We start from the raw sequence: 72,089 nt of genomic DNA, 5'->3' as shown, positions 1-72,089 counted from the left end.
TCTTTTTTTTTTTTTTTTTTACTGATAACCATAAGCAGATTGATTATCCTTTTCATCCAGAACACTACATGATTATCATTTGTAGCCTGCTGATATGGGTTCTCATCGCAAGATGGCCAGCCTTCCTACAGCTTGCGGTGAGACATGGCTTGTTTAGAAATGAGCAGAGACAAATAGAGAGATGGTTTGGTTTAGTTTGAATGAGGACTGGATGGGCTGTTTTTTATTTTGATATATGGTGTGTGGCAGAATAGTGAATGAAGCCAGTGGCAGAGTTTCAACCTTGGTCCTGGAGCACCATCTGCCCTGGACATTATAGTGCTCTATCACACCCAGCTGTATTCCAAAAAGGCTGTTTATAGCTGATTAGTTAAAGCAGTTTTGCTGGGAGCTGCAAAAACACTAAAATGTGCAGGGGAGCAACTGGATTAGTGGGTAACAGACATTTCACACCTCCAGGGTTGGGAGGTTGGGAATCTCACGTCTAATCTGTGAGCATGGAGTTTCCATATTCTTTTTGTGTTTGCCTCTGGGTTTCTTTCAGCATCCAAAGACGTTTGTCCAAATTGTCAATAGTTTTTGATAATGTGTGTTTTTATACGTATATGTGTGTGTGTGTGCACTGTAAACCCTAATGCTCAAAGTAATTAAACATTGAGTACTGTTAACTTAAATAATTACAATTAGTTCAAATTAATAGACCTTTATAAGTATTTAGAACTTTTTGGTATTCATGAGTTTGTAGAAATAACACTTTTCAAGTTAGCTGAACAAATTTTATTTTATGTATCTTTTAAGTACTTAAGTAACAGTAACTGTCACCTTAAAGTTCCACCAACGTAAAATCTTTCAGACTAGCGATTTTGTGTCTGACGTCATCAGGGCAATGCGGCACTGGTGGCTCAGTGGTAGATGTTTCGCCTGCCATGTGAAAGGCCCGGGTTCGATTCCCAACAACTGGATGAAGAGCCCGTCCCTAGACCAGATAAAATGGAAGGGTAACGTCAGGAAGGGCATCTGGCGTAAAACCTGTGCCAAGCTTGTGTGCGGGACGGATTGTCTGCTGTAGCGACCCATTGCCAGGAGCAGCCGAAAGACCAACAACAATTTATTTGATTTGCAACAACTAAAAAAAAAAAAAACGAGTACAACAAACTCAAAAACTCATAGTTCCATTTACTTAAAACTGGAAACATCATTACTTAAAAAAATTGATGTAACTGATTACCTCAAATTTTTTGAGTTTTGCCAACTTATTCGGGTTTACAGTGTGTGTGTGTGTGTGTGTGTGTCTGTGTGTTTGTGCCCTGCTCTGTACCTTGAGTTCCATAGGATAGGCTGCAAGTCTTGTCATGACCCTACAGAGGATAAGTGTTGTGTAGGATGTATGGATGGATATAAGGATGTAAATGAGTATAAATACATGTTTTTGGATCCTAAACATACTCAACTAAAGGGCTGGAACCCAATAGAGCTCACCTAAGCCTTTAGCTTAGGATCTTGGGGTTAACGTCCTTACCGACTGCCTGTTTTTGTTCATGATGGCTTAAATTAGAGCAATAAACAAATTCAGATCATTTTATGCTCAATGGAAACATAAAACAGCCCTTGTTTTTCCCCTAAACAAGGAGATTCAAATTAGGCATTCCCATCTAAATCTTCCCATTTCATGCCGCTATCTCTTGATATTGTGGTGCTGAACAGAAACAAAGCCCAGGTTATGTAGAAGAAAATTATGTAGGCAAGTTACCATGCAGGAAAAATTAAAGTAAAAAGAAAACATAGTCAAAGCAGTCCTCTGTTTGAACCTCAAGCTTTTATTGCATACTCAGTGAGGCGGAGTGACGAGTCTGTACATCCCCTGTGACGTTCACGAGGCTTTAGGTCCCAAGCTTGCTGTCAACAGGGTCAACAGACAACTCGGGCAAAGCTGAGCGGAGAGATGTTCTGCTTCGTGCACATTGTTCACTAACGACATCCAGTGGGCACAAAGCTCTGCCGAGAGCACTGAGGTTAAGATGGATTTTGACATTTGTTTTAGAGGTCACCTCATCACTACATGGATCAATGTGTGCGATCCTTTCAATTTCACCTCAGCCAGACTCTAAAAAGCAAGCATGACTGGATGCTTATTACTTTGGGCTGCTTGGAAACAGCTTGTTGAATATCGTGGCTGAGCGACAAAATAGGCTTTCTTTTATTACATATCTAAATGCTATTGGATTTCATTTAACTATCCTTTGTTAGTTAAGTTGGAACTGTAACCAGAGGACTTGCTGCATGGCTATTCATAAAACAGGTTATTGTACTTGCGACAACGTGACAATGAGCATGCATTGCAGATAAATCCAAGCACCCGCAGGAATTGTGTTTATGTCCATTCTTTTAAAACTGTATATAACATGGAGTCCAGTTCTTTACTCCAACTAATTTCTCAAGTAAATCAAAGGTGAAACCTTTTTATATATGTACAGTTCTTTAATAATGTCATTACTTTCTCTGACACCGGGTTTATTGAGGGTGTAAATCTGAGCTGTGTGGGTGTGTTGTTTCATTGCGTTGAGAGGATACAAAGCTGCAATGGGCACTGTTGCAAAATGCTTGCAAATATACATAAAAAAAAATAGTAAAAGAGACAAAGGGGTAAAATATCTGATTACATATTACACATACTCTCATACACCATCTATGAAAAGAGCCGAGAGCAAAAAAAAAAAAAAAGTGTTAAAATACAAATAAGATGAATTCAACCCAGCCATCACAAACTAATAGGTTGTGGCCATGAAAGCATGGATTATAGGGATAAACCAGAAGAAAAATCAGATAATAAAGAAAAAACAATCATGTTTTCCAAAGCCTTAAACTGAACTATATTCACTGAATATTCTATTACAGAAAACTCTGTTTCATAAAAAGTACAGAGAACTGTTATTCATTTCTGGGGGAAAGCTAAACTCATAAAATCACTAGTTTAACTCCAAAACAAGGAAATTTGTTCTAGGCACAGCTCCGCTTCTTTAACCACTGCAGCGCTGAGATTAATAATCATATGCGTTCACGTCTTTTGTTCGCCATAACAAAAGCCTGCTCGTCTGATACAACGATCACGCGTCCCGCTGTGCCCCATTTGCATCTGTGCAATCAATGGACTAGGTAGTGATCACAATGCATCATTAGATAGAGGGTAGAGAGGGCAATCACCTTGAATATGAGTTCCTCCCACAGATTTAACAGGTAAAGGAGGGGGTACAAAAAAAAAGGTCTGGCTTTTGGAAATGTTACACCTTGTTTTTCTGCATAACGATGTTGACACAGTCATGCAAACAATGCTTTACTCCCTGAGTTGTTTCTCACAGGTCGACATGGAAAACCCGATCTGCCAATCACAGACGAATAAAACGAACGAAACTGTGATGCCGGGAACGGACACCCTCGCCCCCGATTTCAGCCAAGAGGGATTTCTGTGGGATTAAGAAGAAGAGCTGCACAGTAATAGCCACAAGTGCACCAATCAGTTCTTCATGGTTACACTTACCAATTTGCCTGCTCATCTATGGATGATTGGTCCTTTGACAGTTTCACATTCAGGCTTGGCTAACCGTACGTTAAACAACCTAAATCCAAATACACCATTGTTCCAGTTGAGTAAAGTAAAGAAGGAGAAAAAAACGAAGAAGAAGGAGATTAAAAGACACTATACGTTTAAACAGACTTCACAGATCTGTATTGTATTGAAGAGGGTCCTAGATGACAGACTGCATTTAACACACTTAGATAGGTTGTGAGATGTTCACGTTCAGCGTGCCTGGAAGATATAAGGCTATTAAAACACAATGAGCACACTCATTTAGATGCCGGGGAAAAACTCATTTAGGTGACTCACGTTACTCGTCTAAGCGCGAATTCAAGGACTGTTTGCTCTAATCGATTGGCTTCACTTTTCTGATTGAAGTCAGTGAAGTTATCAGTGAGAAGCCATGCTGGTTAGTGCATGCAAGGTGATGACACAGCTAAATCAATTGCCTGGGTAAGTGCTTCACGAGAAAAGAAATCTCCACTTCTGCAATTCAAAGGAAATGATCCGCAAAAAAAGATTTCTGCTGCATGCCCTGTAGAGGACAGGAAGAACAACTCTGCAACAAGATTCGCAACAAACCAGTGGTTTTGTTAATAAAATAACAAGTATCTACTACCTGCACTTGCTTTGAGTTTTTTTTTTTTTTTTTTGAATGGCCCAGCAGATAAAAATTGTGTACTTTGGTGGGGATTGTTCTACAGTATGTCCACAGAACAACTTTTCAGAGCAGTCTTTTCTCTGGATATGAACAAGCCTTTGTTATTGTTAATTTTGCGACCAAAATGACTTGGGACATGGGGGCAATAAATGGATACGGGCAGCACTGAGACATCATTTACTGCTGCCCCCCAATGCAGAGAAACCCCAGATCAACCGTTGCCCCGCCTGTTGTACTGTGCTAGGTACTAGGCCTGAGCCACACAGTGCAATTCCGGAAACATATGAAAACTGCGACGCTTTGCTTAAGACATGCTTGTTCGAACTACTGGATGTCAGTCTGTGTTAGTAATGAGAGCCAAAGGAAGGCTTGCTTAAACCTTGAGAAAATGGCACAGGCTGTCAGGAATAAGTGCTGTTTCTGGGACAGGAAAGGATGTTATTAAGCTCCTTGCGATTAACAGATTTTCTGTGCTCTCCTTATTAAGTGCCACAGGCTGGAGAATATCGAACAAATGCATATAAAATGGCCCCTTATCTGCAAACAGGGATTTATGACAAAATGTTGTTCCCCTACTGACACTGTTTAAAGAAAGATTGAGCTCCACAGTCAAACAACATAGAATGTTAAATACTCCTGGCTATACGGTGATATCACAGGGCAGAGTAAGTCTCCTTTCTGTCTGATATGCAAATACCAGACATCTAGACATGACTTGAAGGCATTAAAAGCATCAATCTACAAGCCATTAACAGCATTTGACATAGCGCTCTAGTTGCCCAGTTTGGTCACAGTCTGCAGTTTGAATGATTACTTTCATGTAATATCAATAGAAGCTTCATTTTATTTTATTTATTTATTTATTTATTTATTTATTTATTTATTTATTTATTTATTTTTGTGGCTGAAGGTTTGCAATGGGCATACGCATACTGGCCAGGCTTTTAATTTGACGAAATATTCCTCCAGCATCCAAGGGCAGACACGAGCATTTCTGTTTCAGTTTCCTTCCATTTAAAGGCATCAGAGTGGAACATTGCGTATTAAAAGCACACACAGAAGCTGTTAGCCGGAGCAGGCAGTTAAATATGAAAATATAATGCAAGGCGGTGAGGCTGAGTCCCTTGTAGATAAAAGCCTCCCATGGCAGCTGAGAGCACGGCGATGGAAATGGCCCAGGGTTAATGAATATTGACACAGAATAATCTTTCCAGCCAGGTCTCAGGTGCAGTCTCCGGGCCACATTTAACTCACTGAATCTGACATGAACAGATCAAAGGCGGTTTTGGAGGCCAGTATATCAACAACCTACAGTATACTGTTGAGCATTTCGAGGAAGCAATCCGCAATCCGGAACATTTTAACTGAAAGACCCCCCATCGAGAAGAAAATTGAATTTAAAAACTTGAACAAAAAATGATCTATTTAAATTTTTATTGAAAATGTTATAATTTTTTTTTTTTTTTTTTTTTTATAAATTAAAAAATAAAGCGGATGTTTTGAATGGTAAAATAACTAAAATAGCAATTAGCACACTAAGGATGCCAGGAAGAACATTTCACATCACACTCTAAGGAACAGAACAAATTAAGCAAATGCTCAGTGTTTAAAAAATGCTTTGTAAAACATGGTCCCTGTAGGCCAATTATTTATAAAAGTCAATTTCTTGTATGTACAGTACAAGACATGAAATCAATTCAGCCAAGCAGATGTACAAACAAGTTAATAACTTTTGGAGCAAAGCAACAGAAACCTCATTAAATTAAGGCAACTTTTATAAAAGCGAACGCCGCATGTGCATGTTTGTTGTCCTTTATGGTCCGCGAGGCCATGCAAATTGATGTCACCCTGGAGCAAACCGCACACGCGCTGAAAGAGCGGATAAGAGTAGCAAAATAATTGTGGTTTCACTGGACTTGAAAATTGAGCAGCATGAGTTAAAGGCCCATTCTAATGCTATCCTCGCTTGGGGCCCATTTAAAATGCAAGGTCAGGTGGCTCGGAGAATGAGTACATGTGGGAGTTAGTTAACGCCAACCTGCCTGTTCCAAGACAACCCCGAGCAGTCATCTGGCCACTTACTCACCACTGCCTAATATTTAGACAAATGAAAGGTGAAAGACAATAGATAAAACCACTACAGTAGCATGTTCCAAGGTTCAGAATTTGTGCCTGCTGTCAAGTCAAATTAGGACAACATTCTGGACAAACCAGTAAATGTATGCAAACTGCAATAGTTTACGAATGCTGCATTTAGCACGATCACATCAGTCACTTCACTACAGATCAACGACTCTGGTCCTGACTGTAAATTTATCCCCATGTTCCTTTTGCTCTAGAGGAATAGGACACAGCTGCTTTATTAAGAGACTCAATCTGCTGGTGATTAATTATTTTTGTCCAAGATGGACAGTAAATTTCTGGTGTAAATTAAGGCTGAAGACAGACTTGGCAACCGGAAAGCAATTCCCTCACACAGGACTGAAAATGCGGGCCAAAATCTAGGGCTGAGTTTAGAAATAGACTGATAAGCTAAATGTAACTAAAGTAACATGGCATAAATTATACAGCACTGCCATTTTGCATTTGCATAGAAAAAAAGAAAAAACTTTTAACTGAAATTGTGCAATTCGCGTTTCTATACTGTAAAGTTTCAAAACTACAGTATAGAATGTCATGCATAGTTCGATGTTTCTGTATGTGTAATATAAAGCCTGAGCACTTTGATCGATACAGTTCCATTACAAACACAGAGTGAGGTTCAGGACTTTGTTTATTCGTATTGTTTTCTATTAATATGCTGTGTGCTCTGAGGCAAAGGGCAAATTTGATAAATATGAATGTCATATCTGCATACATTAGAAATGAAAATATGGATGCCTGGATGCATGGACTGAAGTAAACAGACACATAGTAAACAAGAGAGAGAGAGAGAGAGAGAGAGAGAGAGAGAGAGAGAAGAAATGCTTGGATGAGCTAAAAGATTGTTGTAGCTGACCAGCACCTATTTCTTTCACTCTGAGTGTCAACAGCTGATATTATCTCCAGTATGTCGAGAACATTTACAGTAGACACTACAACAATGTGTGGATTCATGCAACCATATAGGAACTGAATGAAAAAAAAGAAGAAGAAGTAGGAAAAAAAGACAATAAGTCAATATTTAAATGCAGTAGGTGGCACGGTGGTGTAGTGATTAACACTGTGGCTGGGCACTTCCAGGGTCAAGGGTTCGGGTCCTGTTTTGGGTCTGTGCGTGTAGAGTTTTCATGTTCTCCCCGTCCTTGATGAGTTTTATCAAGGTACTTTGATTTCTACAGTCCAAGGACATGCAGATTAGGCTAACTGCCTTTTCCATATTGCCTGCAGTGTGAGTGAGTGAGTATGTGTTTAATTTTAATTTCAATTTTAATTGTATTTATATAGCTCTTTTGACAATAGACATTGTTTTAAATCAGCTTCACAAAATAAAAATAAAAAAAGTTTATGGAAGTGTGTAAGTATTTAAAAACAGAAAATGAGTGAGTGAGTGAGTGAGTGAGTGAGTGAGTGAGTGAGTGAGTGCAATGCAATATTGACATGAAGCCAGGACAATTTAATCATTTGATTAATGCATTGCACATTAATTTAAGCACATTAATTGTATTTAATTTTTAAGGTTTTAATTGGTGCAACTACATCATTCAAATCTGCTCTGGAAAGCTAATGGCATAATTTCTCTAAGTGGCTCATTTTCATGTTTTGCAACTGCACAGAATGTGTAAATATGGGAAAGGGAATGAAACTGGCTGATTAATAACCAGAAATACTGTTTTATTTATATTCTACTTATCCCAAATCTTTTGTGCTTAGTATGAATGCATACTATGGCAGGGATCCATCCAGTAATAATGATAATACACAAACATCCATTTCGCCTGTCAGATTTGTACAAAATTGCATAGTGAAAACCCAAACTATTACTGGAAGAGGCTTTGTATGTTTGAGGCAGTGATTATGGTATGAAATGTTGTAAAAACTGACAAGCAAGGAGGATGAAGCTGATTAATCGGGAACCAGCGGACTGATGGTTGTGTCACAAGGCTGTGTGATGTATCTGTTAGTTCACCTTGACTAGATAGAGTGTTAACCTTTCATTCTTGCTTCATCAGCTGATACAGCACCCCAGCACACCCAGCACATTTATGTCTAATAATGTTAGTGGCCTTTGCTCGGATGTCTTTACTTGTACAGGAAATAAACAGCCCCTTCATTTCATTCCGAATTACTGCATTAAAAACGAAGCTGAATTTTGGGACTGCAGCAAATCCATCAACACAAATGTTTAATATGAAAGTGGAAAAAGATTCGTTTATATACTGTAGGGAAAATAAATTCATATTTTAATTTGGATGTTGGATTTTATCATGCCCTTAGACACCCAAACACTTAAAATGGCCGCTCTCTTGAGTTCTTTAAAAAAGAATTGTATTAAGGTATAAAAATCATGGGCTCAATTAAGCACTCCAGTTTAAACAAGACTAAAAAGATGTTGGTTATGTAACAAGCGTTATGGTTTGTGCTGACAAAAGAAACGTTCTGCTCAGCCATTGGTGTGTCCAGCACAATAATACAGCTCCATGCCACAGATCTTAAAGGGATGGCACATTGTCTTGAACCATCGTATGATTTCAAGGGACTACTGCTCTGGGCACTGTCTAATTGGACACGTGGAAATGACCCAGGTCTAGGAAGTAAGGACAGAACTTCGATAAAAGGATTCTTCAGGGCTTCTTTATAAGCGGGGGCAGTTCAAAGCTACTTCAACAGTCTGGTACCCATCCTAAAACGGCTGAACACTGGACGGTAGCCACTGCTGCTACAGGAATGCGAGGAATCCAAGCAATTTAACAGGAGTTCAAATGAGTAAATAAAATTCTTACATTGGAGGTTTGACCTGCCTGAGAAGTAAACGTCCACACAAGAGTAGCTTGCTGTAAAGATATATGTTGTCTATATATATATATATATATATATATATGAATAAACTTTTCATTTCTCTTTTATTTTTAGAAAGGATAAGCCATAGGTATCTTACATCCTTTGGTGAAAGTGTATATGTGTGTGTGTGTGTGTGTGTGTGTGTGTGAGAGAGAGCAGACATAAGGTTCAGTAATGGGCTCCATTCACTATCATTATAGATATGGTTCAGTCCCTCTGTTGCTCTAAAATGGCTGCGCCTCCAGGGTTAATGCAGGACTGTGCTTAAGCCACATGATGTAGTAAATACGCAAAGAAAAGACGAAATCCTGCCATGCCATTTTGATTTGCCTTAATAATCATGCCTCTTTTCTATTCCTCAAATCTGAAAAGTCAAATAATAAAAATGCACTGATGGAAAAATACAGAAAGGGATCTCTTCGGTGGACTGCAATTTTAAAACTTATTTGCATATCTTATAACAATAAAGTAATTGCAGCAATAACAGGGAAATAAACACACACACACACACACACAAAAAAAAAAACTCTATAACAACAATCCACACAGCAGTTGCTACAGTTTGTTTTTCAATTATTTAATTCAAAATGTTTTTTATACTGTACCTTTACTGTTTGTGATCTGAAAGTCTCATTTGGTTTATGAAGATGTTAATGTTCCTTTGATGTTGTTCTTGGTGTTTTAGTCCACACTTAGCTAGTATCAGTGAAAGTGTAAGGCATATTCAGGGTCTGTAAAGTTCTTTCTCTTAAACAAAAAAGCCCCCTCTCTCTTTCTCTCTCTCTCTCTCTCTCTCTCTCTCTCACACACACACACACACACACACACACAAATTAATAAATAAATGCCATACCATATTTAAATTTGAAGGAAGGTTTTTCACTTAAATAAACATAGTATTTTTAGTATACATAAATACTGGTAATTAATCTTTAAAAAATGTACAGTTCAGTTTAACTAATTACACAGAACTTATTTATTTTATATATTACTATACATTATATATATATATATATATATATATATATATATATATATATATATATATATATATATATATTGGCATCTTGTGGATTTAGCTTTTTACGTTTTTATTATTTTATGTCAACTACTTTACCAAAAAATATTTTATATTATGTCTATTGTACCCCCAAGTGAGGGTCAGCAGGGGTTCAAATGTTCAGCTTTCTTTGCATGACGATTTCAGTCCACACTTTTACTGTACATGCTACACTGCTCTTGTGAATCATCCTTTATGCATTTATGTCCTGCTTCCCCTAGTGATGATTAGATGGGCATTGGGTTAAAGCGCCTTGCCCAAAGGCTCAACAGTGGCGAAGCTCAAACTCCCAAACCTCCTATTAGTAACCCAGATCCTTAACCGCCTAAGCCTTTTTATATTGTTCCTAATTCTACTTAATTAGTTTTCCCTAAACAGAGCATTTTTACCAGTATTTATTTGATTTAACATATTTTTCTTTTGACCTTCTGATTTTTTTACTTTATCCACAGAAGTTAAAAAAAGAGGGACCCAGCAGGACTATTCGATCGTCCGAAACGTTGTGCTAACATTAATTTTACAACATTACTGATTCTGAAATATTATTGCTTGTTGATTGCTTTTGAAAGTTATTATTACTTTAATAAAATGACACTGGGCCATGTTGACTACATGGCATTAGATTAATGCATAATTAAAATGTGTATTCTACTGATGCTACTTCCAAACCAGGATCATGTTTATTGCCAAATAGGTTTTCACATACATTTTGTCCAAATTATAAAGTTATGTTTTTATAATAAGTATAAAAATGTTTAACAAGTGCTCTTACATATAACTGTACATATGATAAATTTAAAAAAGGGCAGTTTGCAAAAACAGGCAGGTTGAGATATGGCAGAATGCATATAATATGTAAGTGTGTAATGAGTATCTTTGGAAGCATTTTTTTTTTTTTTTTAAGTCACTGGCAGTCTTGGCCCTTGTTCATTTGGGCAGCTGCAGTTGGAAGGAAGCTACTTTACTGCAAAGTGGGTTTGGTGATGAACTGCAGCCTCTTTCCAGAGAGGAGTTTTTCAAAAAGCTTGTGTCCAGGGTGGGAGGGGTTGGGAACAATCTTTCCCACTCGCTTTAGTGTCCTGAAATTGTGCAGTTCTGGGGTTAAGACAGACTGCAGTCAATATTTCTTTGTAGACTGAATGGTATAATGCAGTATGTTCCTGGCCATGGCAGTAACATTGCATAAATGCTATAAACAAATGATGATATTGGCTTGTTTTGATGTTGTAACATTGTAATAATTTTGAATGAATGAAGATCACATTATAATTGTAATGTTTCCTATTTCTACTTCCAGCTCCGATGTCGAGTAGCTCCCTCTGTGTGTTCTATCTTTTGGGTTATTTCTTTTATTCTATAATATTTTGCCCTCTATTCCTCCACTTTTAATGGGGAATGTGAACTGGCTTTGCCAACAAGATGGATGGGTAAGCATCCTTGGTCAGTGATCAGAAGATCTACTGGGAATGCAATGTAATGTGCTTTACAGAAACATGGCTAACCGGCAACATAGCGGATGGGGGCAGAGATGGTAAGTCATGCAGTAAGTGCAAAGAAGGAGGGCATGCTCTGTTTTTTGACATCATATAGTCTAACCAAGGTTATGCAACTGTGAAGGATATTATACTGCAAGGATACTTTAACCATACTACATTCCCAGTATTCTTGCACGTCATTATTCTTTGCATGTAAGGACGGGTGCAGATAAAGCATGTTACTTGATTCACTTAACTATTGAGAGACTGCAAACACAAGACTTTGATGCCTTTGTAGCGATATCCGGTGACATAAGATCTCCTGTATACCAGTGTGGGGGAAGCTTACATAGTCACCCCCTTACCCCACACAATTCTTTTCATCTGAGAAGCCCAGGCAAACATTGCACTTGCTACACAGTGTGTTTGTGCATCCGTTATGGCAGTGTCTGCAGCGTCCTCTCTTTGCCTTTACTGGGAAATGTGCAATCATCATGTCTTTGCATACATCCAGTTTAGCCATGGTCTGAGTTTCCAGAGTTTGTCCTTCTTTTCCATCTCTGACACAGTTAAGTTGTTTATGAAGTGTAATGAAGTCAACAGAGATTGGAATCTGTTGTGGGACATCACATCAGAAACATATAGATACCAGACATTTGCATTAGGCCCATCTTCAGGTATATGCCAAGCATCTTCTCAATTTCCTTATTGTTGGTGTTTACAGATGTTCCATTTTTTTGTAAGCTGTACTTATTTGTGTTTCTTGTCAGAGCCTCAATCATATCTTCTGTCACAAACTTTTGGGGTGAGAAGGGAGGTAGCGTCATTGGTGATTTCTGAACCAGAAAAGTCAGAAAGCTGTCACAGGCCACGGTGTGTTTTTTTTGGTTGGGGCTTGATGTCTACATCAGCTTTGGTTGAGCGGTTGATTAGTGGTTTTGTTTGACCATTTCACCTGCATCTTCATTCTCTGAGTCACTTGCCTCAGTGTAATCCGAGTCCATTTCAAAATCGCTTTCTCCATTTTGGACTGCAGCAATCACATCCTGCACACTGAATAGATGACCTTTCTGTACTGGTGGCATTCTGAAAGTGAAAAAGTTTGGGGAAAATGTAAATAAATATGTGAATAACACATATAGGTCTTCTATTGTAGCAGATAAACAAAGAATAGGGTGGTAGACCACGTCTAAGTTTATTATCCACTAAAGTATTACAATTTCAATGCAAATGCTAATCAAAATTACACTACATTCAAACAGTACTGTGGCCTGTTATGTTCTCTACTTATCATGCTAAAAGAGACACAAGCATCCCCCCTAGAGCACTAACAGGTTCACATTTACACCCTGAACAATGCAACAGGCTACCACTCTGACCCAACAGTGTAGAATTACAACATAGACATAATAAGCTCTGAATCAAATTTAATTAATGTTTTCTAAAATAACTATATATGTATGTGTTCTAGACATTGTAATAACACACAAAAAATATTTAAGGAATTTTACTTACTTAAATCTTGACAAATCTTAACAAACCTGTGTCAGGTCTGTAGGTAGAGTAAGTTCATGGCAAGATGACCAGACCTATAAACACTTTATCTATCCAACAAGCATTGTGAGGACAAACAATAAGATCCATTAAATATGTAAATGTGGTTTTGAGAAAAAAAAGAAAGAAAAAAAAACATTTGCTGACCTTTTTTTTTTTGAATTGTTAAAAGTGATGTTGTAATTCTGCAACAGTGGGCTTGACAGGGTTACTGTATGCCCCCAGTACAAGCCCTGTATTTTGAGCCAGCCAAGAACCAAGAACACATTCATTCAGGGAATCGTCTACTGAGGCTGAGGAGATCCTGAGGGACTGTTTCAAGAGCACTGAGTGGAGTGTGCTGCTGCAGTCTCATGGTGGAGATAGGCCTTTAAGGATGGAGCTTAGAGAAACTGCAAGGTAATAACATGAGTTAAACCAGTTCTACACCACTTTTGCCAAAACTGTTACTACTGCCTGTCCACTTTTCACTTCCCCTCCTTTTCAATCACAGTCTCTATCCTCCGCATTATTCATTTCAGGCCAGTGCCATTGACGTCTCACTACCAGTTAGTGCTGGCCAGTATTGTCTTCTATGCTGTAATGTGCTGGAGAGAGAATCTTAAAAGCAAAGGCCCCACACGATTCCCCGGAGCTGGTGCTGCTTTACTGACAGACTTGGGAAATCCTTTGCCTGGGGACATCACTGGGATTCTTGGTAATGATGGTCTCTCGGTTATACACCGTTATACATACTCCTTCACTTCCCTGCTCACAGTTCACAGTCATATTTATTCACTTTAGTCTCCATTGACTTTCATTATCTCAGTCTTGCTCTCACTTTTGGCACTGCTGTCTATTCTGTATCTGTATTCTATTTTAAGGATTTCAAGCAGGGTATGATGATACAACTCTTAGCCACAGCAAAACATTTGAATGATTCAAATGTATTAAACCAGGCCATACTTTCATGAATGGATATCCTGGCCAAGGTGGCTCGATGCCCACTACAGTCAATCCCATGAACATTCAGCGGGTGGAACGCCTGATGCTCACTTACACATTACAGGAACTGGGAAGTCAGTGATAATTCTGACCTCCAAGCCATTTTTAAATGTATGGCCCAAGTTTCAGATGTGAAGCAGTCTGATCATGGCTCCGGAGTACTGAGAAGACATTTTACCCTCATTGTATCCAAGCACTAGTAAAATTCCGGGATAAGGGCATTAGTGTAGCAGGGGATTACAGTACAAAGAGAAATAAAGGTTTTTACTCTCATAACTGTGTTCTGTTATTCCGCACAAAAGTCCGAGTTTGACATAGACCGAAACCTTTATCATATTTTTAGTATTATTAGAAGTATTTCTAGTTAGCAACAGTTCAGTGTTTTAGTGAAAATAAACAGCATACGGTACACCAGTAAGATGATATAAATACGTTGTAATATTAGTCACTGATTCATGCACTCATCCTCTATCCTGCTGATGCTGTAGAGTTGTTGGGGACCTGGAACCTATCTTAGGGAACAAAGTGGGATACACGATGAATGTAGTGCATACTCATTGCAGGGCACAAGCACGCACACACTCAGTCTTACACTATGGGCAATCTGGAAATGCCAAATAACCTAATCTGCATGTTTGTGGGAGGCAACCATTGTACCCTGAGGAAACCCACAGGACACCATTATGGCACTCTGTTATATTAATATTCTAATGTTATATTATTAATACAAATGAAAGAATGAAATACATGACAATATTAATGCAGTCAGATGGACAACCTAAGAGATTGTAGATTAAGGTACATTGATGGGATCTTAACAGATTTAACAGTATAGTTAATGAATTATTTTCCTGTCCTGTCACAGACAAATTATGGTAAGGTCTCATTTTAGATGGCAAAATAAAAAAAATCCAGGTAGCTGTGTGGCTTAGTGGTTAGGGTGTGAGTGTGTTTACCCTGTGATGGATTGGCCAGGTTGTACCCACCCCGTGCCTGGGATAGGCTCGGGATAAAGCAGTATACAGCAGATAAGGAGTGATTGAGAAAAGATTTCCTGTAGCGTTCTTTGTCACAGTAAAGCTGAAGTATTCTGCAATATAAATTAAGAAGAAACCATTTAAATTTTATTTCCCCTCAAAACTTTTAGAATATACTTTTTATCTTATTTTATTTTTCCTAAACAACAACAAAATTTGACATTATGAAATGAATGATCACTTTGACTAACAGACTTGTCCACAAAAGTCTGTATCATTTCTGCGATTTGAACACAAATCACCAACTTTTTATTGAACCATCTTCAAATAATTTTTCAGCCCTGACAGTCACATATATTAGACAATCAATCATATCTCATTTATTTGTATAGTATTGGCAGCTGATTGACACATAAACTTTTTTGTTTTTTCATATTCCTAGCTTCTTTCCTTCATGTCCTTGTAAAGGGGAAGCACTGCTTTTCATTCTTTTTTAATATTAAAGATAATAAATATAAATTACCTACATATCCTGTTACCATTTATTCGCTTTATTTTTCACCATTCAAAGCATTTTTTTTTTTTTTTTTTACATTTTTTACCCATTTATCTGATGTAGAAAATAGAGCTTTGTATTAAATACATCTAAGAAAGAACATGGAGTACTGTCATTTTACATGTCCTGTGATTATGTAGTCAACAAGATAGCACACTCAGACTGGTGCTAATGATTAATTAGCCAGCACATTTTCAGAGAAAATTAATGATTATTAAGAAGGTAGCACCTACTGCACAATGTGAGGAAAGTAAAGAAATCACTAATCAGCTGTTAATGTTGCTGAAAGAGACACGCAAATTTGAAATGAAATAATGGGAATGCAGAATGAAAAAGGACTTATATAGTACTTAAATAGAAAGCTACACAACGGATTTACATTAAGATGGAGACCACTCAGTAGTATCTGTAATTTACAGTATATTTACAGTTGATGTAGGAAAAAAAATCACCCCCTTTAAAATATTCACAATTTGTTACTTTGCACCCTAAAATTAAGACAGATACCATTTTTTTTTTTTTATCCAGCGATGTTTACTCAGTACAACTTTTAGCATTCAAGTAAAAAATATATTAGTAATATGTCAGAAAAAAAAAGAAAAGAAAAAAACAGAATCACTGATTTGGAAAAAGATCACCCTATACTAAAATGACGTGTAAAATTAATCCGGTGAAGCTAATCACCTTCTCACTGGCACACAAGGCCATTTGACTTTTAACTCTAATCAGTTGTGGTCAGTTTGATTGGCTCAGCATAAAAAGCTAGAGCATTTTAGTCACTGATAGTGCAACTAAAGCAAACACTTAACTACAGATGTGCCAAAAGATCTCTGTGGTAAAGTTGTTTACAGGCACAAGTCAGGAGATAGATACAAAAAAACATTTCAAAAGCTTTATCACTGCCTAAAGGCACAGTGAAGTGAAAGGTATTTGGTACAACACAGACCCTCACTGGATCAGGACTGGACGAAAGAGCCAGAAGGAAACTGGTCAGGGAGGCTACCAAGAGGCCTACAGCAACTCTGAAGCAGTTGCAGTAATTCATGACAATATTGTGACAATAATATCACAAATTCTCTACAAATGTGCCTTGTATGGGAGGGTTACAAGAAAAAAGCCACCCCTCAAGAAAGACCACATGTAGTCATGAGACTAAAATAGAATTATTTTGCCACAATGCCAAACAATATGTCTGGTGAAAATCCAATACTCATCATTCTAATAATGGCATTCCGACAAGTAAAGCATGGTAATATTCTGTTATGGGGGTGTTGTTCTGAAGCAGGGACTGGAGCACTTGGAAAATAGATGTGGCAAAATGCTGTCAAATTCCTGAGGAAAATCTGATTCCCTCTGACTGTAGTCCCCAAACAGGCACCATCAAATTATCTTAACTTAAGTTCTACAAAGAAGAGTGGCAAATATTGAAAAGTCTAGCTGTGCAAAGCTTTGTGTACCATTGACGAGGAAATTACCTTCACTTGATTTGATCTACAAGTCATTTTAGGTGGGGTGATTCTTTTTTAAATCAGTGATTCTGTTTTTAATTAAAACGTTTATTATATTATTTCTTTTTGCTGTTGTTGTTGTTGACATATTGGTGTTATTTCTTACACTTGGATGTTAAAACTTAGACTAAGTAAACACAGCTGGATAAAATCAAAACTGTGTCTTTCTTTATTTCAGGCTGCAAAGCAACAACATGTGAATATTTTAAAGGGGGTCATTATTTTCTATACCCACCGTATATACAAGGTCTGACAATCAAGAATCCAAATTTCTATAGACATTACAGAAAACATCTTCTGATGCACAACCTTGGACACATCATCAGTGTTGTTTCCTGGACTCCCGGGGTGTTTCGGGTCTTGCAACAGACACCCTCCTTGCGACCCGACCGAGGCTGATCAGACCCCGGCCTGTGTCCAAGTGGCATGCTACCGGCCCCACCGTTCTCCCCTCTTCAACCAGAGCCATTTGGATGCTGCCTCCACGTTGCTACTTATGGCTCTTCTTCGGTTGACGCCTGTTATGCCCAGTGTACCATAGGCCTTGCTCAGGGTGTGGCTGGCAAATCCCCGACTGCCTATTTCCACTGGCATACACCTGGTCCTCCACCCATTCATCCAACACTGCTCCACTAGCTCCTGATATTTTTCTCTCTTCTTCTTCCGAGCCTCCTCCATCCTCTCCTCCCAGGGCACTGTTAGCTCCAGCAAGATTAACTGTCTTGTGTCCTCAGAGACCAAAATGATGTCAGGTCTCAATGTAGACTGGGTGATGTGTTGTGAAATCTTCAGTTGCCTCTCTAGGTCAACTGACATCACCCAGTCTTGGGCTGTGAAGAGCAACCCAGCAGAGCAGCTCTTTGATGTTTCCTCTGGCCTTTGTCCTTCCTTGATGAAGTGAATGGCCTTGGCTGTGGCTTGGCGGTATCGGCTGTCCTTGATCTTCTTGCTGATTACCTCAGCAATTGATTTAAGGACCTGATCGTGTCTCCACCGATACCGGCCCTCGCCTAATGCCTTGGAGCAGTTACTCAAGATGTGTTCTAATGTCCCTGGCTTGGAACACAGCGGGCATGCCGGTGTCTCTACTCTTCCCCGTGTGTACAGGTTAGATGGGCTGGGAAGAATGTCATAGACCCCCTGGATCAAAAACCTGATTCTCTGGGGGTTCCATGTCCAGATATCCTTCCAGGTGACATTCCGCTCCATCGCCTGCTCTCACTTCATCCAGGCACCTTGCTGCCGCATGGCCACTGCTCTGCTGGTTCTCTTCTCCTCAACTGAAGCACGCACCTCCTCCTGCACCAACCTCTGCCTCTCCCTCCCCCTGGCCAAGTCGTACCTGGTTGCTGTTAAACTCCCAAGTCTGGCTCTGCCTTGCGCTACTGTCCCAAGGATGACCTTGTGTTTCAGCCAAGTTTCAGCTTGTTGGACTGCCTCTGCTGCCCTCCACTTCCTCCCTGTCCTAACGACAATCCCTGCCCCGGACACTTTCGCATCTCTGGATCTAGAATACTGCAGGTGTTCCTGTGCCCGTGCCACAATGAACTTCCTTCCTGACTAAGCCAATAGGGGGAGTGAGATCTAGCCACAACACAGCCAGGTCCCCCCTGCCTTCTCTTGCCTCCCTGATGAGCTGAGTTACCACGCTTGTGTGTTCCAGGCAACCTGGGACCCCCGGTATACCTCCCTTCTGCACAGACGTGTCGATGTATCTATTGCTCAGCAGGAAGTAGGAGAGTCTCTTGGCCACAATACTAAAAAATTAAGGTAAAGTTTTCTCACATTAAAATTCAAAATGCAAACCAGTAGAAAGGATCTGTAGCTTGATTATTAGCTTAAAAAACTAAAAACGACAAGACGATGTTGTGTATAGAAAGGAAAGGGCAAATATAACATTGTTATTTTAATATATTTGTACGTGTTGTTCTAAAGTTTTTCATAAAAAGCTAACTCCAAAAGACTCAAAGCTTAAAGTGAGACAGATAAAGCAGTGGGTTTAAAGATTACTCCTTAGCAGCAGGTGATGTCTCTTTATCACAGCTCAAGTCAAGTACATTTTTATTTCTAATGAAATAGGAGAGCACTGTTCTGCTCCTGCTAAGGTTTCACACATTAGGGAGAGCCTCCTAAGGTCAGGTACGTGCCTCCCACGGCACCTCCTGAAAAAACAGCTTAATTTCTGCAAGGACCAACAACACACATGGTGAAGAATGACCCAGGTTTTTTTGTTGTTGTTGTTGTTGTGTGTGTGTGCGTGTGTGTGTATGTGTGTGATGTTGTTTTCTTGAAACACTGCATTATAATGTAATTACATAATAGAACAGCTTTCTTTTCTAAACACAGAGTGTCTATTATTCCTAACCATTAATAAACAGAAATCCTGTAAGAATAGGAATATATTGGGGAGTTCCTTCACAAATATTTAAGCAGTTAAGATTTGGGACAACATTAACAAGTTGAAGCAATTTGAAGCATAGGTACAATTCATGAGTTAGTGGCTTTTATTATACCAGCTCACATGTCCATATCATAAACTAGAATCTTAGATGCTGTGAATTTCTTACCATATTTTAAATTTTAATTAGGCTTAAAAGTGCAAGCCAAGAAAACGCTGATAATTATGGGATGTTAAATAATGCGGAAGCAGCCAAGTATATATGAAGAATTTTAAGTATTTCCAGTATTAACTTATAGATTCTACCCTGCAAGCACAAGATTATCCTGGGAGGGATGAGAAGAATTATACATTTGATGTTTCAAGCATTGTTGGAATAATATTTGGAGATAAATCTACTTAAAAGAAATGGAAAATTCATCAAATCATCAAAATAATATACTTCTAAAAACTGATAGGGTTTGTAATAGACCTGTTCTACATGGTGATATGTAGGGTTTCTCAGTCAAAACATCTGATTCATCCATCCATCTAGGAACCTTTAAGGTCTAACTAGGATCTGTGGAGGCCATTGTTGAACATAGTATTTATCCACATTTTGTATGACAGTGATAGGACGTCTGGTTAACATTCATACACATATTCACACACTGTGGTCAATTTGGGAATGCCCCTTAGCCTAGTCTGCCTGTCTTTGGGCTGTGGGTGGAAATTGGAGAACCTGGAGGAAACCCATCCAGCACAGGAAGAACATGCAAATACACACAGACCAGAGGTGGGAATCAAATCCAGGACATGGACCATGATCATAATATGCAGGATATATAAAAAAAAAAAAAAAGAAAAGAAAAAGTGTACCAATAAACACGAGAAAAATAGCTGGACAGTGTAAGTTTAGTTTGAAAATGCCACGAAGCTTGGATATAATCACACCTCACTCTCCTCGGTTTTGACAAGCATTTAATAAGATCCATGTTCTCACCTGTCTGGCTAGCCCAGCATATAAACAGACATTTGAGCTGAAAATTTTCAATATCTTGAATATGTCATCAGCATTTGCAAAATGAATAATAAATTACAGTGATGCACCAATCATTCATCGGTACCAAATGATATTGCCTTAGTAACTGGCATTGGCCTATCAAGAAATAGGATGACATTTACCGATGCCAGTGGCCAACCTTTATCTGTTGAGTCCCATCAATCTTTTGCTGGCTGCATTTACCAGCAATCTACAGTACCAAGATGTACGTACATTCAATTGTTGGGCTATACTGTAAAATCTTCTGAAACCAAGACCATGTATGTATATGTGGTTTGTCAAAAAAAATGTTGACTGTGCTTAGAGAATAGAAGCGATATACAATTTGTTAAATATATTCCAATGACATTTCAAGTGGAGGTACTACAAGAAAAAAAAATAGGTTAGGCTAGGTACTGTAAGTACTGAGAAAATATTCTCATTGAGTAGTTATCTGTATAGGAAGATTTTTTATTAATTTTTTGCATACAGTTGAATTAAAGGCTTAAAATGTTTAAACAGTTCAGGTATACTGATTATTACATTTATTTTACATTTTTATCAAAATTATTGTTATTAGCTAAGGTGGCATGGTGGCTTAGTGGTTAGCATTGTCGAATTGCACCTCCAGGGTCCGGGTTTGGAGTCTTGCTCTGGATCTATTTTGTGGATTTCCTCCAGGTGCTCCAGTTTGCTCCCACAGTCCAAAGATATGCAGATTAGGCTGATTGACATTTCTAAATTGCCCATAGTGTGTGATTGATAAGTATGTGTGTGTTTGCCCTGCAATGGATTGACACCCCATCGAAGGTTTACCCTGCCTCATACCCTATCTCCTGGGGGATAGGCCTGGAGGCCCCTGCGACTCTCTATACAGTTAATTATAATAAATTATTATTTATTATTATTATTTTATAATTAAAGTTAAATTCCTAATCAATTGTTAATAAACATGTTTTCATAGTATATATTTTCCTACATGAAACTGTGGTAAGGCGAGGAACACCATTTTTCTTACAAAAAAATTAAAATGTTCCATAGGTGGATTGAGAGCTTATTATTAGGGGAAAGCCATTGCCTATGAATTACATCATTTTCATATTCATTAAAAGATTCATTGAGCCATCTTGCCCTGTGGATTGAGGCATTGTTTTTTTCTCAAAGAGACCAGTCCCATCAGGATCGAAATGTTTCGTCATAAGATACTGTTCCCTTTTTTTTTTTTTTTTTACTTCTTTGAAATATTAAAGTTCCCATGGAAAGAGGTGAGAGATTATGACAGGGGCAATGGCAGCATTTTCTCTGAGCTGACAATGATACTAGAAACATGACAGTAGGTTGTCTAATTAGGCCAGTGAAGCATTCAATGAATTCACAGTCATTTTCTTTGGCAGTATCATTTTCCAATTAGAGTTAATCTTCTCTGTGGTTTTATATAGTTCAAAGTCTATATAAAACAATAATGTCCCCATTAAAGGAGGAGATTATGACAGTAATACATTAGCTTTTAATAACGTTCAATTTTTGAAATTTAAAGCAATGTTGCAAAGTGTGTAATAATGAAAACAACTTTAAACAAAATAGTCAATATTTGGTGCTCTGCAAAAGTGAACTGTCATAATGTCTTATATAATATGGGCTATATAAATAAAATCGAATTGAAATTAAGTACACAAACAAGTTCATCTGTAATTTGTTAATTGAAAACCAAAAATGTTTAAACATACACAGATCAGCAATATCATTAAAACCACTGACTAACATTATGTAGGCCCCCTTTGAGCCATCAAAACAGCTCTCATCCATCAAGGCATGAACTCCCAGAATATTGCAATGTCCCTGCCAGCTTGCCTTCTTCACATAATGCATCATGGTGCCATCTCTTCCTTTGGTAAGCGATACCCACACAAATGATTCGTCAGACCATATTACCTTTTTTCACTGTTCCATGGAGGTGCTTTTTGTGGTGGACAGGATCATCATGGGCACTCAGACTAGTCTACAGCTGCAAAACCTCTATACATGCTGTAGTAAACTGCAGTGCATTGTGCATTTTAACACCTTTCTAAAACAGTTATCTTTAACTTTTTCAATTTGTGCTATAGTAGATCTTCCTGGGGATTGGACCAGATGTGCTAGCCTTTGCTCTTCACATACAGTACATCAGTGAACCCTAGACAACCCTTGACCCTGTCACTGTTTAACTTGCTGTCCTTCTTTGGACCAATTTTGGTAGGTGCTAAATCCTGCAAACAGAGAACATCCCACAAGACCTGCTGTTTTGTAATTGTTTTGACCCAGTTGTCTAACCAGCACTATTTGGCCCATGTTAAATTCACTGACATAATTATGCTTGCCTGTTTTTTCTGCTTCCAACAAATCAACTTTGAGAACTGACTGATTTCATTTATAAAAGGAAAAAGCTTAAATAAATAATAAACCTAATAAACTGGTTGTGTAATCCGTGGCAGCAACAACCGAAATCAAACGTTTGCAGAACTGTTTTAATTCAGACACACTGCAACAACACATACGTTTTCACAACACTGTATTATTATTATTATTATTATTATTATTATTATTATTATTAATAATAATATTAATAATAATAATAATATATTTATACAATATATATACTATAATCATTAATATTTAATTTAATTATAATATGTATAATAATTGTTATATTCATATTTCTTTTTTTATATTATAATTATATTACTTCTCAGCTTGTACATATTTAAAGTGAGCCATATAACCTCAGAAGGTAACTGAAAATGGTGAATAAAAAAAGTAAAACCTACTTACTTCATAAAAATAAATGTTACAATTTACTTCATATTTTGATGACAGTGTAAATGAAAAAGCTTTCTAATATACAAATAACATTTCCTTAATATATTGATGAAGTAATTTACCTGATACTGGGAAATTGACATTACAGCAGTAAAATTTACTTAAAATCGCTTTTGCTAATTATTTCTCAAGTAAATACTTACAGTAAGTTACTTTATTCCAGTGGGAGACAGTCCATGCATCTTAAATCTACCTAAGATAAACTCTGTAAAGGAATCTGCTGAAGGGAAGCTTTTTAACCTGTCGTCATTTGCACTATGAAGTCAAAACATATTGAAGGGCAAATTCTAACAAAGCAAGACAGCACTTGGTATTCATGCGCACTAGGCGAGGACGGTAAAGGCATGCCTAATCACAGACCGTGATGATGCATTCTAGATCAGAATGATATCAGGATGAGTGTGGAGTTAAGTGGATGGGTGGTTAAAAAAAAAAAAAAAGCAACAGTACCAATTTGGAAGAATTCTTCATTCAATCAGGCACTGTTCTCCTGGTCTTAGACCAGTCATGATGTGTAATATGGGTTCGCATACATATCAAAAGAGACTCAATTTGGACACATGATTTACATATGTCTTAAATGTAAAAATATTATGCAAAATTTAAGTGGGTCTTCAGTAAAGGTGTAAAAACACAATATATAAGAAAATTACGTTTTTTGCTTTCTTTTACCATTTTTGTATTAACCTAAGGTTTAAGATTTTTTTGTCTCTTATTGTGATGTCATATAAGGAGTTACCCTCCTCTGGCTTGCTGCTCAGCTTCGCCTGGCCCTGCTCAATTGTCTAACAGTGTGTTTCCATGGAAAGTGAAACATAAGTTGTGAAGGTATGACAAATGCATTATCTGATATTTATTCATTTTGTATATGAGGCTACTTCAGCTGGAGCATAAAAAGACAATTTTAAGGGACCTCTGAGACATGTGTTAACAAATATGGAACCTTTAAATGAGAACTACTATATCTTAAGCTTGTCACATTTCTCCTGATTAAACAACATTACACAGGGGAGTGCTGTTATGCTTGAATATCAGCATGGCTGTGATATGGTCATAGGCACAAGGGTAGATCACAACCTTGAGTGTTGTTTATCATTTATTATTAACAGTTTTTCACTGGTTTGTTTATTTAACCAATTATTGTTTGCCCCATGACTGCCAGAACTAATCGCAACTAACAGAGCTGATGACCAACAGTTAATTGACAGGGATTGCCAATTAGTGTAATTAACAGAGGTGAAAGTAGTCATAAATTCTTACTAGTACTATGTAGCCAAAAGGTGAGGAGAATAACCCATAGAGGTGATGGACAGTGCTGAGAAACTTACAAGATTTGCTTTATATTTACACTTATTATGCATTACAATCTCAGCAAACATCTGAGGTTTTGAGGTGGAACCTCAAATTGTGTTAAATGGAAAGCTAATGTGCTATGTAGAGTATAAGGTACAGGGTAAGTTATGTTAGGGTGCACTTGTTCCTGATCAGGGGTTAGAAATAGGTTCAGGATTTAGCCTTGTGTTAGAAGCTAGTTAGCTTTCTCGTCTGTTAGCCATGAACAGAACAACACTCAGGGTTCAATGGCTATTTGCACAAGTGAGTCAAAAGGTTATACATTCCAGTCCTGTTACTGTCTATTATCACCACATGTGGAATGGCTCTCGTCCAATCAGAACTAATTGTTGTATAAAATGTATAAATACACTGCTGGCATCCGAGGCATTCCCTTACATGTGAGATTAACGAGAACAGACAGGTAAGAGATCCTGGATAAAATTTAAATGAAAGCATGATGGTGTTGTAGTTAACGAAATCTGCAGAACGCATGCAATCAAAGGCAGCTGTCAGTGCTTCTTAAATGAGCCCAAACGTGAACGGTTTTAATACAGAGTCATTAGTGTTAACAGTAAATTTTAAGTGATTTATGGTGGATTTTATTATTCGGTATTATTCTGTAGCGGCATCAACAGATTTGTTTTACTAATGCTGCGGGTGCTTTTTTTTTTAAATCACTCAAAGTGTTTACATTATTAATCAAGAATGCTGTCACCCACTCAAAAACGCATTCAATGATTAAAATTTAAAGAACCTAAAAATGAAGTTTAGAGTATGCGAATTTGTTTTGGCCACTTACTGTAAATGGCAGTTAAGTTTGCAGCCATAGGCATTTTTTTTTTTACACAAGTGTTTTGTTTTGCATGTGGTCACTGTCTGTCAATCCATCAAAGGCAAACATTATATTTCCCAGTCACACCATTAAGCCAATATTCATTAAGCCAATACTTATAGATTTAAAGTCCATATGCTGTGAATCTACTCTGGAACTGTCTACTAAACTGTCTACTACTGTCTGAGTATGGCATTCAGGGTCATCAAAAACTCTGTTTGCTATCGATGATGTTACAGTATGTTTTGCAGTACTCATAGATTCTTAAAGGACATGAATTGTCAAATTTTACCAACATGCTATGAGAGGTAGGAAGCGAGTGCATAAACGTGGTTTTAACTTCATTAGAGTAAATCCAACATCACTAACAAACAACAACATAGATATTCATTTAAAAAAAATATAAAGTGTAAACAGTCAATAAAGAAAACCAGGGAGTAGCCTGCAGTTGAAAACTAAGGCAGCATTACATTACAAGTGTACTTCAATTCAATTGTTTAAAATGACATTTTATTTATATAGCACTTTTAATAATAGTCATTGTCTCAAAGTATCTCCATAAAATAACAAGAAAAGTTATGGGAGTATGTATGAGTGAGAAAAAAAGTGTTTAGATAATAATGAGCAAGCCAAGGGTGTCAGCGACAGTGGCAAGGAAAAACTCCCTGAGATGGCAATAGGAAGAAACCTTGAGAGGAACCAGACTCAACAGGGAACCCATCCTCATCTGGGTGATAACAGATAGCAGGAATTATATAACGACATCATGTGTGTTAGGCTGCTGGAAGTTCAGCAGGTTCAGAGGACAGGTTGCTCCCTACTCTGCATTGTGTCCAAAAAATTTTGGGTATGGGAGCTTCCCTTGACAAAATTCCACTATTTGGGACTGACATCACTTCTTCAGTGCATTACGCTACCATCGAAACATAAGCACCCCAGTACCTGTTGCTGCTACAGTACTGTGGAAATGTATACAACGAAAAGCTTATGACTTATGAACATGTTACGTTCTTGGGGCACTTTTATCTGTCGAATTCACTCATAAGTCCATCCAAGTGAGTCTTATCCATCTTTGACACAAATATACAATGTAAAGCATGAAAAATCTCTGTGATGCAGCAGGGTCAGAGCTTGTTTAAAGGGAGTCCGGAAAGACGTCAGGGTGGCCACAGTGCTACATGGTGTTTACTGCGTGAACAGACGCCATTTTGTCCCAGAGCTGTTTTCCACTGTATTGGACTGTGAACTCTGTCTCATTGAGAATTTTCTGAAATTAGGATTATTCACCATTAGGACAGCTTTACAAGACAGACATTTTCTATCATCATGCTTCCGGACTGATTTAATGAAACCGGTAAGGCCGACTCATTTCCTCCACACCCACACAAGCACACACACACATACAATATGTGTATGGTATTATTGGGTATTTTATACATTTATATTCACACACTGAAAATATTGTATATAATTGTAATAATAATTTGGTTTACTGCAGTGTCTATTTTTTAGACACTGCACCGAGGCAGCTCATTAAATTCTCTATAAATACTTGTTTAGTGTGGGAAACTGCGTCTAGCATTGTTTGTTAGGATTTACTATCATCTATGTGGGCACTTTGTTTTGTATTTTGGTTCGTTTTATATTGTATTTCTTGATTTTGATTGCACCATAGCCTAGAAGCATGTCCCAAGGCACCAGTTGTGTTAGTCTTTTGTGTTTAAGTGTGTGTGGAGCTGATTTAGTCTTGTGCAGTCTTGTGTGTATAACCAGGTTTTGTACTGTACCAGGTTTTGTACTGTTTGTGTCTCTAGGGTTGCTGTAGTCCCTTGTATGTTTAGCTTCCTCGATGCTTAGGCCACTGTATGTTTAGTTTCCTATATGTTTAGGACATGGCTACACCTACCAGATAGCTAAACATACTATGTGTATGTTTGGCCAAAGACATGTTTAGCTGATTGTCATGTTTAGCCGATTGCCATCTCTTTAGCCCTAGTCCCGTCTCTTGTCCCCCGCCTCCCCGTGTCTCTAGTCTTGTCTTGTCCCTCGTTTCAGCTCCATGCATAGCTTGTATGCAATGTCCTGTGTATTATGTCATTAAGCCTGTGTTTTAGCGTTTATGTTTTTCGTAACAGGTATTATAGCCTGTGTTTTGTTGTCAAGCCAGTGTTTCGCCATAGGGCTTCTGTCCAATGTGTCTCGCCATAGTGCCTGGGACTGGTCCAACGCCACTTAAGATCAGTAGAATGTGTTCGTTTTGGATCTGTATGTGTCATGTTTTGTTTTATTGTCTTATTAAAAGACTCTTGTGTTTAACACTCCCCTCTGTGCCTATGCCTGCCTTCTAAGCCCACGGCAAACAGCAGCCATACCACCCAATCATGACAGATTTGTTCGCATCCACGAATATTCATATTAAATGTTCGTAAGTTGAGGATTTACTGTAAATGTGTGTAACTTGTAATTACATTTTTTGATTAATTCACAAAATATTTACATTTTTTTATACAGATTACTAGCCTATATAATACTAAGGATTTCTTGATAAGATAAAAAATTTGAATGATTGTAAAGATAATTTAAAGATTTCATCCTCGATAATGAAGATGGAGTAAATATATAAATCTCTTTTCAAGCTCCATTTTCTTTTTATGATCCAGGGATGCTCAATGACTGATGGGAAATGTTTAATTTCCGTTCTGGCGAAGTGAAGTCTCATTGTTTGCTTGTTCCCTACACCATTCACAGTTCCCTTTGAACTAAGCAGTTTAGCTTTCTGTGGGTTTGAATCACAATTAACATGGCTGAATACCCTGTGCATTATCCTTTGGGTGATTGAAATGCACCAAAAGACTTAAAGATACAAACAGCAGGGTATACTGTACATAGACAAACACAAGACAAACAGCCGAATTGTGCAACAAGCCAAAAAACAGGACGGAGCAGAGACAAGACTATTAAAAGAAAAGAAAAAAAAAAAAAAACAGAAAATAAGAGCACATGAAGTTCGTTGCCATGGCAACCACTAAGCAAAGGCAAAAACCATGACGGTGTCAGTGCAAAAAAACTTGGTTTTTGGATTCTATTATACTTGGAATAAAGTTTAATTCTTTACAGCATACTGTAGAATCTGTAGGTACAAAAATATATTGAACATCAAGCAGATTTTAAAAGCTTTAAAATAATTAGCTTTGGCCTTAAAACATATTGCTTTACAAAACAACCCTTTATAATGTTTGTGTGTCTGTGTCCTTCCAATCAATTTTGAGCATTCAAGGCTGCCGAGCCTTTTTTTTTTTCACTTTCAAGAAACCATCATGAGGCTATGTTCAGGTTCTGCTAAAATGTAAAAGAAAAAAAAGAAAGGAACACACTGGAGCTAAATCTGTATGTGATACAATAAAACATTCTTCAGATTAAAAAAAAAAACATGCTGTGTGATGCACCAGGGAGAAAAAATCATCTCAACTGATTTTAAAGAACCCCACAGACATCCTCCAACAATGTAATCAGTCATCATGGCGAAACACCTGCAATTTCTTAGGTTGTTCAAAGCAAGTGTAATTAGCGACAGGATTCATATGGCACACGGACGGCAGCCTGAAACCTGCAGATTTAAAGCAAAGCTGCCCAGCAGCTCATTGACTCTTGTCTTCTTCTCAGCCAGACCTGTCCATCAGACCAGCTCCAAGACAGAGAGAGAACATTTTAAATTACACAACACTCACAGCAGAGCCTCCAATCACTATGTGTTGAGACGATCCATGTTGGAGGAGAAAATGCATTCATTTTCATATGTGAAGAGAAAATTACACAAATTCCTGGTGTTTTTAAATAAAGCCTCATGATGATCAATTAATCAGGCCTTTTAAAATGACCTGTTGATTATTTCAAAGCACGTACTATCCCCATGATCAATGCAGAATAATGCAACACACATTTTTCCCTTTTTCAGAGCAATGGAAACAGAAATATTGAATAATAATAAATATAGATGAAAGTCAGTGATTAATAATGAGGATTTATTCAGCATGTAGACTTTATTAGGAGTGCTCGTCACAGGTACTGTATGAGAACTGACAGAGTAGTTTTTTTTTCTATCTAGCGATTATATTATTATAAAGAGAAATAAATGTATAAATGTAGATCTAAAGTGCTAGTGGAGTCTCAGTGGTTACAGCTCAAGGTTACCGAGCAGAAGGTTGGGGCTTTAAGCCATAGCACAGATGAGTTGCCATGCACGCCCTTAAGCAAGGCTCTTAACCCTTACTGCCGTGTGATGGCTGACCTCAGCTTCCTACTGAGCAGGAATACGAGAAGCATTGAACTTTTCTGTTCTTTAATGTATGTCTAACAAATAACTATATTTTTATTTCATTCTTTTAAATACATACATTATAAATGCTATACTACCTTTGATTTCTATAGATTTACATATTCATATTCCAGTTTTAGGTTAACAAATTTTTTTATGCCTATCTGTGTTTTGGCTTAGTCTAGCTAACAAAGTCCACAAGTTAGAAAATATAAAAAAAAAAAAAAAAACACAAGTAAATTAAGCACAGAGTTGTGTGTTACAAAGTCAATTAACTTCTTAAGCCAGACTTAGTCCAATTTTGGTTCTGCAATTAAGTCTAATCTTAAGTCCCACTCTGTTACCATGACAACATATGCTTTTGGACAGAATTGCTTGATGTGTGGGTAGTTTTAAAGCTTTGCTTAGCTTGATGGATTTCCTAAGCATTGAGCTTTCCTTTTCTTGTCAAGGAGAAACAATACTCCAAACCAAAAAATGTCTGCCTGTATAATTGTGTATTCATATACAGTAAGTCCCCTAAATTCACATGAGTTACATTAATCATACAGTAAGTCTTATTTGTTTGTAAATCCAACAAATATTGTCTGGGTACAAGTATACTAAAGCAATTGGCTATACAGTAGTACACAGTTTAACAAACTAACAAGCTCCATGATCTTGTTCTTTAGAAGAATGAACAAGATCTGATAGCAAGGTCTGATAGCTTTTCACTCTGCTCCATTCTTTAAATTATTTTCATAATTTCACTATTACTTTTGTCTCCATTATTGGTTGTTGCTTTTTAACAGTACCAACTTCATCACCGCAGCTTTTACACTTGCCTACCGGACAGTCTGGGATGCACAGTGCATGTATGCATGTGACGATGTATATCAGACATGAGCGTTAACTTCCACAGTTGATCATGTTCGTTACTTGAATGTTTGTATGTAGCGAACTTACTGTATATATTATACTGTATATCTTTCAGTGTGTGTGTGTGTGTGTGTTGGCGGATACATATACATACACTGATCAGCCATAACACAGTTGTAAATAAGAAACCTCTTAATCTTAATGGGTCATGTGCATCAGAGCATGTTTGTAGTGGATCTCTTCAGGGTTGGGCTCCCTTGGATCAGACCTCTTTGTCTGGCACATCCCATGGGTGCTCGATTAAATCGGGTTCTGGGGAGTTTAGAGTTCCTTGGGAACTTTGCCTGCATGGCCCCAGGTATAGTGGGCTGTGGTGCACTGGGTGTTCTGGTGTCTTTCTATTATGACCAGCATTTAATTTTATGTGTAATTTATAGCCATTTCAGCAGGGTCAAATTATTGGGTTGCATCAAACAAAGAAACAAATAATGACCAGGCTATCCTATCATATTTGGAGTTTTTCTATACTGATGAAGGGCCATATTCCATGACCCAAATTGTGAAAGAGTGGTTCTGGGAGCATGAGGAATCATTTTCACACATAAACATATACAGAGTCATCTAATTAACCATGAAGAGATTAGGCAAAAGTCACAAGAGAATACAAGAATACAAGTCATATTTACCAATTATTTTTTTGCAATGCAAACACACTTCTAAAATGTATTTAAACACTAAACAAAATATTATCATAATAAATGAATATCAGTCTTTCCTTGAGAACAAGTGTATATTGAGAATGTATGTTATTGACAATTTGAATGGTCTTTATTGATTTACTTGCGTCAATTTATACGCAGCATGTTTATGTATGTTCTGGATTGACCGACCATCAATCAAGTGACGCAGTCTGAAATAAGCCATGCTTTTATTAGCTCGTTGGTGGAATAACCCTCAGACAACTGGGTCAGGTAGACAGATGTGAAGAGATATTAACATCACTGTCAGGCAAGTCAGGAACCGCAATAGTGACAGATCATCAACCACAGTTTGATAAAATCTTCCACATGACAAATGTAAATGCATGTCACAGCATTATAATTAAAACAATTAAAAGACACACACACACACACACACACACCAAATGAACCCACTCTTATGTGCCAAAACATGAAATATAATGTGTCTATATAATAAAATATATTATGTTTAATTTTAGGTATTTATATAAAATATAGGTAAATAAGCTCAGCTGTTCTGTAACAGGTCTTGCAAGAACAGTATTGTCAAGTGAATTTGCCAAACCCATTAAGCACCATGATGAAACTGGCTCTTATGAGAACCTTCCCAGGACAGCAAGGCCAAAACTAACCTCTGCTGCAGAGGAGAAGTTCATTTACAGTCACCAGCCTCAGAAATCACCAATTAACAAGCAGAACCTCAGATAAGAGGCGTTGTGAAGAATTTACAGAGTGTAAATAGCAGATAAATCTCAATATCAAGTGTTCAATGAATTATTGAACACACAATGGATTATTGCATATCGTGGACACCTTTAGTATTCAGGAAATAATGTAAAAAAAAAAATCTGCAACTTAGAAAAAAAAAATAGACTAAATGATATCAGTGGTTTAAAGGCTTGCAATTAGAATAGATTTTTATTGTAATTTACTTCAAATTAGAATGTCAAAACCATTTAAAAACTGAAAACAAGAAGGAAAATAAGGCTCATAATGAGTATAAACAAGGAAAAAACGTTAACACATCAACACAGTCCAATCTCAGTTATAATTTAATATATCCATCCTTGTCACTCCCAAAAAGAACCTCAGCATCTTACGCTCTGCTACCTCCAACTCTGCCTCCTGTCTTTTCCTTAGCGCCACTGTCTCTAAGCCGTAGAGCATTGCTGGTCTCACCACTGTCCTGTACACCTTTCCTTTCATTCTCGCTGATACTCTTTTATCGCACAACACACCTGACACTTTTCTCCACTCGTTCCAACCTGCCTGTACCCGCCTCTTCACCTCCTTTCCACACTCTCCGTTGCTCTGGACCGTTGACCCTAAGTACTTAAAATCCTGCACCTTCTTTACCTCTGCTCCCTGTAACCTCACCGATCCTCCTGGGCCCCTTTCATTTACACACATGTATTCCGACTTGCTGTGGCTAACCTTCTTTCCTCTGCTTTTCAGAGAATACCTCCACCTCTCCAAATTTTCCGCCGTCTGTTCCCTGCTCTCGCTACAAAGCACAATGTCATCTGCAAACATCATAGTCCATGGAGACTCCTGTCTTACCTCATCTGTCATTCTGTCCATCACCAGAGCAAACAAAAAGGGGCTCAGAGCTAATCCTTGATGCAGACCCACCTCCACCTTAAACTCTTCTGTCACACCTACAGCACATGTCACCACTGTCTTAGCGCTCTCATACATGTCCTGCACCACTCCAACATACTTCTCTGCCACTCCAGACTCTCGGCACCCTGTCGTTCTTTATATATATATATATAAAAGACTATATATATACTGTATAATATATATATATATATATATATTATACAGTCAAGTTCTTTTACACAAAACTTGCTCATCCATGTCTTTATGGAACTTGCTTTGTGCACTGGTCATGTGGAACCATGCTCCCTACTTCATGGGTACAGTGTGGGGACAGTCCCTTCATGTTTCAACATGACTGCACACTTGGGCAGCAAAAAGCAAGGTCCATGAAGACATGGATGAGCGAGTTTGGTGAGAATTAAGGGAAAATCTAGTTTTAAAACACCAGCCAATAGAAAATGGACAAAAAGCTGGTAATGTGTTTTTCTTGTTTGTACACGCCACTGAAGACTCACTTTAATGTATAAGAATAAATAAAAAGTAAATTCTGCATAATACGTCATCTTTAAGGGATGGTTGGACAAGTCGAGCCATGCCTGAGACTCGGAAGAATCACTCTAAGTGTTATATGTACATCTAATGTGGGCTGCTGCAGGAAGCCAGTCAAGGAAAGACTCCAGTTCCAGAGGACCGATAGCACAGCAGTGAGTTTCAGTAGTAGTCTAAGGAGAGAAAGATTCTTTTGATATTGCACAGAAAAAGAAAAACTGCATGCATCAGGAATATGAACAACCCATTAAAAAAAGATTAAATAATGATTTGTTTAGACGGTGCAAATTAATGTTACTATTTTGTTAAATCAATAAGAACTACCGTTTCACAGGCAAGATTTAGTTTTTCTATTGACTGTGATGATTAAGGCTAAATGCGTATCTTAAACGGGAAAAGGTTAAATGACAAAAAAGCCTAAAATCTAAATGAGCTTTACAAAGCACAACAATTAGATAAAACCTGAAAAACAAAAACCTCATTAAACTTCAAGTATTCACTACTTAGCTGTATTTAATGTTACAATAAATTGCATTTTGTATTGATTTCTAGTATGGATTAAGCTGTTAGTGTCAGACAGAAGATAGCAGACTTTATTACAACAGGTAAATAAGCCCAGAATGTTAACCTTAAATTAAGCCTTTAGTCGTGAGTCTAGTTTTTTTTTTTATTTTTTTTACTTTTTTTCCCCCTAAGAAATAAAGGTGCAGTTTCAGATGGTTCTATTGGCCTGCATCAAGCATAGAACATTAATCAAAGGAGTTTTGGAATTAGGTTAAGACATAAAGTACAGTATATAGTAAAATGGTTAGATATGTACTCTACAGTATATGCCAAAAGGGTTATGGACACCTGACCATCACACCTATATGTGGCTCTTCAGCAAAGTATGTGGTTGTAAATATGAAATAAGATATTATTTTAGTGATAACATTTTTGTAACAAAGTACAGTTGTGGCCTAGATATTATCCTGATGAAAATGTTTCACATTACAGAAAAATCTGGCACAATAAAATGTGCTGGAAAAAGTGCATGATCTATGCATGAGTCAAAGATGAGGAAGAAGTAACAAAGCTGACTCACCATAATATGGATAAATCATCGTACTGACAGTGTGTTTCTGGGTCATGTTCAGCAAATCTGCACCTTGCACACGTCAAACTCGACACCATCTTTCATATTTTTTTCAAAGAAGGCATTTGTAAAAATGAATATATTATCACTAAACACTGACAGGATATGGGATTGACTTGATTTTAAAGTGTTGAAGGCATCACTATAGGGTAGAACCAAGACTGTAAACTCAACTCATATTAAAATATTGTTTATTTTAATTATATTACTGACATGTTATGACAAGGTGCACTATTACCTACTAGACATACTGTATAGTCTATTCTATTATAGCTGTATACAAAACAACTCGCTTCCATAAAAAAATAAGCATCAATACGATGATAAGTGATACCCCTGAGGGGGCCAGGGGTAGCTCAGTGGTTAAGGCATTGGACTACGGTTCGGAAGATCCCAGGTTCAAACCCCACAACCACCAAGTTGCCACTGTTGGGCCCTTGAGCACGGCCCTTAACCCTCAACTGCTCAGATGTGTAATGAGATAAAAATGTAAGTCACTCTGGATAAGAGCGTCTGCTAAATGTAAATGTGATATCTATGAATTCTTACTTAACCTACTTTGTAAACTTTATATTAAAATAAACTTTTAAATAAAAATACACACAACCAAAAAAAAAAAAAAAAAGTTTGGTTTGAAAGCATGCCTCGTTAAAAGCACCATCATCTTTGATATTAATAAGCCACTTTGCTTTCAAGGGCTGCTTATATGCCAGTCAGCACCTTGGGCACCAAAGAGCAAAATATTAATTATTAAATAATTAATTCTTTTTATTTATGAATTATTTAAACAATAAGTACAAGTAGCTTGGTTGCTGCATTATTTATTTTAAATATACCAAAAAAGAAAAAACACGTTATTCTGTTACATGTACTGTGTATTTTAGACCAATCAGCCATAACATTAAAACCAATGAAGCCACCCAGGTCTTGGGTTCCCCTTGTGCCAACAAGGAGGCTCTGGCCCACTGGGGCATGACTCCCCAGACGTTTGTGGGTATGCTGTTTGACATGGCACTGAATCGTTTTGGTGCTGTGAGTTGTGTGGTGGGGCCTCCGTAGATCTGACTTATCTGGCACCTGTCATGTGTGAATGATTGCATTTAGGATCTGGGGAGTCTGGATCCCAGTTCAGAGGCTGTAGGCTCTTAGCCTGCTTGGCCACATGTGTAGCAGTCTATGGAGCACTATGAGTTCTAGTGCCTTTTTATTGTTGATTATCATAATCATCACTCATCATTTATACCACTCTATTATGTATAGAGACTCAGGAGACTCAAGACACGAGGCAAAGTACAGCCTGGACGAGGCCACCTATTGGACGGTCTGGCCTTTGGTTCCAGCAGGCATGTGTAATCTTTGGTTGCTTACGATTTTGTCACCTTTTCTGACATATAGTTGATAATCAATGTCATTCAAGTCACCTTGCAGTGGTGTTAAGGTTATGGCTGATCAGTGTACATGTTTTTAAAGACAACAAAATTAATATTTTTGATGTGAGACTAATAATGATGAGTTGCATGTGAAAACTGTAGTAGTAGTAGTACAGGTATGCATGAAAAAAAATATAACACAATCTTCTTGACAATCAACAATGCTGCAACGTGATTTTTTGTCTAAGGTCCAGAGGACACACAGGTCTATGAGGAGCTGGACTCTTGCCGTAGGACAGACAGGGTCACAGACTTTCATCTAGAGCTATCACCCTTAACTAAATTACAGTCATTAAGGATGTGAGTGTAGCGTAGGCTTTCTCCACACAGTGGGAATTAGAAGAGGATCCTCACTGTGTCTTTGTGACAAAATAGAAATGCAGCCAATTTAAGTCTGGCTTGGGAAGTGTGTGTGTGGGTGTGTTTGTGTGTTTGTGTGTGTGTGTTTATGTGTGTTCAAAATTCAAGAGGCTGTGCAACATATAAAGAACTAAACTAAACAATAAGATTGTTATTTAAACAATAACAGCAAAGGTTTATAATACATACTGTAAAAAAAAGGACAAATTCTGATAGTTTCAAATTACTTTTTGCCAAAACATTGTATTGGTGCTAAAACGTCTCATCTATAGGTGAAAAAGTACATTTTTAGAAATGATCATATAACACAAATTTTTATAATATTTAATGCTTCTTATCTTTCGATCCACGCTTTGCGTTTTTTGTAAATATGCATACACATTTATATTTAAATTCGACAAAAAGAAACACATTTGCTAAATACAATTTCATCCCCTTTTATGTCTGTAGTGTCTGTAACTTTTTTAAATTCAGCCATTTTAGTGATCTTAACTGTCATTTAGAGGAAACTTGGCCAATGAAAATGTTACATTAAAAGACATAAACCTGAAAAAGTATAATATTCTTAACTGCAAAATTGTTGAGATATTGCAACATGAATGTGACATGGTTACGGACACTACAGTTTTTTTCTTTTTTCTTTTTAAGCTTTTACCAAAAAATGAAATGTTATAAGCAACAATTATTACAGGTCACACGCTTCTAGAAGCTTACACCAATTTTATTAACAATATGAAATATGAATAATTTGCATTTTAAATAATTATTATTTGAAGAGAGGCAGTATAATGCTGAAAAGGGCAATTTCTCCAAACAGCTGAAGTTAACTTGAAATTTTAGGGAGGCAATTTTGGTTACTCCCATGTTGCATAAACTTCAGAAGTCGCTTCTTTAGCATACTGTACATTAGTGTATTATTTGTAAACAATTTAATCAGCACAAACACTGTTACAGTATAAACTATTCCCTACCTAAATCACCATTAAATGTGATCAAATCCTTATTTCAATAAGAATAGTTTTCCTAGCTAATAGACATGTTTTTTTAATGGGAAGAATGGTTGTCCTATAAACCCTAATTAATGTACTTTAAAGTATATAATTTAAGTTTAAATTTGTTGGTGAATCCATGTAGAATATGGCGTATACGTTTTGACACGTATAGCATTTTACCAGATGTTTTTGTTTTATGCCTTATAAAACACTAACAGGATTACTCCCACCGTAATTCGCTTTATTATTTTTTTTCTTTTACAAATGTGCTGCGGTGAACAAAATCTTAACATAAAGCATACATTGTTTTTCTCTCCCTCACACTTTAACGATCAAAAGGAATCCAATAAAATGCTTCAAAGTTGATAAAAAGCAGATTCTCAACTCCGATGAGGATACAGCTTAGGCCTATTATTCTTTCCATCCTATATTTCAAACAGAAAGTCCCACTGCTACAAGAAGTGCTTATCGTCGTTGTTTTGTTCCTTTTTTCACATGGTGTACAGTACAAGGACACCTACACCGACAGGATTCATTATCAGCAAAACAACAGCCATTCTCTTGGCTAAGACAAGGCAGGGCTTTTATGATCAGGGCCTTTAAACATAATAGAGATTTTTATAAAGATTTATTTCAGGATATGAGTACATATTAGGATGAAGAACTGCCAGTATGTCTAAGCAAGTGCATGCAATGGATAAGAGTATCACAGCAAACAAAAACTGCTTTTTAATAGTCAAGACGATGCACATGCTTTTCATTTGATTCTATTGCTTTTAAAAAAAAAAAAAAAAAAACGATTCTTTCCCTGGGAACTCAGGATTAATTCATTTGCTGTCAGTTACTTCCTGCTACCTCAGGTGAAAAAGGTTTCTATGGAGTCCTGTTTTAAAAATTGGCTATAAAGGCCACCATAAACTTCACCCCTTATAAATGCTCCCATTTTTCATGTCAGCTTCTTATTACCACTAATGCCCCCTGCTTGAAGGCCCAGAATCATAGAACAACACTACAGCAGGATTTTTTTCAAAATGAAACCCAAAAGTCGTGTTCGAAAATTGGGACACCCTCAAGTAAAAGGTTTCCAGTAGAATGCTGTTGAAACATCTCATAAATGTGTATTTTTGAAAAGAAATATTACTATATTGGTGGTGCAGAGGTTAGCCCTGTGGCCTCGCACCTGCAGGGTCATTGGTTCGAGTCACTCCATTGGTTCTATGTCGGTCTACTGAATAAATTTGCATGTTCTCCCTGTGCTTGTGTCGGGGGAAAAAACACTGTTGGACAATAAACAAACAGGGAGTCAATGGGAAGCAAGAAAGAAGATGTTGTATTTTCTCTGTGGGTGGGTTATTTGTTCAACACAGACATTGGGTCTACATTTACATCACTATTTATAGAAATAATGAACAAAAGGTGCGTGCTACAGTATGTGCTTGCAAATCCTTGTACCATTCCTGGTGCTTGAGATTGGCATACAGCTCACTGCACACAATGTTCTTCTTGTCAAGGCCATGGTGATATCACTCTCAAAGGCATGCATAATGTACATATACTGTACAAGGAACCTTTTAGACTTTATGTGACATTAAATTTGAGCTGAGCCAAAAACACTGTCACTACAGTGAAAAAGGCCCAGCAGTGGCTGTACTCCATTAGGCTGTTACATAAGGCTGGAAAGAGGGTGTTAACCCTTCATCCAGGTCTACCGAGGATGTATAGAGAGCATCCTCACATGTAGCATTACTGTCTAGTTCGGCAACACCTCCCAGAAAGAACAGAAGTCTCTACAAAGAGTCATAAAGGTTACATAGAGGACCATTCCATCTGACTTTGCAACACACAACCTCAGACACCGCTCACCGGACAGTACAGTATAATCACACACAACGCATGTTTCTATAAGAGCCTCTCTCCAGCCACAGTCAGTCTGATGGCAAAAGAAAAAGAGAAGAAAATGGCATGTCTGTCTCACCTCTGTAAGTTTTTATCTCTGTCACATCGAGGCCTGCTGCTATAATCTGTGTTCTACATTATAATACTGTATTCAGATAACTTTACATGTCTCTGGTTTAGAGAAACCTCAATTAATATCCTTCACTTTTACAATTTGAAAAAGTGCAATAGGACCATATCAGGGGATCATGTTTAAAATATACTATAATAGTACGGTACTACATAATGGCGGCACATTGACTTAGTGGTTAGCATTGTCACCTTGCACCTCCAGGGTCCGATTTGATACCCACTTCGTATCTATGTGCATGAAGTTTACTGTACATGTTCTCCAGGTACTTCAGTTTCCTCCGACAGTCCAGAAACATGCAGACTAGGCTAATTGGTGTTTCCAAAAGTTGGCCCTAGTTTGTGAATAAGAATGTGCATGTATGTGTGTGTGCCCTGTGATGGATTGGCACCCCATCCAGGGTATACCCCGCCTCGTGCCCTAAGTCTCCTGGGTTAGGCTCCAGGTTTTCTGCAATTCTGTTTACAGGAAAAATCAGTATAAATGATAAGTAAGAACTAGATCATGTTTAATATAGTAGATTGTATTATAATAATAGATCATAATAAATCTACCATTTATTTCCTACAGTATACAGTGGAGATTTAGGAACAACCTACAACGTCCTAAATTGAAAATGTCCTATTTAAAAGTATCTAAACAGAAGTAAAATAGCAGTTTACATATATTACATATATATTTTAAATATGATACATAAATTTTGAAGCACGTTAGAAAAGGATTAGAAAAGGAACGCTGATCAAAATTGAAGAACGTTTTAGTTACTGGTGTTAATCTGGCACACTTCTTTAACTATCCGACCAACCCCTATTTAACTGGCAGCCTAACTTTGCAAAATGGTGAGCTGTTCTAAAGTGACTAAAACCCTCTGGCAGCAGGTTGTCCAGATGAAGGCCAAAGGGATGACCCTTTCAGCCATATCAAGAAAAGATAGTCAATCAAAATCTGTGATTTCAAGCATATTGCATCTTCATCACATGTCACATGTCACAAACTCATTCAAGTCCCCCAAGAAGACAAATGCAACTGAAAAATGTGGAGAATCTCATAGGACAATTGGTTCAAGATTGAAGCTGGGATAGCAATGAACAGAGTAAGGATCCTTATCCAGTGTCTTCACGTTTAAGATAATTTGGACTGAACAAACCTATCGTTAGCAAAAAGAATCAAAAGGCTGGACTAACATTTTCTGAGGAGCATGTTGTGTGGACAAAGGAGAACTGGTCCAAAGTTCACTTTAGTGATGAAAGCAAGTAACATTTATTTGGTTTATATAGAAAAGGTTGTGAAACTGGGAAAAGACTGAACCTAAAGTGTGTAAAGAAGTCAGTGAAGGATAAAAGGGGAAATGTCATGGTTTGGTGTTTTCAACAGCTACTGTACATGTCAGGGTGAATGCAAATGTTTATTACACCCTTTGTCGACAACATAAAGTTTCAATTGTCAATTGTCATGCATGGCAGTGCCCCCTGTCACACAACAGGATGGGTAAAGCAGTTCCTTGCAGCTGAAAACATTGAAATAATGAAATAACCAGCCCTGAGTCCTGCTCTAAGCCCAATAGGAAACCTATGGAAAATCCTTGGTGACAAAGTTATGGCCAAGAAACCCACTACAGGCACCGAACTTTGGACGAGACTGGAGAAGGAGTGGACCGAAATCACACCAGCGCAGCGTGAGGGACTAGTGATGTGCTGTGGCCGCAGATGTGCTGAAGTCATTCAAAGTAGGGGCTTGTACACTTCCTACTTAAATAAGCACAATGCTCATTTAATTCTTGATTGTTGTAACCCTTTGGAAATTTTAGTTGTAATTTTTCTCTGTACTACAGACATTTGTAGTTGTTCTCTAATTTTGACCACTGGGTTTTCTTACAAAGTAAAGTTTTTTGATTAGTTTGTTTGTTAAAGTGCCTTGGCTATTTTGCAAAATTAATAGAAGAGCCAAAACAAAAATTCATTCAATCCCTTTTTATCCCTGCTGTATGTTCATTCTACTTTTCTTACATTTATTTTTTTATTACCGACAAAATTATCGTAATTAATAATATTGAAATACATGAAATAATATGTTTCATGACACTTGATGGTTTTCCGCTGTGTTGTCCATGTGTGTGTGCTTATTCTGCTGTGGAATGTTTCTATGGAGAGCTTTACATCTATCACATTGTAAATTCATTTTGACCTTGTAAAAAAGCTCACTAGATGACTATTTACTGTACATTCCAGCCCAGAAGCTGTGTTGTGTGGCTGTTAGGCGTTTCACCCAGAAGCTGCCAAGAAACTCTCTGAACAGCAGTAGCCATTCAAACATAGATGTGTGTTATTTTTTTTCCTACATATAGTGACTACCTCATATAAGCCTGTTATGTTCATATAAATAAAAGAAGCCATTTATTGAGTTGCACAGCAAACCTAATACAAAAAAAAGGATTTTTATTTGTTTAACTTCCACAAACCTCCAGGTAGTGCTCTATGGAATTTAATCAACATTAAATGTAATGTATATTTTCTAAAAGAAGACGCAATCCCCTTGTTCGCCCTTGTTCATGTTTTTAGATTAATAACTACAATAACCGCTGTAATTTGTTCCATAGTTCTTGTCTCTGTGTTCTTTAGACTTTATAGCTAGTGGGACATTGGGAAATTTGGACTTCCAGAAATTAATATGGTGGTTTCATACATTCCAGAGGGTGTTCCAGGAAGGCAGGTAAGGGAGATGTGTATGTGCAGTATTAGATGGGGTATCTGTGGTGCAGTGAATAGTCTGTGTATCCTTTTGTTCTTAGGATTGGAAAAGAAATGTTATCATTTGTAAATTTACATAGCTTTCCCTTAAAGTATTAAAATAAAAATCAGACACTATATCAGAATTTTAGCAGTTAGCTCCTACATCTTTTTAAGAATAAAAATGCATTGTAAAACAGTCTTTTTCCCCATGCTTGTAGCACAGCTTTTTTGTTGTTGTTCTTCTTCTTTGTTTTGTTGTTCTTTGTTTTTCCTCTTCAGTAGGTGAAATGCCAGTCAGTTGGGTTAAGGTCTCGTAATTGATTAGTCCAGTTAAAAACCTTCCACTTTTTTCTTCCAATAGAGTCCTTTGTTGTGATGGCAGTGTGTTTTGGGTCATTGTCTTGCTGCATGATGAAGTTCCTCCCAATTTGATTGGATAAATTTCTCTGTATGTTGGCAAACTGTCCCTGTAGAATTCTGAATATTTTGCTGCTATCATCATCATCACTAAGCAATAGTTTCAGAAGTAGCCAAGCAAGACCTAGTCATGACACTACCTGCAGCATGCTTGATCAATGAAATTGTTTTGGATCATAAGCAGATTATTTCTTTCTGTTCCCTTTTTTTTTGGAGACTCTTGCTCCCAGGACTTTTGTGTCTAATTTCTCTTTTTTTGTTTTATTGATGTCCAACATGGCCTTCTGATTCTTACTGCTGATGAATGGAATGGCTTTTACGTTCCTTACATTTACAGCATTTGGCAGACACCCTTATGCAGACCAGCATACACACTCTCTTTTTATACATCCAAGCAGTTGATGGTAAGGTACTTACTCAAGGAGCCCAACAGTAGCAACTTGGTGGTGCTGGGGTTTGAACCTGTGACTTTCCGATCAGTAATCCAATACAATAATCACTGAGCCTTTAGTCGTCGCAAAACAATGTATTGAGATACTTCCACCTTCTGATGTCACAAACTGTTGTCTTTGCGAATGCTTCTTTTCCCAAAGTGGTTCTTTTGTCAACTTTTTTTTTTTTTATATACTCTAGCTTAGTTTACCAGTGGTTTCTTTATTTTTTTTCCTGAACAGAATGGTTTCTTTAAAATGACTGTGCAACAAGTTTGATACATTTTTTCTTAGATTTGGAATGTTTTGCTTTTCCACCATAGACTGTTGTGTCTGGTTTTCTAGTTTTAACAACAAATGCAGTCTTCATGGGTAAAACTCAAGAATAGACATGAAGAGCTTTTACCTGTTTAAACAACCATCAGGGGATACCCATGCAAGAAGAAATTCCTGTTCCAATATTTCTGATCAAGTAGGTGGGTTTTAAATCAAATCTGCCATGCAAAGAGGTACATCTGATGCACCCAATGTATTCACTGCACCACAGATGCCTCGTCTAATATTGCACACATCTCCCTTACCTGCCTCCATGGAACCCTTGCTGATATGCATGAAAGCACCATAATAATTTCTAGCAGACCAAATTTCCCAAAGTCCCACTAGCTGACAAAAACACAGAGAAAGGATGAGAGGAAGCAAATTACAATTATTATTGAGGTTATTAATCTAAAAACATGAGCAGGGTAGTTTCCGTCTATGAGCATGTTATTCTGCATCTGATTCACCTCTCAGGCTACAAAAATGGTCACCTCCAGTTGGTCCGCTGTGGGGACCATACAGCGAAAAAAAAAAAATCCAAAAGACTAACAACAACCAAAGTAGTTCTAACATTGTGTGTTTAAAATTTTTGTACTAGGTTGTTAGTCTTTAAGCTGCTTCCATCGAGGGGTCACCACAGTGGACCATCTGATCCACACACAACTTGGCCAAGGTTGCAGGCTGGATGTTCTTCCTGATACAAACATTGCATTTCATTCATGCTTGGGACAGGCACAACATCCAGTGGCTAGGGTTCAGGCATTGAGCCACCAATGCCAACATCACATTCTTGTACAAACCTTAAAGAGGGAGAGAGATAGAGAGAGAGAGAGAGAGAGAGTCAAAGGAGGATAAGAGAGCTTTATGTTTAGTTTTCAAGTCCTTGTCTTAATGTCCCGTCTCAAGGAGACAGAGGAGCTTTGTTAGTTTTGTGTTTTGTGTTTTCAGTAGTTACTTTTGAGTTCTCACTTATTAAACCCACGTCATCCCTGAACAGGAAGGTCTTCCTGTGAGGGTCAGAAAAATAGGAGTCCCTGAGAGTGCTTGTGACCCTCACAGGAAGACCTTCCTGTTCAGGGATGACGTGGGTTTAATAAGTGAGAACTCAAAAGCTTAAAAAGCTCCTCTGTCTCCTTGAGACGGGACGTTGAGACAACATCTTGTTGCGCAGCTGTAAAACTCGCACACTTTAACACTGTAACAAAACTTTTTTTATTTCCTCAACACAAACACTGATCCCTTGTCAGTTTGACAAGTTTTTTTGAGTACACAATTTTTTTAGTTCATTTTTTACACTTTATATACATAATTGATTTAGGTTCATTTAACAAAATATAATTTGTGCATGAAGTGAATTTACATGAGAATAATCAATTAATGTTTTTTAATTATTAATTAATTAATATTTAACTTTTATGTCATGTAGACAGTTAGAACTTTATTAATATGGATACAAAATGTCATGCCAAAAAATTCCAATCTATTTATCTGTCCTAAAACACTAACAAATTTGGATATAGTCAATAATAATAGGACAAAATGTATTATAAACAAATGTTAATAAATTTAATTATAGTAAAAGTTTTGACTGCAAGCTAATTAAAAAAATAAGTAAATAATTTAAAAATAAAGAAAGAAAACCTGGATTAGCAGTATGCAGCAGAAATACAAAAAAAAGCGCCCCATTAAATCAGCTCAGTGCTCTCATATTTAAAAAATTCATAACTTTCTGATGCAAACCTGATATTCACCAAACTTTATGAATAGCAGGGCCCTGGATGGAGAGTGTAACATCTATAGTACAGTGCCCATAGTTATTAGTAAAATGTGGAGTATTTTACAAGTTTTTTGTTTTTATAGTCTATGGTAATCATGCTTGTTTCCAGAGAAACATTGACAAGGGTGTATTAAAAACTTTAGAGATTTATGTGTCATAGAAGTTTCATCACTGGTAATGATCCTCGACATGAAGGATGGGTCATCCACCGCTAACTGGCAGCTTTCTTGACAGACTTCAGCGCGATGTTCCTTCTGGGTCAGTTTTGGGAGTTGAGCTTGTTAAAGGTTTTCCTGATCTCTCATCGTCTTGCAATGATATTCTTCCACTCTTGAAGTGCACCTGCCACTCGAAACACCTCAAACACTCATTGCCGCATCGCTGTAAACTTGTCAAACCATGTCAAATGTCTCTGCGGCAGATTTGCACAGTTTCATGCAGAATTTCACATTCGCTCTTTGTTCTAAATTGCTGTCAATGATGAAATAGCAGACGTGGTAAGGCACAGGGTTAAAATAGCACCTGTTGAACAGCTCCTCATGTACACAAGAAGATGCCTTTTGGCAGACTGACTTATAAAGGCCTTGTGCTGCCATCTGTTGGTGTATTACAAAACTAGTCTCTGAACTTTTTGATACCACCTTGTACATGAAGCATGATTGTGGTTTTGTAATTATTTGATCGACACCCAGCAAATCCAACTGGTTAACATCAAGATTTATCCCTCTATTCTCAGGTTCCCTTCTGCATCTACAGTACATTTAGTGGATCTTTCGAGAATTTTTATGCCAAGAAAAAGGATGTTTACACTCCTACTGTGTACAATCCATCAGTGATAAGTGACAGGTATGTGTTGGTAAAAGTCCACAATATGTTCTTTGAAATAAGACATTATGCAATTAGGATGTTGTGCAAACACTATATCATATACTTAACAAAAAATGTGGCATACTGTATAGTAAGGTAGAAGAAACCTTTTTCTTATATACATATAACTCCTATCTGCAATACAAAATTACAATCTAAGCATGAGTTTGCTACATATTGTTTTAATTAAAACTAAGCCAACATATTGTTGACATTAAACTTCGTAATAAAATGACCTTAAACACAACTGAGATCTTAATATATTTATCTGTTGTGCCTGTGGGAAATGTGAGAGGTGGAATTATAGCATTTTGCATAATTACAAAAAAAAAAAACGTATTCTTCTTAAAATTGTAAAAATTGAGTTCTCATTATGCTGTCAAACTGTTGAAATGTATTTGAGTGACTGTGAGATTATTGGTAATTGCTGTTATCTTTAACATTGGGTTAAGGAAACCTTGTAACTGCTTAATCAGCAGCGTCAGACTCATTTTAGGTCATGGGCCTCTTTCAGGTCTACTCTCAGTTCTATTCTCAGTTGTAGTCATATGGGCCTGGCCAAAAAAAGGGGGGGGGGGGGGTTAAAACTGAACTTTCCCTACTTGTGTTAATTCATCAGCATTTATCTAAAAATCAAATTCTGAGATCTGAAATGGATTTAAGGCACTTTGGTATCTACAGTGCTCTAAAAAAAGTATTTGCCTCATTTCTGTTTTTATATATTTTTTTTCATATTTGTCACAAAAAACTATCTTTCATATTACACAAAGATGTAGATGTAACCCAAGTAAATAGATAATGATTTTTTTGTTTGTTTGTTTATGATGGTTTAAGATATTACAGAAAAAAAAACTGTGCTAACCTCACTGGCCCCATGTGAAAAAGAAATTGTCCTTGCTAAATCATGAATGAACTATAATTAACTACATTATTTTCATTTGCCAGACTCAGGGCCGATTACTGCCAAACCTGTCGAATCAAGAAATCACTTAAATACAACCTGTCTGAAGTGAAGCATGCTAAAAGATCTCAAAAAGCAACACATCATGCAGCAATCTAAAGAAATTCTAGAACAAAGTAATTGACATGCATCAGTCTGAAAATGGTTGGACAGCTATTTCTAAGGTTTTGGGACTCATGCATACCACGGTGAGAGCCATTATCCACAAATATACCTACCAATTACTTCAAGAGCAAAATGACGACTCATCCGGGAGCTCATAATAGAACCTAGAAGACAATTTAAAGAACTGCAGGCCTTACATTCCTCACTTAAGGTCAGTGTTCATGATTTAACAATAAAAAATATTGGCATCCATTGATGAGTTTCAAGGCAAAAGTGACTGTTGTTTAAACAGAATATAAAGGCTCATCTCACATTTGCCGAAATCATCTTGATTTTCCTCAAGACTTGGGCAAGTCTTAACTGAAACCATGTGATATACTGATAAAGTCATAAAGGGAATGATTACTTCAAGGTTGTTGTTGGTCTTTTGGCTGCTCTTGTCAAAGGGTCGTCAAAGTGGACTATTTGATCTGCACAACAATTTGGCACAAGTTTTATCCTGGATGCCCTCCCTGATAAAAACGCTTCTATTTTATCCAGGCTTGAAATCAGCGCTGCATCCAGTGGCTGGGGTTGGGCATTGGCTGGAATTCGAACCTGGGCCCTCCGCATGGCAGGCGAGAAAACTATGAACCACTGATCCACCAAAGCTCATAAAAGGATTACTTCAAGGTATTGCTGCTAAATGTGGATCTACAGGTGATTGAATCATGTTTTTTTTTGTTTGATTTCACAAAAATATATATATATGAAAAAATATGATATATGGTTATTTACTACAGAGTATACACGGTGACTTGCATACTGTATGAATTTACCCCCTTGCCTATATCATCTACACCAAATATTGCATAATACCAAGTGAATATAAGAAAATCTGTATAGCTTGCAGAATTTTATTTATAAGTTGAAATAAAGCACAACTTATTCACCTAATTTTAAGTCTATTTTTTTAAATAGACATGGTAACAATAGCACATTTTCAGCTCTGTATAACATCATTACTCTGTTTAGCCTCTAGCAGAATAACAGATACTAGCTCTTTTGTCCTGAATCTTTCAATAATTTCAACTCCACAAACACTTTTATCTTCATCTTGAAACTGCTCCTGCATTTTCAGTTCCTTTACTATATTCCCAAGGGTGGTATTTTGTAGCTGGTGTCCATAAGAGACGTAATAAAACAACTGAAGTTTATGTGCGATGTGCAATGATTTTATTCAGTTTCCACTGTATATTTGACACCCCTTAGTCAACTTTTGTCATCTCACAAGTATACATTGGGGTGAAATATCATGCCTCAGGACAATATCATAAAAATAACAGACCCCACAATGGCTTGGTGTACGAAAATACATACTGTACAGTAATGTGTACTAGTGTGACAGGTAAAAAAAAGTGCCATGCGTGCAAAAATATATATATCTAAAAGTACATACTGACTGCACAAACCAGAGGCGTGTTCAATTTTGAAAGCGGACGACAGGACCAGCTGTAGTCTAGAAAGTTTGGGCTGTTGTGTAGAAGGAAGTCTGTGACAGACTGGTGGTGTCAAATAGCTGGTGGACAAACTAGACTTCCAGAGTCTTCTTCTCCAGGGAGGCTGTCACTGTGCTGACGCTCCTCCATGACACTTCCTAGCAGCTCCCTGAGCAGGCCAGTCTACTGAATCCCACATTCCACACACACACACACACACACACACACACACACCACACACACACACACACACACACGCACTCCTTTTGCTAAGGCTTACGAAGAAAGTAAGTGAGCTATCAAGTCACCGGTTTCCTGTTCTTGGGTTCCCATTCTCGTGATTGTTAACTCAAATAAGATATTACATATTTATGCGATATTCTCATGATAGATGAGATTAATAAGATAGCTTTTTCAAATAACTCATTCCTTTGAAGTAAGAAAAAAAAATACTGAAAATGATAGTGAAAATGCAGACAAATATAGTGTGAAAGACTAGCTAAATGGAATGGTTTAATTAACAGATATATCATCTCGGGGCGACAAAAGATTCATTAAGTTGATATATATGATGTACAACAATGAAGAAAAACAGGATGAGCAGTTCGGCAATATATGCTTCTAATTAGCAAAATGGCCTTAAATAGATCAGTCCTCGAGACTCACTTTTATGCTTTAACAAGCAAAAGATTGAGGACATCTGACTGTCACACCCATACAGTATGTGCTTGTTGAGGATTCCATTTAAAGGGCTTTAGAGACTTTTTTTTTTTATTAATAAACATATGTAGGGCTTAGGATTGTGCAGTATAGAGTGACATACAGTGTTCTTTTTTTCAGCACAATCTAGTAGTAATATGATGAACTGAATTTTAGTTCACTTTAGTTTCTACCCAAACATGACTGAGCAAAAAAAATTAAAATAAATAAAATTTGATCATATAGGCAAGAAAAAAATAGCACAGATACACCTAATCAGCAAAAAAAAAAATGTTTTTCAGGTGTTTCTATAACCAAAAATAATAATAATAATAATATGATCATTTTGAGAGTTGAATTCATTTTTGCGACATCATTCCAATATTCCGGTGGTGGTAAAATTGACCCTTTATAAAAGTCATAAAAACTTGAGTTTAAAGGTTTAAAGCTGGAAAAGGTTTAAAGCCATTTATTTCTGCTAGACTTTTTAGAAACTTGCGTGCTTTAACTTTTCTTTAAAGGTTAAAAAATATGGATGTGATGGTCAGTACATATTTTTGCCATACACAAACAATTTTGCCATATTTGCCAATAAACATTTCAAATCGGACAACCATAATCAATTAATTGGAAATGATTGGCTGATTCATTGTTAATGTTGTGAAATTAATACAAATATTAAACAATATTAAAATCAAGTGAGATTAGCCTATATCTCTCTAACCAATCCACCAGGCTTCACCTTTTAATTAAAATCTTTTTAGTAATACAAGACCAGGCCCTACGTAACAGCACCTATGCACAACTGTAAGGAAGCTCTTTCAATTTATCAATTTATTAACACAAACAGCCCCCTCTGCTTTACCGTGAAGAATCTATAGGTGTCACGGGCAGCTCCATGTCTTTTCATCACACTGATTTAAGAGCGGCTGTTATAGGCACTCTCATCTCAGTTCTTTGAAAATAAAGACGGCCTGCAGAGGATAAAGGGCATGTTGGAGCTGAGAGTAAGTGCAGACAGATATGTCATAGCTGCCGCAACATGGGCGCAAGATGAAAGCGGTACCAGACTCATTAGGCACCTTTTTTTTCCCCTCCTTTCCATTTGGTGCATGACTAATAGAGTGCCTGCAAATCGCCTGAGCACAATGAAGCGATTCCTGTGAAAAATTATCATCCTCTCACTTTGAAAAGATTTCACCTTCAGCAGGAAATGCAATATTATTAGGGAACTGGACACGGACTCTTATTGTAAATTCCTCTCAAGTCAGGCAGCAGATGCAGCTGAACAAGACATTGGATCATAATCTAACAAGCACAGTCTTGGAAAGCACATGAAGTAGAATTTACAAGAAAATAACTCGACTTACTGCAGATGTGGAGGATTAAGGAAATGCCGTATGGTAGATGACACTCAGATTGCATCATGTGCAGTCTTCAAAAGTAGCAGATAATAAAATGTATGGTATGTGAATCAATTGTAATATTTTATGCATTTTTTTTTGTAAATTATATCATTTTTTATATCATATAGAAATGTTATGCATGTTATGCATGCATAAAGAAAATATTTCATATTCAGCTTTTAAAGACAGAGTTTAAATATTAATAATATTGTTTATTATATTCTAAAGGTTTGCATATATATATATATATATATATATATATATATATATATATATATATATATATATTATCAATTATTTATTTTTATATAATTTAACATGCAATGTATCGATACAATTTAGTTAAACTATCTTTATCAGCAGATTATTTAATACATGTTATATTAAATTATATATTAAACTCTATAATTGCTCTATGATATAATTTCTCTATGATATTAAATTTTGTATTTATATATTAAGCTTTGTTATTATATATAAAGCTCTGAAATAAAAAAAATAGGAGACCACTGCAAAATAATTAGTTTCTTGTGTTTCTTTTTTTTTTCCTTTTCTTTCAGATGCATGTATTGGTGAAAAACAGTTTTGTTTAACTTTTTTTGTGAACTGCTGACAATATTTCTCCTAAATTCAGAATATAACTATTGTATAAAATTACATCACAACATATAAAAAAATAACCCAAGATCATGCAGTATTTGCAGAGCCTTAATAACTTAAAATGCTAAAACAATATAAAATAATTGGCTAAATAACATTAAGTAATTAGTATTTGATGGAATAAGCCCGATTTGCAGTTACTGCTCTCCACCAGTTTTTCACATTGCTGTTGAATTACTTAATGCTACTCTTTTTGCAAAAAAGCAAACAGCTCAGCTTTGATTTTTGATGTAACAGAAGTTTTCCGGAGTGAATTGCAGTGGTCTCTTATTGTCCACTGCTGTACTGTATATACAGTACACACCCCTGCTTAAATGCCAGGTTTTTGGAATGCAATTTTTTTTTATAATGACCAACACAAATAATTTTAGAACTTTTTCCACTTTTAACATGATCTATAACCTGCATTTAAAAACAAATTAAAATCTTTGAAATCATTGAAATAGTGTTTTTTATAATTCATCCCAAATCATATACACACCCACCATCATTTAACAGCGATGTGTAGACATTTTATATCCACTGTACACATACAGTACATATATAATTTCTCTGGATGATTTCAGAAAGCTGGAATATCATCAATAATCTGCCTTTTTTACTGTAAATAAGTTTTGCAGTTTCCTTTCTCTTATTTAGTATACTTTTTATGAGGATTTGCTTCTATTTGTGATTTTAATGGAAGGGTTTATTTGTGTTATTTGTCTAGAACTGTTGCTGCCTGACTCAGAGGTTTGCCAAGGCAGGGCAGGATTGTCCAAGGACTTATATATTAACTGGAATATTAAACCAACATGTCGACAGTTCTGCATATAGAACACTACACACTTCTAATTCGAAGAAAGTATAATGAAAAAAGTGTGCATCTAGTGGAGGGCCTTCCCAGTAGACTGGATATCATTATAACAGCATAGAGGGGACCAAATCTGAAATGGGATCTTCAACAAGGACAACTGGGACAAATGTTTGGCTATATAGTGCATGATGTTTCATCACTTTATCTGAATCTGTTTCAGCCTTAGAGAAAGAAAAGAGCTCTCTGATGAGAATTATTTCATGGCTTGGTCAGGCGGTGGACATGATATAAGAACTCATATAAGTCTCATATGATCGACACTTATTTTATCACATGACAGCTGTCTAACTCAAAAAGTGCATTTAAGGAGAGCGTTTCTAAAGATCATGCACTAGCACTGATAAACTTTGAAGATATTAAGAAAGATATTCTGTTGCTCCAAAATGTCAGGCTTCAACAGGAGATAAACGAAGTCCAGAGAGGGAGAATCCTTTCCTTATCTTTTTAACACATGGTACTGCATGTCATCACCTTGGTAGAAAGTTTTAGGAGAAAGCTCCTGGATTAATAATTAAAAAAGGGGTGAGTGGTGGTATATATATATATATATATATATATATATATATATATATATATATATATATATATATATATTTTTACACCCCCTTTTCTATGCACACTGCTCATGGGCAGATCAAATATTCCAAAACAATCAAGCCTCAGAAAAGCAGATGACAAGTGACATGTTTAATAAAGCTATGCAGAAATATTAATGCTAAGATGAAGATGTGACATTGTATAAAAACTCTAAGGGATATTCAATAGACGTTCAGCTTGGGGAGTGACAGTTATATTAACTGCTCTTCATTATAGTGCCGGGGATCTCCGTACTTTCTATTCATTATTAAATGTCAGTGTCAGCATTTCAGACATCATTATTTATAGCTATGATGTGCTACAAATATGTTAAAACCATTTTAAACCACAGTTTAGTCAGATTTAAGCGAACGAACAGTAAACATTAGAACAATATTGCGGGAAAATTATCACACAGCTGCATATGATGCCGACTGGCCAAACATTCCCAAACTCTCAGACAGCTGACAAAGGCAATTAATTGTAGTGTCAGCAGAAGGGATATTACAAATATCTGAGGCAACTTCATGAAAACTATTATCCTGATAAACAACACTGTTTATGGCAGCATGGTGGCATGTTGGTTAGCACCGTCGCCATCCAGAGTGCACCATGCCCTAGGCCCCCCCCCCCCCCTCCCCCTCTCCCAAATGGACTGTGGGAGGAAACCTGGAACGGAGTACCCAGAGGAAACCCAGAACCCAGACCCTGGAGGTGCAAGGTGACAGTGCTAACCACTACACTACAGCTTGTCTACTATTAGATGTATTTTATTATGCTAAGAATGGAGTGAATAATATGCACTTGTATCTACCCTGTTTTAAAGCTAATAACTGACAAAAAGGAACTCGCAAGGTTTTGTAACATTGCAGTGATTTTTGTCTCTGTGGCTAAAACCTACTTCTGTATTGTAAGCAATGTGTTTACTCATTACAAGAGTACAACACCAAAGAAAAAAGAGGATGTTGGATTCCTGCATGCTGCTAGAACAGAGTCAATGAACCATTGCATGACATCTAGATTTTTCTGAAACCTGCTGCACTGTACTGTAGGAATAAAATAAAATAAAAACCTTAAAAAAACAACCTTTTTTTTTGCAGAAATCAGAGACCACCCTTTTGTTTTTATTTATGGTCATTCTGTATGTATGAAGTATTTAGGGAAAAATGGAATGATTGGGAAAAATACCATTTCTAGTCAAATAACATTCAGTACATACTAATGCAAATGAAACCCTTAAAGATTTTTATCAAGATGGGGAAATGTATTGTGGCGTGGGCGGGGCGGCGGCTGACGACCAGCATGCCTTGCGGGAATGTCGGTGTGTTCACCGTGATGGGGAAAGGTGTTTGGGTAAGTGGCTTCGGCCCTGTTGTGTTTGAGGGGGTGTGTGACGTGTGCTCCAGTTCAGGCTGACGCTGAATTGGATGTAGGCTCCTGAGTGAAGGTGCTGCTCATGCCTTACATGCTGTGTGCTTAAATAAAGTACTCCCAGCCATTGCATTGGGCAGCAAATAAGCTCATTTGTCTCTCCAGCATTCCTTCCGGCGTAAAAACGCTACAGTATTAAACATAAAATCACAAAAAAGAACAGTATTTGAACAGTAAAAACAGTTCAATATTATACTGCACCTTTTTTTATTATAATTATTTCCACCCATCAATCCATCTAGGAACCACTGTAGTTCACCTAGGGACAAAGGTGACCATTGCATTTATTTCCATTTTTATGACCTTCAGGCAACATTCACACGCACCTTGGGGATGCCACTTTGCCTAATCTGCATGTCTTTGGAGAAACCAGAGCACCTGGAGGAAACCCACCAAGCAACATGCAACATGCAAACTCCATGCACACAGAGACTGGATCCTGGGGATGCAATGAGATAGTGCTAACCACTAAGCCACCATGCTACCATTATTATTATTATTTGCCAGCAAATAATTCACAAAAAATATGGGAATGCACCACACTGTACATGGATTTATAGGAAGTGGCCTGAAGCCTGAAGTGGCATTGGGTGGCCTGAAGCCTATCCCATGAGCCTTCGGGCATGAGGCAGGATACACCCTGGACAGGACACTAATTTATCACATAGCACACACTCATTTATACACTACAGGTGATTTGGGAATGGCAGTTAGAGTACTCTGCATGTCTTTGGACAACAGGCAATCTTAAGACTTCGTGGTTATTAAACACACAATGACATGTGCAAATGTAGTGAAATAGAAGGTATGAATATTTGTTGTAGCATGTAGAGGAGTAAAAGTAAAAAGTTTCCACTAATAAAACCATAATTCCAGTAAAGTACATTTACTTGAAAACTGTACTTAAGTACACTAATGAAGTACATGTATTTGGATACCTTTAACCTCTGCTACACCCACTGTACATACTGTACCTAGACATAGGTGCATATATATATGTTGACAAACAAGTATGAGTTTATTAAAATCATGAACCATGACTTTTGCACACTATTACAGGATTATTTTACACAGCTGAAAAGTTTTCTTCTAAGACAACATGCTCATCTTTTAATTAAGCTAAAAAAAACTTCTGCTCTAGTTGAACTTATGGTCTCTGATGAGCAACAACCTACCTGTATGTACGGTCAAAATGTTCAGGAAAGCAAGAAACAGGATTTCATCAAGTTGGAAAAGTGAGCTCCTGAGGATGAGCGCTACAGTATTTATGCTGATCACAAGCCAGTCTAATCAGCAGAGCATTTCCTACTGACGTGTCTGAAGACAGCCTCCTGAGAGAGCCTTTCAGCGCTTCCCAATTAAATCTCGCACAGTCCATGTTGCAGTGAACTCATTCATACTTCATGACTGCCGTCCCCATCCAACACTCCGCGACATGCGGTACAAGCACTTCGAGCTGTTCTAGCGTGTAACAGATGTATATCTTATCCTCGACTGAACAAAGACGGATAATGGATTTCCTCCATTTCAGACTCAAGCTCTTTTATAGACAAGTCTGTATACAGGTCCCAGGTTTGTTCCTGGCTGTAATCAGCACTAATCACTGATTGCAATTCACTAATTACTAATTACACTTAATAAAGCAGCATCTGTGCTCTTATAAAACTCGGACGAAATGAAATCTAATGTCATATTTTCCTAGAAGGACATGTTTAAATGTTTTGATATGCCCCGAATTAGAACAAAGCTTTTTAATTTTAATTCTTGGTGAGGTTGCATAATTTCTTATAAAGACCACAGATTCATTTGCTTAGCACTGTTTTACTAATATGGACCAATATTTCAGATTGGCAAGAGTTAACCACAGGGGTTTATTTGCCTCATTAAGGACAAAACAACACTGGCAGCACATCAACTTAAGCTGTTTGCGTGATGTCGAAATAATGGGAATGTTTCACCGCTTTCGTTTTTGACTGACAGTGATATCCTAATCGCCAGCTGTGAATCTGAACAATGACGCATGAGTAACAGTGCCCGTCATTGCACAAACTGTGTCTGGGATTGAATGTGGTAATGCCTGGCTTTGCAGTCATGCACCAGGAAATATGGACCAGCTGTGGACGCTCATCAGCAGGTTAGCGATGATCCTGCTGACCTTTGTGTTAACTTGATGTCCACTTCTTACCATGACAGATTGTTTAGCTGTTGGTCTCATTACTGTGCCTGTGTAGTACCGTGCTTGCCTGGTTTTGATCGAACACCACCTGTCCAGAATCTATTGAGATGTGAGTCTTTTGGCACATGAGTGATTTTGCTCTGAGAAGAGTCAAGTGAAAAAACAAAAAAACATGTCACTCTCTACCTGGTTTAGAGAGTGCATATGCCACTGCTGTTTAAACAGCATCAGGGCAGCTGGCATGGGGACACCTTGTTTTAGAGGTGAACCTGAGGGAGCCACATGTTCCCAGCTGAACCTTTTCCCACTGTCAAGGCAGAATGCTTTTTCAGATCTCTCCCACTGATAACATGAAGATTGCACCGGTGCTTTTATAGAAGTTAATTTGCTGTGGCACATGTGTCCGTTTTCTTGCAAATGGCTTGGGGAAGTTCATAGTAAACATAATCTGGAATGACCTTGCAATGGGTTTTGCTTACCTGACAGAGGTCAGACACAATTCTGTGCTGTCAGCTCCCATCTGTAGAGTGTAGATCTGGGCCTGGAACTCAAGAATCCATAAAAGCAACATGGACATTAAAAACAAATTTGAGCCTAAAGAGATTCTGCTGTCTGGTGTGCTTGCATAATATAGGCCATGCGTTAATATCAGTGGTAAATGTCAAGCATCACCCACTGGCTGGAAGAACTATTTACCAAGATTTTTCAAGTATGCACTGTAAAACTAAACATTTATGGAAATGCTTTTATTAAAGCTATAATTTATTATTATTATTATTATTATTATTATTATTATTATTAGTAATAATACTACTAATAATAATAATAATAAGACAAAAACATTGTATGCTGTTGAGGGAACAAATGACACTGAAATTGATGGATGTTTTTGGATCCTGTAATGTTAATTAACCTTTAGCTCTGTGTCAAGTGTGTGAGGTCAGAATTGGATAAAAATTTGTATGCATGGAACCAAATGTCATCACGCCCCAACCTGAGGCACAAAAAAAGTCTGAATACCTGGTTTCCAGTGGAACAAGAAGCACTTCATGAGACTTTGAATCATGGGAATGTTAACAAATCAAATGAATTAAGTGAAAAACAGACTCTTATGTCATACTATAAAAAGGATTCTTTAGGTGTGAGAGAACATGACATGATGGAGTGCTGAATGATTATCAGTTTGATAATGATTTACCAAGATGTTAAGCTATAGTATGTTAAGACTTTACGTTGGCCAGTGGGAGTGTTTGTATGGCCGTGGTTTGCCTGCCTAATGAGAAACCCTAGTCTCAGGTGCCAAGCTTGAATAAAATGGGGAGTTAGGCCATCTCGGGTAAAACCAGCCAGATTCAATATGCGCATCATTCACTGCTGTAACCCCTAACAACAGCAATCTAATGATAGTCAGAGAATGAATAACTCGTGTAAGAAATGACAGACTGCCCCGACACAAATTCCGCTCCCAAGTATATTTGATACTTATCCTCCAAATGGCACAATTCTCATAGAGACAATCGATTCAGATTGCAGAGATTTGTATCTTACTAGTAGAGTGAGAGTCTATCATATACAGCTGGGTAAGGCCGTGGACCATTAAGAAGCACCCTATGTTAAAAGGAGGACCTGATTTAGCCGTCTGGTCTCAGTAATATATACAGTAAATCGTATCACTCATATGGTGCTAGAACACCTACCTGTATAGAGAAAGAACGGTAGTGAGTCATCAAAAACCATCAAAAGAAGATTCAAAAGTAGGTGATTAAAAGATGTTCGGTACAATTCAGTTTCAAGAAAATTGTATTTAAAATGAGCTCTGTTTACATAAGGAGTGGAAGAGTTTGTTGTAGGAATATTATAATTGCTTTGGTCCAGATTATGGAAGTTATTCCTATTGACACTAAGGAATCTAAAGCGATTCACGTATTCCATTACTGTTATGTTGCATCAAACTTCTTTTTTCTATGGGAAATCTTCAATGCAATCTTCAATCTTTAATCATTTTTTTCTAACACTAGGTACATTTAATTAGGTATGACCAAATCGTGCAAGACGACAAAATCGAATTTGACTTTTCATGTCTACTGTGTTTGTGTTTCAGGATATAATAAATCACTTGTAATGCCTAACAAAGATGTCTTAGGTGTGTTTCCCTTGGTTATAACAGGCCAAAGTGAGTCAGGTATGGCTTATGTTTATTATATTGCATGTATAATGTAAACTGTATATATAGATGCATATATGTATTTTTGTACATACATTTTAGATGACCTATTTTACATAATCTATTAGCAAAAGTATTCTAATTAATTAATTTTATACTTTTGAGGGGTGTTCAAGTCAAACCATGACTTTTGTGTAAAATAATGTAGAAAAACTCTATATATCTCGGTATAATCCCCTACTACGCTAGTGCTACAGGTCTGAAATGCTGGCATCCCAGGAACTGCTCTAATGGCTCAAACATGTGGAAATAGCCTATAGCGAGGTCAGGACTGCATGAGTGATGTGATAATAATTCCTATCTAAGTGTGCAAGTGGTGCTGGTGAATGATTGTGTGTACAGTTCCAGCAGACAAATACATCTCTTCTGCAAGTTCGCAACAAGTTATTCGTCGATTTTCAATTATCATTTAAGAATATCAGCCAAGATTCTCATTCCTAGACTTTCGGCCTTCTTTAAAACGTTTGCACCATTTAAATTTAGGCATTTGGCAGACGCTCTTATCCAGAGCGACTTACATTTATTTATTTATTTTTATCTCATTATAGAGTACATCTGAGCAGTTGAGGGTTAAGGGCCTTGCTCAAGGGCCCAACAGTGGCAACTTGGTGGTTGTGGGGTTTGAACCTGGGATCTTCCAAACCGTAGTTCAATGCCTTAACCACTGAGCTACCCCTGGCCCAAATGTTTTACGGCTACAAGTCTTATCATCACACTGTGCTTGAAGTCTCCTTTAAATGTTAAATGCTCATTCGCTTTCATTTCTGAGAAATTTCACTACACAACACAAGTCCTGGTTTGATTTGAACCCCTTATATTAAATCTCAACTGTTTATGAAGCCACCTTAGAATCACAATGGATTTCGACAGACCCTGTTAGATGATGGGATTGCTGGTAGAAAATCATTAGTTCAAAGTGGAAAGCAAACATATATTAGCTAATAAGTTTTTACTTTAGAATAAAATTAAATAAAATTGTAAAAATGTTTGACTAATATGCCATATTGCAATGTGTCAGTTTTAACAAAAGAAAAAAAAAAAAAAGTAGTGCAGGAAATTCGTAAATTCGGAAACTTTTAGATACCTTGTTTTTGTATCCATTACCCTTAAATAGATAATAAGCATTAAAATCAGTTCAAAAAGTATGATTCACACATCTAAAGTCTTGGTTAGTGTCTGCAGTATTCGCGGATCTCACGAATGTAATCTAAAGCCCAAAAGCTCCATATAAATTGATTGCTGAGTGTTGAGCAGTGCTTAATTTGTAAAACATGAGGTACAGGATCACTGGACATGAACAGAAAAGGTCCCAGAAGATAGAAACACAATAAAACAGACCTGGAGTGGGTAGCAGGAGGACTGGAGAAGTTATTGGCACATTTTCTGCTCTGCTGCAATATGTTGAAAGAGATCCTAGGGTCAAATTTTGTCAGCGATGGACCAACAAGTGGCCTTCCTTGGAGTAATGACTGAAAGAACTCACATCTTGAAAAAAATTTTAGAAACAAAAGAATTATGATTGCAGCCAAGACAGATCCATCTATCCAAGAACCTCTGTAGTCCAACTACAGTAAGGACTGTGGAGGCCAATGGTGACCATTGTATTTATTCCCAATTTTATGACCGTGGTAGGACGTTTAGTCAATGCACACAGACCTCATAGCAGGAATCGAACCCATACCCTGGAGGTGCTAACCACTACACCACCAGATAAAGCCAAGATAGACAAATACAATAAGTATGAGAAATTTGTTAGGCACTGTCTCTCCAAATGTATTGTAGCGGTAAGTTCAATTATTATATTTGCTTTTGCTGTACACTGAAGACGTTTGTGTTTGAGAACAAAATATAAATATGTAAATATGATGGTAAATATGAATTTCAGCTTTCATTTCCAGAATGTACAACCTAGATGCTGTTACGTGTTAGATGTTAATGGGGATGGTCTGTAACATTTAAGTGAGATGTTTTGCCACAGGGGCAAACCATGAAGGAGAGTCGTGAGGCAAGTGAATAAAGATAGAAGCAATTTTATTTTAACCAATTTCAAAGATGTAAAACGAAAGAAATTAAAGAGAAAGGAGAAAACTGAGTGACACCAAAACAAAGAAATTATCAAAAGCAAAAGAAATTCTGATAACTAAACCCCAACCCAAATACTCTAACTACCAAACAAAAATGTAGAAAAGAAACCGGGAGCTTCGGCGCATGCGGCGCCCAAACTAAACTATTCTAACTAATAAAACAAAAATACAAAGATGGTGGTCACTCCTTACCTGCTATTAACAAAGAACTAAATCCTAAGTTACCAGTTTACCTGTCTCCGTTCTCTTGGGTATTTTAGCCAGACTTAAAGAACAATAAAGCTGGATTAATCAAGGCAAAGCAGTGCTTAAGGTTCATTACAAACGTCATTCAGTAGCAGGTGTTTCATACGTCTCGAGTGTTCGAAGGTTTAAACAAGCTAAAGCAAGATCAGGCTAACTGATAGCCACCGAAGACAGAATACAGACTAAACACGGCAGGCTTAAATTCACCACAAAACCAAAGCGCAGTCAACACAAAATGGACAGCCGCCCGCTGGCCGGAAAGCAGGACGACTGACGGCAAGTCAAGGGAGCCCCGCCTCTTTTATAACGACAGGTCTGGTTTCATTGGAGGATTGGCGAACCCCGGACAACCACTGTGCTGAACCTACAGTATACTTTAGAGAGAGGAGACAGGAAACAGATACAAGAAAAAACAACAAATACACGAGGGAACGTAACAGATGCATTGAACAACATACTGTACATTACACCTTATATTTTACCTTATACTGGACTGACAGATGTTTCTTGTTGCCTTAGTATGCAATGTTGCAAAATACTGATTGTTTGAAATTAACATTGTATAACTTTGTTTAAGATTGAGTGTTTTGCCTAAGTTTATGCTTTTGGTTTAAAAGGATAAAGAATAAACTAAAATGAAGACCAGAGAGCTGTACATGGGAGAAAAACAACCCATTTAAAAGGTGAGAAAACAAAGATATTGCACAAGCTTAGACTAAGAAACTACTGTACACTTTCCTGAAAAAAAGGAACCAAGAAAAGAAAGAAAAAATGTGGAAAGATTTAAACCAGCTAAGTCCATTCAAAGCCTTAATGCCATTATCATAAGTAAGGGAGATACAACCAAATATTAAGTGTAGGTTTCTCAACTGCCAAGCAGATGCCCTAGATTCAGTCCCCTGCAATTGGGTGCAGTGCCGGTCCCAAGCCTCGATAAAATAGAAGGGGTTACATGGGATTTGTCCTTGGTCCTGTCATTCTATTTTTTCTTTTCTCTTCTTTTAATGGACACATTCACACATTCACAACTTTTCAACCACTGCTGGATATTGCTGGTAATTCGGACGTCCGCCGTGAACATTCAGACAACACTGAATATTAGTAGTAATACGTTAGTAAGACGCTAATAATATTAGTAGTGATTTTCCCAGAGAACAATCACTTGTTTAGTTACATAAATGATTAATAATTCTCAAAAAAAATTGTTTGAGTACTGAAAAATAGGATAAAATACAGTTTGAATGAAATAGAAAGCACAAAAGAAGCAAACACAGCTTGCTAAGCGTATAATTGACAATTCCAGTGTACAAGTGAAAGGAGTCAGCCTTCTGAAGCAACTCTTTTATTGGTGTTGAATGTTGAGTTCTGACTAACACATGGGTGGGTTTTGTGTGTGTGTGTTTGTTTTAAGATTTGTTTCCAATTGTTGTTGCATTCTCATTCTCAAAAATTATTTTCAATGAAAAAAAAAAGTTTTAAATGCAATAGAAAATAGTAAAAAAAAAACATGCTGTAGTTGTAAATAGCCATCTCAGTGTAGATCCTGCGAAAAACAACCTTGTTTTTCCTAAAGGAACACATCTTAATGGAGCATTCAACTCTTTTCTGGCGCATCATGGGCTCAGACTCGGAGGTACCGATTTTCATCCCAGGCACTTCACACTCAGCAGCAAAATGTTTGAGTGCAAGTAAGAGGTTTGATTAGTGCCAAGAGAGCAACATCAACTCCAAAATAACAGGGGTATTACTACTAAGATGAACACTTCTTTACTTGGCTGCATCTTTATATCCTGTACATAAACCACAAACCACACATACGGAAGATATAACACACCCTGGACAGCATCTGATACACATATAATATTGGTTTATATTAACAGCACATACAGTATGTGGACAGAACTCATATACAGACAGAACAATGGTCATGTTCAGATGGACCCTGTATCATCATAGATTCTTTCAATCAATGATCACGAACAGATATCCAAATGCACAAAACACATTAGGACTGAACTGCAGTACCACCATGACCCATCGCAAAGCTGTGTAAGAGTAACCAGCTAGTCCACACACACACACACACACACACACAGAGAGTTTTCCTGGAAGCTTGAAGCATGCAATTCCCCAGGCCAAAGGCATTTCTCCCGATCCTCTTGCAGCAGTGAAGAGGTGTTTGAACTTTACAGCACCGAATGTGATGACCCCATCTTGTCATTTTGAATCAGCGCTGAACTGCAGAGATGTTTCCTTGAAAAGATGGCTATATGGCATTGGCATTGATTGCCATTTAATTCCAATCTTTATTTTGTTAGAAGATCACAGCATACTGTATATGCCCTTGCACATAAAAAGATATTAAGATGATTCTCACTGTTCATGGTTCACCAAATCATCAAGATTCTAATAAACGCCTCTTAAGCACCAGGGGCTATGGATAATTTGCTCATTAATTGTCAATTCATGTGTGAAAATGAAACGTCATGCTCGAAGAATTACTCTTTTACAATTTGAGCTTTTGGCACTGTTGTCCTGGAGTAGGCTTGTGCCATCTGGGTAAGAAAACCCCTTACCTGGTCACTCAGCACATTCAAAACTTGCCCCGTAACATTACTGAGCCTAGAACTGACCAACTGAAGCAACCCCAAATCATAACTCTGACTCCAGGGCACTAGGGATGATGGGTGCATGGCTTCATGGGCAGAGCTAGAAACCTGTGCATTAGTTTACCCATCTGCATCATCATCTACTCTAATTAATATTATGTTAATAATGTCGAGAAATGATTGATTCTTGTTTAGGCAACCTATTTTGGATGACAGTTTTGGGGTGCAGTCCTGAATACTCTAAATAAAAAAAAAGAGACCACTGCAAAATAATTTGCTTTAGATTTTTTATTTTTTTTTGCTTACAGATACACGTATTTTCGAGATGAACAGTTTTGGTAAAATTTTTGTGAACTGCTGACAATATTTCTCCTACATAAAAAATATAACGAATTTTAATTTAGAGTTTATATTTATAGAAAATGACAATATCGCATTACATCAAAATAACCCAAGGTCATGCAGTATTTGCAGAGCTTTAATAACTAAAATAAAACATGCAAAAAAATGCAAATAATTTGTAAACAAATTGTGTTAATGCTTTGGTTAAATAACATTAATAATTTGTGGAACTCCAATATGCAATCACAGTTTTCATGTGTTTTGGCATGCTCACCAGTTTTTCACATTGCTGTTGGGTAACTTTATATTATTTATTATTATTTTTTTCCATTTTATTTTTATTTTTATTATTATTATTATTATTATTTTTATTTTTATTTTTTATTTTTTGCAAAAAAGCAAACAGCTCAGTTTTGCTTGATGTTTCGTGACCATTCATCTTCCTCTTGACACTTCAGAAGTTTTCTGGAGTAAATTGCAGTGGTCTCCTATACAGTATGTTTTAGAGCTGTATATAGTACGGTGCAAAAATCTTAAGCCAGCCATCATTTCATCAAATTTAATTCAATAAAATGATGTAGAATAAATTACAGAAATGGAAAAAAATGTTTTACTGTGACAGGCTGTAAAGTGACTAAAGATACAATTAAAAATTTGGTTGTTTATGTAACAACCTCAGCAGCGACCTCATTTTCCCTCTCATCTGTTCCAACAACATCATTCACTAATTAATGTCATTATTTGAATTAAAAAGCAAAAAGCATTCCTGTAAAACTGGTCAGATACAGGGAGTGAACTGAACCGCCAAAAATGTCACAAAATAAATAAGAGCTGAAAACATCCTTCAAAAAGCCTAGAGAAGTATTTCTCAACACTACATTAAAAATACAAGAACGTCTGGCTCTTTGAAATCAAAATATGAAGAAATGAGGTGGGGCTTCAGACTTCTGATATATATGATAAATCAGGAAAATTCTACAAGCAGCTAGATCCAACACCTGACATGTGAAACTGTTGATTTAAACATGCTTGTGATACCCAGGAATTAAATATGTTCCTCTTTTTATAACATATCATGATTATGCCACAATTAAATGCAAAATCATGGCTGCCGAAGATTAGATTAGCTTTCTCTAACCTGTCCAGTGGCAATCCCATAACCTAATTAATTGTGTACATTAAATGCTATGCCTTACTAAATATGGTTTTAATATCGTGACACAAAGGTTGACAGCTGGTTAGCTTTAAATAACACTAATGTCAGTCAGGGAGATTTTTTCTATAATCGTGTTCTGTTTATTTTACATAATGAGACATTTTACTGTAAGTCCTGTCACCATAATTGTTTATAGAAGTATAAATATTTTGAAAGTATGACAGCTGGTACAGTGAAGCTTTTTTAATGAAGGAAAAAGGTTAAATTACAGTAAGTAAACTTTCCTACTTAAGGGCATGCCATGCACTTCCAGATGCAGGTATGACAAAAGGCATAATAGAAACACATAAGAGGTAGGACAAACAATGGTGCCTTGTAGCCATAAAGCATGTTAGTCAGACAATAATAAAAAAAAAAAACACTCAGAGACATAAATGCATGTGTTAAATTATTGCTAAGTTTCTGCTTGTACTACTGTAAAGCTGGTCAATCCTTTTGATGCAGCATTTCTCATAATAATGCACTTTTACAGATATTTTATGCACATACAATTTAATGTATTTAGAAGAGATACAGTACTGTGGCACATGGCTTTGTGTTGCCTTCTGGTACTTTGGTGTCCTTCCATAGTCCTAAGACATGCAATGTAGATTGACTTCCATTTCCAAATTAGTGTCTGGGTTTTGAACTAAGCTCCCTGGGATAGGCTCTAGCCCCTTACACAGGATAAATGTTAAAGAAAATGGATGGATAGACAGAAGGAACATTTTTTATTCTAATCTCAGTGGTAAAAGATAGTGTCTTCAGAAGAATGGGCTGTTGATTGGACATCACTGTAACTAAAGTATAATGAATACTTTTGAAACATGAGACCTGATTATGTGGAAGCATATATCTTTACACAGAGCAGTACTGTACACAATAACACAATAGTAATGAAAATCTATATACATACTGTATAAAATGAGAATGTTAACCAGAATCATAAACAATACACTCAAGTATGCAGCTTATATGTTAACACCCTACTGCACCTCTCCATTGCCATCTTGCATTATATTTACATTTAATTGTATTTTTATTTTAGTTGCAATGTTCAATTAGTTTTTGTGCTGAGAGTTAGCTTGAATGAGGTTTCTTATGAGTACAGAACATTCATCACACCAGATCTGAGACCTGCATGTACAATAGAATCGATCTATTCATCTATCAATAGACTCTTTTTTTTCCATATTAGTGGCATATTATAGTAGCAAAATTACAGTAAACAAAAGGTACTTATAATGCATCATAAAAAGCAACTGGTTGGTAAAATATATTTAAATGTGGATAAGCCTATTAAGTGTGACAGTTTAGGCTGTCAATGTCAAAAGAGGAGCTGAATATTAAATCTTAGATTCCAGTAGCAACAGACTTGTGTCTTTAAAATGTGTCAAACATTTTTTTTTTTTTTTAAATCTTGACAAATACTTCGGACAACCTCGTACATCATTAGTTATTTATCAATTTATTTACCTTTACCTCCTGGCAAATACTAAAAAAAAAAAAAAAGCGACTGCAAAACCGCTGCTGCATCAAACAGATCGTCTTTGAAATACGACGCGACTGGCTTCACATATGTGCCAAACAGCCCCAAAGTCTGGCAGCTCTTATCAAAAGTAGAGAGATCAAAACAGTGCCAAATGTCTCTAAGTGGTAACTGGGAAATTTGATAATGCATCAAAGTTAATGAAGCATAAGCTATTTTTGACTACATAAGTAATGCCACCATAGATATCATCCTCTCCTCATTACCATTCCAGGAGAAACACCCCACAGCCTGACAACACAGCGGGAACTGTTTCCATACATAAGTAGCATAAGTACCCACAATCCTCAGGGCCTTCATCTGGATAAGCAGCTAGATCAAGACGTGACATGCTATACATTTGGAATCCTACTTTTGCACTTTGCTAGTATTCTTTCCATACAACCTGTAGCACAAATCTGAAAAATCACTTTTATGGAAAATCCGCTTAAGCCTTCCCATAACATAGTATTTGTTTTGGTCCTAAGAGCAATGTTGCATTAGAGGTGGATTTGTGCACTACTTACTGCTGCTACTGTATATGGGTGCTTGAATTCTCTTGTACTTAAAGTAATCCTTGAAAATTGCTATGTTTACGTTCAACTCTTTTGGCAACTACTGTATGGCAAACTGCAGTCCCAATGAAAAAAAAGCATGAATGATGCACAATGGTATAGTGGTTAGCACGTTCACTGTGCACCCCTATGGTTGGGGGTTCATATCTGGGGTATGTTCTCCTTGTGCATGGTTGGTTTCCTTCATGTATTCCACATTCATCCCACAGTCCAAAGACTTGCTGTGTTGGTTGACTTGTGTTTACAAATGGCCTCTAGTGTATGATTGACTACAGTATGTGAGTGTGTACTTGTGGCGTGCTTTGGGTTGGCATCCCATCGAGGATGTACCCTGCCTTGTGCCCTGAGCTCCCTGGGCCCCTCATGAACCTGCACATGATTACAGACAATGGGTGGATGTAAACATTAGTTTTTTTGCACAATAAAGTATAAAGTAGATACTGATTTCAGCCTTGGTTTCAGCCTACACACATGTGTCTAAAAGTAACAAAGTGACACCTTGCCACTAGATTATGGAGTGTATTTGTGGGGGATTTGCTCTCATTCAGCAACAAGAGCATTAGTGGGATCTGGCACTGATTTTGGGTGAAGAGGTCTGGGTTTGTCAGGGCTCTGTGAAGCCATTGTCATGGTACAACTGGAACGGGTCACTCAGCTGGAATAAATGTTGGTAACAATGGAAATTGTAATGCTACAGCATATAAAGGCATTTTATAGACTTTATCTATCCAGCTTTGAGGACAGAAGTTTGAGTGTGATGGTGGAGTGTCCACTAACATTTGGCCATATGGTGTATTTAAAAAAGTGTGAAAAGTTAACGCTGTTTTAATTCATGATGCAGCCATAAGCCATGGCTGCCCTTAGTTTGCACTTAGCATATAATTCTGTTTAGTCTGCTACAAAACTAATGACATAATTGTGTCATGTACACAGATCATAAAAATGTCTTCAATAAGCAAGAGATATTTCCCCTAAGGTGAAAGATTCACCAAACTTTTATTTAAGACTAAACAGAAAAAGCGTGCCGCTAAATTATAATAACGCAAATACGAGGAGTGTTCAAGTCAAACCAGGACTTGGGATGAAATGTATTGTGAATAAAAGTGTAAAACTGATGGACAGAAGAATTCAAGAACTTGGCCACACTAAAAAAATTTGAATGGCATCAACAACTTGCAGAGGAGATGCATATATCTGTGTAAACTGTACGAACAAACCCTCCATTAACACATTACAGAAACTCGGCTGGGAACTATCACCACATCCCCTGTAAAGTCCTGACCTTGCTCCAAGCCATTTCCACATGAGTGGGACAAGTGTCCCAGGTGTTCCTGGGAGGCCAGCGTTTCAAATATGATCATGGCTTTGGTATACTGAAAAAAACATTCTACCTTTATGGTAGGCAAGCAGTAGTGAAAGTGAATTTTTTTGCCTTTTTGGTAGGCAAGCGGTAGTGAAATGCATTAGTGTGCTCTGCTATTCTGGACAATCAAAAATCCCGGTTTGACTTGAACACCAATTGTAATTCATCTAAACCGCTTCATCCTGTATACCAGGTCACAGGGTCTCAGGTGACTTAGGGCATGAGGCAGGGTACACCCTGGACAGGGTACCAACTAATTGCACACATGCAGGCGGGCACACACACACACACTAATTTACATACAGCATGCAATTTTGGAATGCCATTTAACCTAATATGCATGTCTTTGGACTGTGTCAGGGAACCAGAGTAAACAGAGAAAACCCACCAACCACAGGGAGAACATACAAACTCTATGGACACAGTGGTGAGAATGGAATGTTTAGTGGTTAGCACTGTCGAGTTGCACCTCCAGGGTCTGGGTTCGATTCCCCCCCATGTGCATAATTCTAAAACCTGTGTTATCAACCATGATCCATTTTTATCACACTGATAGGCATACACAACTAAATACAACTTCAGTTACTTTTTTTTTTACTATGATCTACTATTAATGTAGTAAATAAAATATGAAGTGAAGTTGCAAGTGATTCAGCAAAAGGAGAGAATGAGACTTTGGGAGAGCACAGGGAGTCCGAAAAACAGAAAAGTAGCAATCATGAACTGAGTGATTTACATCCCAGGGTTCTGTATCTATCAAGCATTCTAGCACATGATTGCCATTGTGCTTATGCATTATGTGTTTCGATAATCCGCTGAGCAGCCAGCTGAGCAGCCTGAAGGAAGAAGCAGCACAAATTAGACGATTAAGAAAACCTCCATGCTGCCTTCTCAAGTGTGCCTCATCTTACAGTGGAACACATCCATCTGGGATGACATACTCCATCGGATTTTTTCATTTAAAACACATCTTATCAGGACAACGTTCTTGTCCACTCTTGCTGACGGAAACTCTTTCCATCGAAATGCCCATGCACTCTTTAAAAATTACATGTTTTTTAGTTGTGTTTGTGTTTAGAGTTTTGTAAAAAAAAAAATTATTTCTCATCCATACAGTAGGTAAAGTTTCAGTTCATGGGCAGAGATTCATAATATGTCTGAGTGCATGATGTGGGTGTCAGGGATAGTCTTGGGCTGCTGGACGATGAGTGGGAGACTGCAGGCAGGGCAAAACATTCCTCAAGCTCGCTGTGATTTACCGCAGTCCTCAAACCCATTAAGCACCTCAGTCGTGATGAATGGTCAGCAATCCAAGCACTACCTTCATGCCACTCCAAAGCTGTTCAGCTTTTTTTTTTTTTCCTTTATTTTTCTTAGTCCACGCTCAAACAAAGTCCACACTCCACAACAGAATGAATTGTGTGCTGGGAGAGAAATATGAATGATTTCCTGTATGATGGGAGAGCTTTACTCCAGTGGAAAACTTCACACATAACCCATCCCCTTCATTAATCTGTTAGGGTCTTTGTACGCAGCCTGAACGCAACCTCTTTCAGTTCTAATTAAGACCCGAGTGTTAGAAGCACTCTGTAGCAGCACATCACCTGAATGGAGGTGCACTATGTTATCTGTACAAAAGCACCATTTAAAAAAAAAAAAAAGCATCTTGAACAAAACACAGCTCGGTTTAATGCCACACTCTTCTGACTGCAACCTCAGGCCTAAGAGCGCTAAGAGGGGCTAAGAGTGCTCTGTGGCTTTTCAAAATAGTGTAAAACTCATGTAGCAAAACAGAGACAGGGCTTTTATGAAGGTATTTACATTCACAGTGCTCATTTTGAGCATCTTGTTCCAGCAGGCAGACTTTGTATTCCGCTCCGTCTCCATCTCACAGACGTGACCACACACACTGTACTTGTTAATGCATTAGCCTGCCAACAACAATAACATGTAAGGCGTGAATGCTGCATCGAGCCAATATCCAGAGTGTTCATGTGCACAAGCTGTCTCTTAGCGCTTGGAATGGGAATTTGCAAATAGTCTTTGAATAACCATTTAGAATCTGACTCTTCTTTTTCACATTTTGTAACTGCATAATTTTTGTTTCTTGCCAACACACACTAAAGATATGCATTTAAAAATGCTGAAAGATGCATGCAAAACATGTCCCTGTTTTTTTGTTTTGTTTTGTTTGTTTGTTGCACTTAATCAGCAGGCCACGACTGACCATACTGACGTTACTCACATTCCACACGGGAGCCAATTTATGACCATTCTTAACTGGCCGTTATGTTGTAAAAGGAAGATATCAATGTGAAAACAGCATGCTGTAATTTTCTACTGTTAAACATTAAAAGCTCACCTGTGGAAATTAAATTGAAAAGCTTTAGAAAGTACAGATATTTGTTTTATAATAAAGTGGAGCAAAAGTAAAAAAATAAATAAATATTAGAATATTATAATATTAGAATTACTCAAGTAAAGCAAAAGTACATTAAATATGTACTTACTGTAAGTATAGTAACAAATTAAATGTACTTAGATATCTTTCATCACTGCATAAAGAATATCCCTGTTGTTTTTATTATTTTAATGCCAGATCAGAAAGCCTAGATCGTTTCCCTTGTTTGTGTGTCAGTGGAGATATAGTAGTGATGTTATTTATACAATTTTATTCATAAATATATTGGGGTTATTGTTGATTGGGGTTTATTTGTCATCAGACTTGTTAAAGGTTTATTTTATCAGCACAAATAATAAAATCTGCTAGGACCTGCTAAGATTTGACCAAGCATAGTCTAGAACTGACTTGAACTACTTGTCTACACTGTTTTATTAGTGCCCATATTTATCAAAATATACCCACCCACTATTATTCACTAGGTAAAAATGAATGAATAAGTGTGTATTCGTATCATTTGACTAAATAGACAATGTTAGTGACTAATAGACTTTATAAAGCTAAATAATCTAACAGCAGGCCTACAGCCAAAGCTTTTTAACATGTTCGCACTCCTCACTTGACCAGGAAAATAAGGCCAAGAAAGCACTTCAGTACCACGGCCAGCTCTAAAGCTTGTTCAAGAGGAGCGGGTGCCTCAACTCGCCACAGATGGCAACGCGTAACCATCTTGTCTCCAGTAATGATTCTCTTTTAGATACTTTTACCTTTCTTAGAGTATCAGTGCAAAGTTTGTTTGCAGATTTTTCAAACGCTTCGTTTATTTCCAGGTACACCCTCAGAGCACAAAAAAAAGA

General features: G+C 37.2%; 1 pseudogene; it reads right to left on the bottom strand.

Moving 5' to 3' along the window:
* Nucleotides 1–17,758: 17,758 nt before the first annotated feature.
* LOC128518703 (uncharacterized) lies at nt 17,759–57,236 on the bottom strand (annotated as a pseudogene).
* Nucleotides 57,237–72,089: the final 14,853 nt, after the last annotated feature.

This window comes from Clarias gariepinus, chromosome 3 (genome assembly GCF_024256425.1).
Source record: "Clarias gariepinus isolate MV-2021 ecotype Netherlands chromosome 3, CGAR_prim_01v2, whole genome shotgun sequence".
NCBI lineage: Eukaryota > Metazoa > Chordata > Actinopteri > Siluriformes > Clariidae > Clarias > Clarias gariepinus.
Note: the sequence above shows the minus strand (reverse complement) of the source record. Positions and strands in the feature narration are given on the sequence as shown.